The sequence below is a fragment of the Amborella trichopoda genome, chromosome 11 (assembly GCF_054954075.1).
Source record: "Amborella trichopoda isolate Santa Cruz 75 chromosome 11, AtrichopodaSantaCruz75HAP2 v2.0, whole genome shotgun sequence".
In the NCBI taxonomy this organism is placed as follows: Eukaryota; Viridiplantae; Streptophyta; class Magnoliopsida; order Amborellales; family Amborellaceae; genus Amborella; species Amborella trichopoda.
Genome location: NC_142346.1, coordinates 23,203,960 through 23,276,048, shown reverse-complemented (window position 1 = coordinate 23,276,048; position 72,089 = coordinate 23,203,960). Strand labels below are relative to the sequence as shown.

Here is a 72,089-nt window from a genome sequence, read left to right as displayed (position 1 = left end):
TTTTGATTTATTTATTTTCCAAGTTTGGAGTTTTGTTTTTTCACTTATGGCCTTCCGGGGTTTTCAAGAAAAAAAAAGAACAATATTTTTTACTTAAGTTCAATTAGGGGGTTTGGAAGAGAAGTGAGCATAGGCATCCCACATGAAATGAGCATACGCATCCCCAGTGTTTCAAAAAGCGCTAGGCGGCACCTAGGCGGTCGGGGGGATCCAGGTCGCCCAGTGCCTAGGCAGGCGCCCAAAACCTGGGCAGCCCAGTAGATTTTTTTTTTTTTTTTTTTTTCTCTCTCTAAAATAGGTTCTAATGGGTTTTAGGTTTCAAATGAACCCCACAATTTTGCACCTTTAGTATTAAAAAATTGACCACCGAGGGGCATTTCCGCCCCTAGGCAGGGCGCAGGCCCTGGGCGGCCGCCTAGGCGAGTTTCCCGGCCCCTAAGCAAGCATCCAAGGATATCCGTTTTTTTTTGGGCGCCTAGGCATGGGCGATGCGCCCAGGCCCCCAGAACCGCCTAGGCGCTAGGCGATCCGCTTTTTAAAACACTACGCATCCCAGATTAGTATGACACAAGGTACATGTATTGTGTCAACTAATGGCATCAATTCAAGAAACCCCATCTTTTTTGTCTTTAACGAAACATTTAACAGTACATGAGCATCTGCAACAATGAGATGGGGGCACTTTTTTAAGAGGTAATAGTCCTAGATTGCCATTACTTATTCACTTGAAGTGAACAGTATTTAAAGGTGAATGTCGTTAAACTTTTTTCACCATCCACTTTCACAAAGTTTTCCACTTCAGGCCACTTTTTCTGGATCACATGAAAATCAGATTCTATGTTTCATTTGGTGACTTCTAAATGCTTGGAAGAGTAATAAGCAACCCTTATTCAGCTTCCCAACCCCCAAGCAGCAATGACATAGTAGTTCCAAGGCTAAATTAAAAGGTAGACCTGCGTCATTCATTTTCTATCTAATAAAATTTCAGCATCCCTCGTATTACAGACCTGGGAACATGTGTTCCCTCAAGTTCTAGTATATGCATTCTGGTAACCACATGCAAAACTGCATGTTAAGAAACATCATATGGGTATACAAGATTTTGTATTAACCAATAATCAACATCAATAATAACTAAAACATGTTTACTTTATCAACCTCCCAGGCAGGATAGAATCATGTGCAACACAAATGCCATCTCCCAATTGAAGATGTGCAGCATGCAAGTGCAAGCATAATATGGCAAGCTTAGGGACAAAACAATGAAATTATCACGAGATAGGAAGCACCAAATTAAGATCTCAATAATTACTAGTGACCAACAGCTATCTGTGAACATGTTCAAGAACCGGACAATTTATATATTTATTTTTCTAGAGAATGAAGAGATCAACATTCTAACGACCCATACAACAAATCTATATAGAGAAAAATTACACTAGTACATGCAATTTAGTGAACATGAATACTGGAAATCAAACCTTAGGTAAATACTTTTCCTTTTGACTAGCATTCCCATTCCTCACCTACAATCATTTAGAAATTAAGATCAATACATAGCTAAAAGTACAAACACATGTGTTTGCAGCTAAATACGTACATATACCAAACGTCAAAGAATCAATCATTGAGTACCAGAGAGGAAATACCAATTGATTAATGCAAAGGTTCGAGTGTGCACCATAAGAGAGGCCAACAGATCCAGAAGCACGACTAATTTCTTCCATAGCTATGCAATGGTACAAGTAGCCAAGACCAAGCCCTCCATATTCCTCTGTATTTAAAAATGTTAAATCAAAAAACATGGTACAATATGCTGCACACTCAACACAATTAACTACCAAACATAAACTGCATGGGAAACATTGATTTCCAAAAGTTACACTCATCAAAGCATTAAAAACAAAAAATCTGCAAGATAATACTCCACATTTGAGAAGACAACTACGCTGAGAATTTCACCAAGCAATTCTAGTTATGTTAGCCAATCTCAACCACAATTTACAATATCTTTAACTACCTTTTACTAAGAGTCATGCAAGTTATTTGATCTGGCTGAGTCTTACTAAGCCGGCTTGGCTATGACTCGGTTGAAACCAGCAACTATTATCTCAATACTAATGTCTTCATGTAAATTCCACATTTAAAGTTGTCAACGCTCTCACAAATGTGAGATCAGAATAAATTGAATAAACAAAAAATATTGCATAAGGTGAAATGAAATGTTTATAGACAAGAGTTACATTTCCTGGAAGTGGATTAGTTAAATGTAAAGTATTTACATATATAGGGATGGCAGAGGGCTAGGCCAGCCCTGGCCAGGTCCTCAAAGTGCCAGGTCAGCCAAGGCCAGGATGAGGCCGGCCAGGCCTGGCCCTATCTAGGCTGGGTCGGCCAGGCTAATAAACTTACAGGAAATAAAGAAGACAAATTAGCGAAACACAAGCCGAGTGGCCCAGGCTCAGCCCAGCCCTCGGCCATGGTGGCCCGCCCCTAGCACGGATGTCAGCCACATTTTTGTGGCCTAGGGCCTAGTTATTCAGGGCCAGGCTAGGCCACCCAGCCCATTACTGGTCTTATCCATTTCAATCAACTAGAATTATGTGTAAAAAGGACAAAGTACATTTCCATCTGCAACATGAACATCTCAATCGTAGGTAAGAAAGCTAGAAATGATAGAAATGGCACGAAAGAATTTCAAACTAAATGCATGTTGAAAGGATCATGTTTCTAAATTCCACATGCAACTAAGATGTGAGGATAAAGATGGAGCATAAAAGGTCTCTTAACTTTTTCCCCATGATGTTCAATTAAAGGATGTGAAATATTCAAAAGTACTTTCTTACCTGTGTACTTTTTCTAGGTAAATACTACCTGTGCATTATTTACCGGTTTTCCACGTGTACTTCATTGCAATTATTTCCTACGTTGACTTCATCTTATTCTATGTCCCAGGATACATCGTATTTTGTATGCTCCTATGTATCGAATCGAGGGATATGAAACCCTAATGCTGTTTTCTCCAACTTGTAAAGGGATAATCTCCTCTCATCCACCTTTCTCCATTTTATAATGATTATTTCAAACTTACATGGCAAGCGAAGGGAGTTTCCACCAAAAATAACATCCAGATTTGTGGTTTGTGGTTTGTGGTGTGTATCATCATCCACCAGACCTGATAAATATGCCGAACAGAAATGACGATCAAGAATTTAGATATCTCTCGGAGATATATCATCTTCCATGCAGTCTGGAACTGTCCAGAATTTGGAATATCAGTATATATGGCGTGGTGATCATTTTTTACTGATATATGGCGTGGTGATCCTTTTTCTATTGTTTTCTTGGCTCACATGCGCACATGTAACACATGTGCGGCTTAGCCTGGTGGTAGTACAGCTAGCAACGAATACCAAATCAAGTTATATATCTGAACCATATATGGGCGAAAGAGTTTCCTGATTTGGGTCCTACCCTCCTCAAAATTCACATACCTCTTGTTCACATATGGAACTTCTATTGCCATGACCAGGTTAGGTAAATCTAGAGCTACATCAAGTTCACTTTTGAGGCGAATCTTGCAACTTATACAGATCTAACAGATTTTCTTCCAGCTGGATACATTTTTCAGGTTTTTTTAGCAATTTGAGAAAGATCTCTGAACCAATTTAATTATGCCATAGATCTGTGTCCAACATAAGTTATCTTATGTCAAATAAAGGTTGAATGATCCACACAATTGAAATCACCCGATCCAATATAAAATGACTTGTGCTAAGGCAGCTTCCAATCTCAAGTTGCAAATGACATTTCTAAACCTCAATAGTATGAGTCATCTAGCCTGGACATCCATCAACTTTGGGCCTCAAGGGTATGTTAGCAGAAAAGTGCTGGAGAAATGCTGCAGCTAGATGTGTTGTCCCAAATACATCATTTGCGATATGTTACCTATCAAAAAAAAAAAAAAAAGCTGGCATATAAACAATTCAACACTAGTGGGTTGCCATCTTGGTTCCATGGAGCACCATATTAGCAATGGATTCATTTTCGGCCAAGAGCAGAATACTCTAGAATATCATGAATGAACCATTTTTCTTACATTGGCTGAAGGCTTGAGATTTTCCAGGATCAACTCACTGGACCCTGACAGGAGAGGGGGACACCCTCAATTATCTAGTGCCCTAACTCATGTGGTGGGCACCTGTAGGAAGATTCCAAACACATTCTCAGTTCTACATGGCTACTTACACAAGAAATAAAGGAAACAAAAATCTCGAAGCTAGGAGCTACCATCAACTGCCTTTCAGTCTAGAATTTAACTCGGGAAAGGATAGTACAAAAACAAGTACGGAAAGTTTAGGTCAAACAACCAAACATCTCACTAGAGAGAAACCTCAAAGAATCTCACATGTCAACGCATGCATGCATGCATACCAGCATGCATACATACATATGAAATGTTTTTGTCGCACATATCTAATGCACATTCGTGCTGTATTAAATGTCTGACAAAACAAAACAGATTTAATTATCATCACATGATGCCCTTAAAACATCAAAGGAGTACATTCTAATTTGAGAACTGATCCAACCCCAACATGAAAGTATTGAAATTAAAGCAATGTTAAGTGAAACACAAGAATCTAACCAACAAAGCAGTCATGAGATTTCACAAGTGATAAGCCATCACCCAGTTTGTTTTAAGGCGGAGAATTATCCTTCTGATGTCATGTCTCCACTAACCAGTGTTCCTCCAGTTTGTGGCATAGTATTCTGTTTCTTTTATTTTCTAGAATAGGCTTCTCATTCTAAAATATGGGTTCCCCTCTCATTCTAAAATATGGGTTCGCCTCACCAAACTCTACTTGATTGAAAGGCCCTTATGGACCACACCATTCACCTAGGGCCTACACTATGGCTAAAATTTCCTTCTTTTTATTGTGGATGGGGGGTAAATAGGCTAAAATTTGCTTCTTTTTGCTAAACCATCATTTCCAATTTTGCCACGTTCCTATTTTCATTTTCCCTAAAGACAAGGGGCTTTGCACATCTTAAGAGGAGCAGCACTAGGACTCTATTGCTTGCAGCTTTAACCCAAATAGTAGGACTACATAAGCTTTTAGGAGAGGGTATTGTGCCATACACAAAGCTCTTTGGAGCTCTCTTGTGCCATACACAAAGCTCTTTGGAGCTCTCTCTAAGACCTCTCTCTGATGACATCCGAGTAGGCAGAGAACTAGGTTTGTGCCTCACACTATGGAAGGTTTGCAGCTGTCATTAGGTGATACTAGTGAAACTTTTCTCTTGTTTTTTCCTTTATTTTTTTCTTTAGTTTCTCACTTAAGTGCATTCAGTTGTCTACTGCAAGGGTGTGGGTTTGCAGTAGGACACTCTTTTTCTCTCAAAGCAATCCGCCATTGTGATGAGTCTACTATTGCCCGAATCAGCGAATTTTCTTTTTTTCGGTTATCAATTTTTAGTTGTTATGTATATAAGATATAAATGTAATTAGCTTCACAAAATTGAGCCAAATACTCAAATCACAATAAGAAATACAAATAGAGAGTTACAAAAAGACTAACATTCCACTCTTATTGGGCGGGCGGGGGAGGGGTTCGAAAACTAGGTTGGACCTCAACTCCCCTTCATAGGCTGGAGCATTGTTTGAAATTTTGGCCACCTCACCCCATAGGCAGTCAAGAATGGCCACCAAAGCAAAGAGGCCCTAGGCAGTCAAGAATGGCCACCAAAGCAAAGAGGCCTAGGCGGACGCCCCAGCGGGAAATTTACCTCACCAGCCACTTAGACACGTAAGGGTCTGCTTACGCTAGGCACTAGGCGAATGCCATCTTCTTCATATCTTCCTCTTTTTCTTTTTCATAGTTTTATTTATTTTATTTATTTGCTATCTTCACTTGGACTTTAGGACATCCCTGTCAAATAAAGGAAGCTTTGAACCTTTACTGCTTACTCTTATTTGTGGGAAATCGTGAGAGAGAGAGTGCTTGCGTACTGACGAAAACTGAGATGACGTTAGTGCAAATGACTAAATGTATGGTTTACTTTTAATCATTCTTCATTCATCGGTGCTTCAACATAGCCAAAATATAAAAAATAAAAAGAAGAAAAAGCAATGTCAACTTGGTAGATCTTTCGTGAGGGGAATTGGTTAATGTACAACTCAGCCAAAAAAATATATAAATAATGTAAAGGTGGCGATATTGGAGAGAGGGATGGAATGTTCCTAAAGAAGGAAGGAGAAGACTTGTGAGTAAAGATTTCAGTCTCCTGCATAATACAAGTGTATGGTCTATCTTTAAACACCAATAGAGTAATGCGAAGGTATCAATCTTTTATGTAAGTGAACACCGTTTACAAAGTTATTTATAGGGTTTTGTTTTGCAAAAAGACTAACACACTCCCCCATCTTAAGTGAAATGGCATCCATGATAAAAGTCCCTCACACACCATCTTAAATAAAACGCCATCCATAATGACGCCCCCATTCTTTTTTTCTTCTTCTGGCCACTACCCCCGACACCAAAAAAAAAAACCAACAATGGGGCGCCTCTCAATAACAAGGTGGCTGGCCAGCTGACTAGGACCCCTGGCTGTCTGAGAGGATGAAAGGTAGCTACATAAATTTCAAGGCAATAAATTCAAAAACTTTTTTCTTTTCTTTTATTAATTGCTGAAAATTCTACTTACAAGTTCCACAAATACAATAAATCCAGCCTACTACGATCTGGGGATCGCTCTGAAATGTAGATATGTTAAGAAATGGAATGTTTAGACAAACATTAGACTCCAAATAGAAAACCAGAGGACATCACATTCGGGGCCAAATTCACCCATGCACTTTATATCAGAAACACAAGCTTTATATTTATACTGGGCACTGAGCAATTTCAGAGGTTTAATCCTTTGTTACAATTTACATCAACTTAAGAAAAGAAAATAAGCCGAAAACCTTTGATTCTGGCCTTGAAACCTATACATTCATTTCTAAAGAAGAAAATAAAGAAATGTTAAAAGGAAAAGATAACATCGAGAGCATATCAGCCCAAATACCTATAGATATACGCGGGGATGTGTTATCCTTTAAGTCTAGTCTTTCTAAGAGAACGGGTCTCAAATGAGTCATAGGAAACAATTACCTTTCTCTTCATGTCTTGAATATCACTCACTTTTCTACTCTTGGTTCTCACAGAAGCAGAACCTCTGAAGAACACTTCTATCTCTAATGGATTGTGTTTATCAGAAATGTGCGACCACACTTTAATCAAGAAGTATCCTTTTTATATTGCCAAATTATGGTTTTTCAAGGGATAACCATGTATTTCCCATCTTCGAACCTTCACCCTCCATCTTCATCCTGAGTTTATCCACTCATTTGAATCACAAATCTTGCAGTGTGTAGTCCTTATCTTCGTAATGTTGTTTACCTCTTGTGTTTAGTTTTTCATGTTGTTGATCTCATTGCTGGGTTGTTCTCACAGATACAATCGTTAGCGCTTGTCTTTTGAATTTCAAACTTTTGAATTTCACGATCTCGAGGAAGCAGAATCAGGGATTTATTGGCATCGTCAGTGGACTGCAACCACTTTCGTTGTTCAACTCAATCCACGTTACACCTTTTAAGGGTGATAAAGCAAGGAACGAAGAGTTCAACGGTGCTGATTTCATGAGAGAATTCCTTGATCCGAAGAAACAATTCACTTTTTTGCAGTAACTGATTTTCCATATGATATGAAAAGCTTTTAAGGCTTTAACTGCTGGACAATGATGTTGATGATGGGTTCAGCCATCGTTTAGGCTATTCGAGACTTTTGTTGAATGAGATGGGTTAAGTCATCTCTAGGCAGCTTGAGACTACCATTGAAACTGAGATGGGTTAAGCCATCTCTGGGCAGCTTGAGACTGTCGTTGAGGCTGAGATGGGTTAAGTCATCTCTGGGCAGCTTGAGACTACCATTGAAACTGAGATGGGTTATGCAATCTCTTGGTAGCTTGGACTGCCATTGAGGCTGAGATGGGTTAAGCCATCTCTGGGCAGCTTGAGTCTATCGTTGAGGCTGAGATGGGTTAAGCCATCATTGGGTAGCTTGAGACTACCATTGAGACTGAGATAGGTTATACCATCTTTGGGCAGCTTGAGACTGTCGTTGAGGCTGAGATGGGTTAAACCATCTCTAGGCAACTTGAGACTACCGTTGAGGCTGACATGGGTTAAGCCATCTCTAGGCAGCTTGAAACTGTCATTGAGACTGAGATGGGTTAAGCGAGACTAAGATGGGTTAAGCGAGACTGAGATGGGTTAAGTGAGATTGAGATGGGTTAAGCCATCTCTGGATAGCTTTGAGACTGCCGTTGAGATTGAGATGGGTTAAGCCATCTTTGGGCAGCTTTGAGACTGAGATGGGTTAAGCCATCTCTAGGCATCTTGATATTGCCTTTGAAGGTGAGATGGGTTAAGCCATCTCTAGGGAGCTTGAGGCTGCCATTGAGGCTGAGATGGATTTAAGTCATCTCTGGGCAGTTTGAGACTGCCGTTGAGAATGAAATGGGTTAAGCCAAGGGTCGAACCTCGTTTTGAGCGATAAGGCATCGATCGTAGGCTTCGAAACCTTGAGTCGTATCTTTCAATCTTTCAGTCATATGACCGTTTGCCCTTTTCTTTTCTTCAGGCATCATGCGCTCCATACCTTTTCCGAAGGAAGATGAAAGCTGGAGAAAGAAATGTACCGACATCTCAGTGACACGGAACCCTTCTGTGTGCCACTCTGACGGCAAATTCCAACACATCTTTCATGGCCTGCCGATATCAATTTTCTAGTGGTCCAGGTTGAGTGCGGGGAATTCACACCTAACTCCTTCCATGGCCTCCCCCGACAAATCTCCTGCTCCATTTTGCTCATGCAAATATTGTTGTGCCCAAGACTTTTCCAATCTTGGGGCATGAAATCCGTGATAATAATGCTGCCTGGACAGACGCAGGCTTTAGATACGAAGGAAAAATCGAATTTTGGATTACTATTCTTGGACCCAAGACGTATGTGAGCGTTTTTTATCACTCTTGAAAGCGCATGGCTTCTTGATGCCTATGCAAACTCAGCCTTCCCATATGACCCCTGCTCAAATGTCATGCAAGCCTTCCTCGAAACTTGGTGTGCCAAGACAAACACCAATTACTTCGGTTATGGCGAGAGTGGCATGTCCCTTTTGGAGTTGCACTTTATCGGTGGCCTCTCTCTCCTGGGAGAATGCAATGAGGAATTCACCCCTAAGAATGAATTATTTTTGGAGGTGGTTCTTACTCTGGGCTCCGAAAGGCCAGTTGTTTAAAAAGCATATTCAAAGAATACGCAAAACTGGTCGTTGTAAGTGGGAGCAAAGATATCCCCTTACAAATATGGATCAACCATTTCTTTGATATGGAGAAAGCGAAAGGGGAGCTCCTGAAACTCCTCCCCCTCTTACTGTGAGGATGCCTTATCGCCCCAATGTTTGGGACCGATCAATCTATTTGGCATCCTACATTGCTTTATTTTTATACCATTTTGAGCTTCCGGACTCTAGAGGCCATGTGATCAAGCCGGAATGCCTTTATGCTACTTGTAATAGTGATATTTTGGGGTCCTACACATATGGGTGGGGTAAGGGTCCTATAGGATCATTACTCATTGAATAAAGCCACCTTAGAATGTAGTTCGACATTAGATATATCAGACTTAATCAGTCAAGTCCCACACCTATATAATAACTTTTATAGAGATTCGTGTCAACTTTAATGATGATCCTTTGGAGTCCTACACATATGGGTGGGGGAGGGTCCTATAGGATCATTACTCATTGAATAAAGCCACCGTAGAATGTAGTCTGATATTAGACATATTAGACGTAATTAAATGATGGTCTGATATTAATAACATCATACAATCAATTGGGTAATTTATCGTGCAAAGCCATTCAAATTGGGACATTTGAACTGCCCGCCTTTGTCCCCAAGTACTCCAACAAAGCTTAGAACTTAGAGGAGCTCTCTTTTCAAAAGCCCCAAATATTTGTTGTCATCAATTGAATAAGTATGCTTCAATGTATTATTTTTGCATTTTTCAAAACTTTGAATACGTGTGTTGCGAGTAATGTGTTTTGTAAAATAAAATGAAAGAAAGGCCAATATGATATTGACGAGATTTTTATTTTTATTTTTTCACGCCCCTTTTCTTTTCTTTTTCTTTTTTTTTTTGGCAAAGATCACATATTAGTACTTTTATTATAACATATCTTACTTCAAAGAAAATAAAACATTACAAATCTAAGATCTTAAAAACTTTGTTGCCACTAAACCAATTTTCTTAAATCAATTAAAACAACCTCAATCTTGTGCTTGAGAATATAAAAACTATACAATTAAATAAAAAATAAAAAAAATAAAAAATTGTCGTAAATTACCTCTGTAACAATCCTAACTTATAAATAAATAAAAAATAAATAATAAATAAAAATCTCTGACCTTTGATGGTCCATACAAATAATTTGGTCCTTAGGGACCATCATTTTTTTTCTCTTTTTACCTTCACCTTTTGTTGCGTGTGCCACGTCCTCCAAACACCTTCTAAATGCCTCATGTATGAGGTGAGTTAATAATATATTATAATAATATTTTTTTGTGTTTAAAAAGAGGAGAACGAGTTGGATTCTCTCTCTGCAAAAACACTCTCTTGCACCCCTCCCTCTCAGTAACGTTGAGCTCTCTTTGTGAATTAAAGAACGCAGTAAACTCCTTCTTTCTAGTTGAATTTTACCGAAAGTTCCCTCTCAAATATTATAGGTAAATGATCTCATTATCCTGAAAAAATAGTCTGTTCACCATTTTTATACTGTAATTTATGCACATATGGTATCATTTTTTTTTTTGTTAAAATTATTATTTTTGTCTATTAGAAATTTAGACATTATAAAGTATTAAAAATAAAATTTCTGCCTATTATTATGACTTTTAGACACTGTAAAATTTATGTGTAAGTGATGTCATTTCTGGTAAAATTATCATGTGACAAATTGATATTCTTTAATTAATTACAATACTGCCAATACTGTGAGATTTACGCATTTCTGCATTTAATTGTATTTTTTTTATTTATGAATTTTAGATACTATAAGTTTTACCTATTCCTATAAAATAATTAATTATGAAATTACATTTTATAAAATTGTGATATTTATGTGTTTAACCTTGGATTTCTATAAAAGCTCTTAAATTGATAATCGACTGCCTATTAGATTCCATTTCAAATATACTTGTTCGATCTGCTACCTTTCTGCAATTTTTATCCAAATTGTTTGATTGGTTACTTACAAATATTTCAATGAAAGTAATTGTTTAAATTGCTTCAAGTGAATTCCTGTTAATGATTTCAATGATACTTTGAATATATGATGTTGATGCTTTATGATGTTAAAGAGTTTCTGAGATAATTTAAGTATGTGTGGACCAATCCGGGACGCCGATAGGGACTATTTGGACTTATCCGGTATGCCGGTGAGGTACGTTTGGACTTGCAGGGATTATTTGGACCCATCCGGTTATGCCGCTAGAGATTATTAGGACTCATCGGGACGCCGGTGAGGTATGTTTGGATCTGCAGGGATTGTTTGGACCTATCTGTTTATGCCGGTAGGGACTCTTTGGACTCATCCGGGACACCGGTGAGATATGTTTAGACCTGCAGGGATTGTTTGGACCCATCCAAGGCGCTGGTAGGTTATATAGGTGACCTACTTATGACGAGAGTAGGGTATTTTGTGAAATCCTTTGAGTTATGCATTGTTGTTAAAATATTTATATGCATTTCAATCATTTGGATTATGTTTACTTGTGTATTTCTGAAAGTGAAATTGTTATCCATAAATGCTTTTTGGCTCGCATTATTTCTAATAGATATCCCTTTTTTAAAATGCTTACATCATCCGACTATAATTATTTTTGAGGACTATGATGATCACTTACTGAGTAGCCAAACTCATCAAACTATGGTAAAAAAATTTTAGGGTAATTGCAGCCTCCCTAGTTGAAGGCACAACAAGACCAACTTTGGAAGAAGTCATAGTTATGATGAAATTTTCTCTTTGTGACTTTTGTTCAAATTCACTATTGTAAATTTTATCCTATCAACAAATGTATATCTAAACCTTCATGTTAATACTAGTTATGAGCAGACTTTGTACATACCCTTAGAAATGGAAAAATCTGTTTTATTACAATAAATGGTGAAGTAGAAAATTTTCATCTCAGGGATTCCAGTGTTATAAATGTTGGGGTGTGACAACCTCAACCGGGCTTATTACACCCCACACTAAGTCACTACCATCTGATGGTGCAGGATTAACGATCTAGCTTCAATCTCGAATTGAAAATGTAAATTTCAGCCAAATTATTTCATACAACCCTTTTGTAGCTCATCAAGCCTAGATCCTACCCCCAAAATAATTGTGACATATTTCCCAACCCATATCATATAAGATGAGAGAGAAAGTGAGAGGAGACCCTAGGGTTGGGGCGTGCCCCCCTCTATGGGTGGGAGAGAGAAGGTGTAGAGAGGGGGAGAGGAGAGAGAGAGTGGGGCGAGCATCTTAGAGAGAGAAGAGAGGAGAGAAGAGAGAGGTTGTGTAGAGAATAGGGAGGATACACCCATATTTATAGTGAACAATTGGGTTTAGGGTTTTTGAGGGTTTCTCAAAGTTTGCCTCTTAAGTAAGATTGAACATGGACCATCAATCAAAAGTGACTTGTGGAGTGAGAGATATGAGTCATCCATTTCATAGATGAGTCATCAACATTATGGAAGGTGCATGAATCCTTATCCCCATTTACTAAACTATTTTCTCATTAATAGAAATTAGATAAAATAAATGTAATTAAAATATTGTGCATACTATAAAATAACACAAGTCTACTCAATCTTTTTACAAAAACTTTCAAAGATATATCAAATAAATATTTAGTCAATATCTTCCAACCATATGGCTACATGTCATATCACCACAAAAATAGGAAGGATAATAAGGGTGGGGTGTGCCACCCAAGGGAGGCACTCATAGGCCCTATCTTCTAGAAATATGTTGGGCTCACAATGGGCCCCCATGGTATTTTTATAATTTTAAAATATTATTTGAATATTTAAACTATTGTAAAATCAATATATTTAATTTTACAAATCAAAAAATAAAATATCCAGTCAATTATAAAAATTCAAATAGTAATTATAAAATAATTTCTATCATAAAACAAATACAATTAAATTAATTTGATGGGAAAATTGTCGATATAGTTTAGGAATTGAATCAATAATCATGAGGCACTCCACTGTCAACTATGGACTACAGACCACACTTGCTTTATCAGATCGACCCAATATTTCTCATAACCCACAGTCCAAGCAGGGGCTCATTAGCTGGTCACCAAAGTTTAGCTAATGAGCTAAGGGGTCACAATCACAGTCTATAGATTACAGGTCCTCCCCTAAAGACAAGTCAAGATCATCAAGAGCTGATGTGACCAATGCCCAATGACGTACAGGGGTATCTCGCGCACATGCATAGCTTCACCCTAAAAAGTGGATTTCTGGCTTCCCCAAACAATCTATCGATATGCATGCCGTGTGATCGCACATGAATGAGGCTTTAACATCCATCTTTGTAGGCCTAACCCATTAGAATCATTCTCAGTTTGTTCTTTATGCCCAAGTAACATGGGTTATTTACAACCGACTGGCATAGATCGTTAAGCACAGTTCGGTATCAGCAAATAACGTTTGCTTAGTATGATCCACGAGGGACCACACTCACACTGAGTTCATGTTCCACTATATCATTTCATTTTACAAGCACTCATTAGGCCTTTAAAAGCTACATAAACCCAACATTTCCCACTTGACCTTTGAAGGCCTTACATTATCTATTCATCACTTTCTCTCATCCTCATCTTTCTCTCAATTACAATCTCTCTCTCAAGCATTTTTCACTTATCATCTCTCAATATATTAATCATGGCTTTCGTTATCAATCATTTCACAAAAAGGACTTATAGAGGCAACGCCTTTTTTTTTTTTCTTTGCTGCTTCGATCTCGTCAAAAAAGTAGTCGTAGCCCATCTTTCATATCGCATCGCGAATCACGGACTTGTTGTAGCTTAAGACCATCACGTACCCTCATCGTATGGGGTCGTATGTTCATGGGCTCAAAGGAGCTTAAATAAGTTGCTCCCTTCTGTAGCCATATAACCAGGTTTTATGGGTGAACCACATTATAGTCCGTTGTTCTATCTAGCATGTCAAATACTAGTAGGTGCTCCCACTGGAATATTTAGTTTATATGGATATCGATCTTTCTCAATCTCACATCATTCCTCAAGTGATAGAAACATAGTTTTATATGCTTGGAGTTCTTATAAAATTGTGGCTCCTTTGACACGCAAATCGCTGCTGTGTTGTCACACAAAATCTTTACTGCCTCACAACACACGGGGTCAAAGTCAAGTCGATTAAGAAATTTCTTAATTCATACGGCCTCTTTTGCCCCCAGACAACACGCCACGTACTCTGCCTCCATAATGGATAATTCCACCACATCCTATTTCTTTGATTTTCAAGAATCTATACCCCTTCCAAGTATGAATACATATCTAGATGTAAACTTTGAATCATCTGGATTTGTGAGTTAGTTTGTACTTGTATATCTGAATATCCAAGGAGCTAAAAGAAACGTGGGATATGTAGCAGCTCCCACTCAATTATTGCACATATAATATATAGAATCTCAACATTCTTATGCTTATATCATGAGGTAGCATAGCAAGTCTCACGCAATAAGTAATTCAATGCCCATTGGTTTCATAATATGCAAAACTTTTATAAATCACAAAGGTTCAACCACACTAGTCATCTTGGTAATAAATCTATATAAACCAAGTTATCATAACATGTATCAAGTATGCCTAACAAGATAGCCTTCTTACAACATTCATGATGGTTCAAGGTCATAGGTAATTGAGAATTCTAAATAACTACAAACATAAGCAAAGGCATATGGTATTTAAAAAACCTGTGCATGACAGACTTTCCCCCAATTTTATAAATACCTTGAAGGCATAATGGTTTTCTCCCTTTCAAAAATTGACTTGGTATACATATCACAAGTAATGGTTAGATAATAGCATAACAGTTTAAAATGATTTTATATAAAAACTTAGTGGACCTTGCAAGACAATGAGGTTTTTTTTTTTTTTTCCCTCAAATCATCGATGTTATTTTTAAATCATTTTACCACATTCCCTTTTAATTTCCTACCAAGTCAAATTCATGGCCACAAAAATAGATCATAAATATCATCTTATAATTTTATCCAAAATAAAGCATAACTAAAGAAATGTTATTAAAGCCTTGACAAAATATTTTATTTTTGACAAATATGGAGATTGTATCAAGAAGTTATCATCACATGTAATATATCATAATATAGATATTATTGAGAGGATTGTCACTAAGACCGAGTTCCATCAAAACACTCCCTTCATGCTTACATATTTGAATGAGACACACCCATCTCTCATGTTTTGTACTTAGGCTTAAAGCCCTCTATCAAATCACATCTCCATGTGTATCATTATCTTAAGTAGTTCATACTCAAGTACAAGGAGGAATAAAAACACAGGGTCTTCAAAACCGACTCTTTCAAATTTCTTAGCACCTATTACAGAATGTCCATACACTCCATACATATTCAAATAGCCAAAAAAAAAACAAAGAAGTATATGAAACTTAAAATAAAAGGTTCACTGAATCATCTTTTCCTATATGATCTTACCAGGTAATATAAGATAAATTTCATACCTCAAAATCATATAGTGTGGTACCTGGGCTTTATTGATTTTTTGCTTTTACTTGTTAGCGAGCTTTTGTGATCTTGGAAGAGCACGCAATTGATAGAGAATATAGTGTTCATCGATTTCACATGTCACAAAGTGTCCATCTCTTTGGTACTTGGAATATCCTTTTCTCATACCGTGAAGAAATAATCTTCTTCATCCTATCATTTCAAATATCACAAATTTGATTATCTCACTGATCTTTAACATTTATTTGTTACCACCAAGTATCTCTATGTATCATTTCATCTCAAAGAAACCAAGATGCCTTTAGAGTATTATGTTTCTTCTTCTTTCTGCTTTTTCATATCGAATACTCTTCATATAGAGTATCATATCTTGTCAACTATGTATTACATCTCTCTGAAGTTGTACTATAATAAACCATACTCATAACACACTATAAAATCATTTAAAATGAGCTTTACAAATGTCTCCATAAGTAGGAATCCAAATATGCGCATTAACATGCCACATCTTTTAATATACTGCAGCATAGAGCATAAGCATCCCGCACTAAAAATATGATATCTCTCAACTTACAAAAAATTTCTCTTCGAATCCTTTCAAGTATTAAAATAGACTAAAAAATATAAAATAGTGCTCAGATCCATCTCTAAATCATATCATTTAGTGAGTCTTTGATTTTGTGACATGTACGTCACAATGCAATTTTTTCGGCAAAAAATCAGGTTGAGCACCTCTCAATAAAAAAAATTTGTTTATCTCAATCTTCAATCCTTTTTGTTAAAAACTAGACTCAAAACTAAATCATAACATCATGGATTGAATCCCAAATAATATCTTTCTTCTAAGAAATAAATAAGTGACATTCAGATCACAAAATAAATCATACTGCAGAATTAATTTTCTCTCTACCCTTGTAGAGTTTTCCTTTCAAATTAATTTTGTTTAAAAGTAGACACATAATGGTAGCACATATATGTCCACAAGCCTCATATCACTATGTTAAGTACACTTGATAATTATAGTTATTTAAGTCTCAATGAAGAGCACACCATAATTGCAAAAAATTTAGGATGATCTCTCTTCAATCCAAATTTTATTCATCTATTCGTATAGATATTTCTATCTAAAATAAATTTTATTAGAAACTAGACTTAGAATGGAAGTTTAAAAACTTAGTGTGAGCCATAAAACAAAATGTTAAGAATAGAAATAAAATATTGATTTCCAAGTTATGGAAATATTTTTCGTTGCAAAAAACAGTACTTGGGCACCCTTTAATAAATCGATCATATCTTTCTAATCACAATGAATTTCTTGATGAATTTCTTTTTACTTGAAAGTAGACTCAATTTTATGTGTCACAAAAAAATTTTAGCAAGAAATAAGATTATATTATTTCTGGAAATAATTACGGAACTCAATTGACAATTCCTGGATTTGGCAAGGTCAGAACTGACATCTTTCATTCATGAGTCCATAAACTCTCAATTCCCTTAGGATCTCCCACCGAAATATTTTTGGTAGATCTTACTCTCAAAGACACAAAATCATTGACGTATGTAATAGAAGAATATATTATTATCTTCTTTATATAACTGCTCCAAAATAGCATTGAATATCCATTCTGCAGAGTGTCTTTCTCGTTATGTTGAATGTTTTAATAATTCTTAACCTGGGTGTATTACTTGACCACAAAGATTATTAGCTGTCTCATATCTCATTCCCAAGTTTGGTATCGACTCAATAAAGAGAAAAGACATCTAGTGACATTAATTATCAACCTTGCTCTAATACCAATGAAAGAAATGCCAATACGATCTTGCCAGGATTTTATTTTTTATTTTTAACAGACCCCTTTTCTTTTCCTTTCATTTTTCTTTTAGCAAAGATCACATACAACTAGCCTTATTACAATAACTTTTGTTTCAAAGAAAATAAAAAATTACAAATCCAATATCTTAAAAACTTTGTTGTCACTAAACCAATTTTATTTAATCAAATAAAATAACCTCAAATCTTGTGCTTAAGAATATAAAAACTGTATAATTAAAATCCAAGAAACAAAATATAAGAGTGCCGGAGATTACCTCAACCGAGCTTATTACACCCCACACCGAATCACCACTATCCGATGGTGCAGGATTAAGTCTAGCTTCGCTTTCGAACCAGGAAATCAAATTTCGACCAAACTATTTCTTATAACCCTTTTGTAGCTCATCAAGCCTAGATCCTAACCTCAAGAAAATTGTCGCATATTTCTCAACCCTTAGCATATAAGATGAGAGAGAAAATGGGAGGAGACCTTTACGGTTGGGACGTGCCCCCCTCTATGGGTAGGAGAGAGGTGTAGAGAGGGGGAGAGGAGAGAGAGTTTGGGGCGAGCCCCCTAGAGAGAGAAGAGAGGAGCGAGAGATATGGGAGAGAAGAGAGAAGTTCTGTAGAGAATAAGGAGGATACACCGCTATTTATAGTGAAAATTTGAGTTTAGGGTTTCTCATAATTGCATCTTAAGTAAGATTGAACATGGACTGTCGATCAAGGGTGACTTGTGGGGTGAGAGGTCTGAGTCATCCATTCTATAGATGGGCCATCAGCATTATGAAATGTACATGTACCCTTATCCCCCTTTCCTAAACCATTTTTCTATCAATAGAAATTAGATAAAATAATTTTAATCAAAATATTGAGCATACTATAAAATAGCAAAAGTCTACTCAATTTTTCCAAAAAATCTTTCAAAGATATATCAAGTCAATAACTTCCAACCATATGGCTACATGCCATATCACCACAAAAATAGGAAAGATAATGAGGGAGGGGCGTGCCACCCAAGGGAGGCACTCATGGGCCCCATCTTCTAAAAATATGGTGGGTCCATGTGAACAATGGGCTCTCATGGTATTTTTATATTTTGTAAATCAATAAAATAATTTTATAATATTATTTGAATATTTAAACCATTGTAAAATCAATATCTTTAATTTTATAAATCCAGAAATAAATATCTAGTGATTCATAAAAATTCAAATAATAATTATAGAATAATTATATCATAAAACATACACAGTTAAAATAATTTGATGGGAATATGATCCATATGGTTTAAGAATTGAATCAACAATCATGGGGCACTCCACCGTCAATTGTGGACTACGGACCTTACTTGCTTTATCAGATCGACTCAGTATTTCCCATGACCCACAGTCCAAGCAGGGGTTTATTAGCAGGTCACCAAAGTTTGGTTGATGAGCTGAGGGGTCGCAATCCCAGTTTATGGATTACAGGTCCTCCCCTAGAGACGAGTCAAGTTCACCAAGACTTGATGCGACCACAACTCAATGACGCATAAAGGTATCTCTCACACATGCATACGCTTTACCCTAAAAGGTAGATTTCTGACTTTTTCGAACGGTCTATCGATATGCATGCTGTGTGATGACACATAGATGAGGCTTTAGCCCTTGTTTTTGTAGGCTACTATCATACACAAGGGTCACACAGTCCATCGGCTCACTCATCCGAGCATATTCTCCAACCTCATCAAGGCTCATTCAAACACTTCTCAATTTGTTCTTTATGCTCAGGTAACATGAGTTATTTCTAACCGACTGGCATAGATCATTAAGCACAGTTCGATATCAGCAAATAACGTTTGCTTAGTATGATCCACGAGGGACCACACTCACACTGAGTTCATGTTCCACTATATCATTTCATTTTACAAGCACTCATTAGGCCTTTAAAAGCCACATAAACCCAACATCTCCCACTTAACATTTGAAGGCCTTACATTATCTATTCATTACTTTCTCTCATCTGCATCTCTCTCTCAATTACAATCTCTATCTCAAGCATTTTTCACTTATCATCTCTCAATGTATTAATCATGGCTTTCGTCATCAATAATTTCACAAAAAGGACTTATATAGGCAACGCCTTTTTTTTTTTTTTTTTTGCTGCTCCGATCTCGTTATAAAAGTGGTCGTAGCCCATCTTTCATATCGCATCGCGAATCACGGACTTGTTGTCGCATAAAACTATCACGTACTCTCATCGTATGGGGTCCTATGTTCATGGGCTCAAAGGAGTTTAAATAAGTTGCTCCCTTCTGTAGGCATATAACCAGGTTTTATGGGTGAACCACATTATAGTCTGTTGTTCCATCTGGCCTGTCAAATACTAGTAGGTGCTCCCACTGGAATATTTAGTTTATATGGATATCGATCTTTCTCAATCTCACATCATTCCTCAGGTGATAGAAACATAATTTTACATGCTTGATGTTCTTATGAAATTGTGGCTCCTTTGACACGCATATCGTAGTCGTGTTGTCACAAAAAATCCTTATTGCCTCACAACGCATGGAGTCAAAGTTAAGTCGATTAAGAAATTTCTTAATACATACGACATCTTTGGCCCTCAGACAAAACGCGACGTACTTTGCCTCCATAATGGATAATTCCACCACATCTTGTTTCTTTGATTTCCAAGAATCTGTACCCCTTCCAAGTATGAATACATATCTAGTTGTAAACTTTGCATCATCTTAATCCATGTGATAGCTTACACCTGTATATCTGAATATTCAAGTAGCTAAAAGAAACGTGGGATTTGTAGCAGCTCTCTTTCAATTATTGCACATATAATATATAGAATCTCAACATTCTTATGCTTATATCATGAGGCAGCATAGCAAGTCTCACGCAATAAGTAATTCAATGCCCATTGGTTTCACAATATGCACAACCTTTATAAACCACAAAGATTCAACCACACTAGTCATTTTGGTAATAAATCCATACAAACCAAGTTATCATAACATGTGTCAATGAAGCCTAGCAAGTTAGCCTTCCTACAATATTCCCTATGGTTCAAGGTCTTAGGTAATTGATGATTCTAAATAACTACAAACATGAGTAAAGGCATATGGGTATTTTAAAAACCTGTGCATGACAGACTTTCTCCTAATTTTATAAATACCTTGAAGGCATAATGGTTTTCTCCCTTTTAAAAATTGACTTGGTGTACATATCCCAAGCAATGTTTAGATAATAGTATGACAGTTTAACATGATTTTCTATAAAGACTTAAATGACCTTGCAAGACAATTTGTTTTTTTTTTTTTCTCAAATCATCCATGTTATTTTTAAAATACATATTTCCGCATTCACCTTTAATTTCCTACCAAGTCAAATTCATGATCACAAAAATAAATCATAAAGACCATCTTATAATTTTATCCAAAATAAAGCGTGACTAAAGAAAGGTTATTAAATCCTTAACAAAATACTTTCATTTTGGCAAATATGGATATTTTATCATGATATTATCATCACATGCAATACATCATATTATAGACATTATTGGGAAGATGGTCACTAAAATCAAGTTCCATTAGAACACTCCCTCCGTGCTTACATATTTGAATGAGCCACACCCAACTCTTGCGTTTCATACTTAGGCTTAAAGCCCTCGATCAAACCACATATCCATGTATATCACTTTCTTAAGTAATTCATATTCAAGCACAAGGAAGTATAAAAATACAAGGTCTTCAAAACCGGCTCTCTCGAATTTGTTAGCACCTAACACCTAATGTCCATACACTCCATACATATTCAAATAGCTAAAAACAAAGAAAAAAGAAAAAAGTATATGAAACTTAAAATAAAAGGTTTACTTAATCCTCTTTTCCTATATGATTTTATCATATAATATGAGATAGATTTCATATCTCAAAATCATGAAGTGTAGTACTTTGGCATTCTTGATTATTTGCTTTTACTTGTTGACGAGCTTTTGTGATCTTGGAAGAGCACACAACTGATATAAAATATAGTGTTTATATATTCCACATGTCACGAAGTATCTATTTCTTCGGCACTTGGATTCTCCCTTTGTCACATTGTGAAGAAATAATCTTCTTCATCCCATAATTTCAAATATCACAAATTTAATTATTCCACTGATCTTTAACATTTCTTTGCTACCACCAAGTCTCTCTATGTATCCTTTCATCTTGAAGAAACCAATATGCTTTTAGCGTATTGTGTTTCTTTTTCTTTCTACTATTCTCATATCGAATACTCTTCATATAGAGTATCATATCTTGTCGATTATGTATTACATCTCTTTGAAGTTGTACTATAATAAACCATACTTATGACACACTATAAAACCTTTTAAAATAAGTCTTAAAAAGGTCTTCATAATTAGGAATCCAAATATGTACCTTAACATGCCATATATTTTAATATATTGCAGCATAGAACATACGCATCCCACAATAAACATATGTTATCTCTCAACTTAAAAAAAAATTATCTTTGAATCCTTTTGAGCATTGAATAAAATAAAAAATATAAAATAATGCTCAGTTCCATCCCTAAATCATACAATTTAGTGTGTCTTTGTTTTTGTGACATTTACGTCACATTGCAATTTTTTCAGCAGAAAATCAGGTTGAGCACCTCCCAATAAAAAAAAAAAATTTATCTCAATTCTTAAAGAATTCCTTTCTGAAATATTTTTCTAAAAAAGCTAGACTCAAAAACAAATCATAACATCATGGTGTGAATCCCAAATAATATTTTTTTCAGAGAAGTAAATAAGTGACATTCAGATCACAAAATAAATCATACTGCAGAGTTTCAGGATGTTATTGTCTAGTAAAATTGTATTTTCTCTCTACCCTTGTGGAGTTTTCATTTCAAACTTATTTTGTTTAAAAGTAGACACATAATAGTAGTACATATATATCCACAAGCCTCATATCACTTTGTTAAGTATGCTTAATAATTATAGCTATTTAAGTCTCAATAAAGAGCACACCATAATTGCAGAAAATTTAGGATGACCTCTCTTCAATCTAAAATTTTTATTCAGCTTTTCTAATAGATATTTTCCTCTCAAATAAATTTCATTAGAAACTAGTCTCAGAATGGAAGCCTAAAAACTTAGAGTAAGCCATAAAACATTATGCTAAGAATAGAAATAAAATATTGATTTCCTAGTCATAGAAATAATTTTCGTTTCAGAAAACAACACTTGCACGCTCTTCAATAAATCGATCATATCTTTTAAACCACATGGAATTTCTTGATGAGGTTTTTTTTGTTTGAAAGTAGGCTCAATTATATGTGTCATAAAAAAATTTCAATAAGAAATAAGATTATATCATTGGTACGAAAATCATGGAACTCAGTTGACAGTTCTTGGATTTTGCATGGTCAGAAATGTCAAATTTCATTCATGAGTTCTTAACTCTCAATTCTCTTAGGATCTCCCACTATAATTTTGTAGGTAGATCCTAATCTCAAAGATACACAAAATCACTGCAATCTGTAATAGAAGAATACATCATTATCTTCTTCATATAACTGCTCCAAAATAGCATAGAATACCCATTCTGTATAGTACCTTTCTCAGTGTGTTGAATGTTTTAATAATTCTTAACTAAGATGTATTACTTAACCACAAAGATTACTAGCTTTCTCATATCTCATTTTTAAGCTTGGTCTCGACTCAAAAAAGAGAAAAGACATCTAGTGGCATCAAATATCAACCTTTATTTGATATCACCAATATGATCTTGTCGGAATTTTTTTTTTTTTTTTTACACACCCATTTTCTTTTCTTTTTCTTTTTCATACAAGTAACCTTATTACAATAACACTTTCTTCAAAGAAAATAAAACCTTACAAATCCAAGATATTAAAAACTTGGTTACCACTAAACCAATTTTGTTTAATAAAAAAAAAAAACTTCAAATCTTGTTCTTGAAAATATAAAAATTGTACAATTAAATATACAAGAAACAAAATAGAAGAGTATCGGAGATTACCTCAACCGAGCATATTACACCCCACACTGAGTCACCACCATCTGATGGTACAGGATTAACGGTCTAGCTTCAATCTCGATCCGAAAAAGCAATTTTTGGTTAAACTATTTTATACAATCCTTTTGTAGCTCATCAAGCTTAGATCCTACCCTCAAAATATTTTTGGCATATTTCCTAACCATTAGGATATAAGATGAGAGAAAGTGGGAGGAAACTCTAGGGTTGGGGAGTGCCCCCCTCTATGGGTAGGAGAGAGAAGGTGTAGAGAGGGGGAGAAGAGAGAGAGTGGGGTGAGCCCCTTAAAAAGAGAAGAGAGGAGAGAGAGAAAGATGTGGGAGAGAAGAGAGAGGTTGTGAAGAAAATAGGGAGGATACACCCATATTTAGAGTAAAAAATTGTGTTTAGGGTTTCTCATAGTTTACATCTTAAATAAGATTGAACATGGACCGCCGATTGAAGGTGACTTGTGGGGTAAGAGTTCTGAGTCATCCATTCCATAGATGGGTCATCAATATTATGGAAGGTGCATGTACCCTTATCCCCATTTTCAAAACCATTTTCCCAACAATATAAATTAGATGAAATAAATTTAATTAAAATATTATGCATACTATAAAATAGCACAAATCTACTCAATCTTTCTACAAAATATTTCAAAGATATATCAAGTAAATATTTAGTCAATATCTTCCAACCATATGGCTACATGTCATATCATCACAAAAATAAGAAAGATAATAAGGGTGGGGAGTGCCACCCAAGGGAGACACTCATGGGCCCCACCTTTTGGAAATATTGTGGGCCTATATGCACAATGGAACCCCATGATATTTTTATATTTAAAATTAATAAAATTATTTTAGAATATTATTTGAATATTTAAACCATTGTAAAATTATTATCTTTAATTTTATAAATCCAAAAATAAAATATCTAGTGATTCATAAAAAATAATAATTCTAAAATAATTTCTATCAGAAAACAAACACAGTTAAATTAATTTGATGGAAAAATATCCATATGGTTTAGGAATTGAATCAACAATCATGGGGCTCTCTACCGTCAACTGTGGACTACAGACCACTCTTACTTTATCAGACTGACTCAGTATATCTCATGACCCACAGTCCAAGCAATGGCTCATTAACGGGTCATCAAAGTTTGACCGATGAGCTAAGGGGTTGCAATCCCAGTCTGTGGATTATAAGTCCTCCCCTAGAGATGAGTCAATGTCACCAAGACCTGATGCGACCACAGCTCAATGACGCATAGGGGTATCTCTTGCACATGCATACACTTCACCATAAAAGGTGGATTTCTGGCTTTCCCGAATGATCTATCGATTTGCATGCCGTGTGATGGCACATGGATGAGGATTTGGCTCCCGACCACCATCACACACAAGAGTCACACAGTCCCTCGGCTCACTCATCCGGGCATTATCTCCGACCTCATCAAGGGCTAACCCATTTGAACCCTTATCGGTTTGTTATTTATGCCCAGGTAACATGGGTTTTTCTCAACCGATTGGCCTAGATCGTCAAGTACAGTTTGGTATCAGATAACATCATTTGCTTAGTATGGTACACGAGGGATCACACTCTCACAGAGTCATGTTCTACTATATCATTTTATTTACATGCACTCATAAGTCTTTTAAAGGCCATTTAAACCCAATATAAAATCTCGAAAATTAAATTCTCTTAAGTCCATTCTTAATTTGAAATTCTTTTCTAATCTCATAATGGTTTGATTAGGATCATGTATTAGTGAGAGCGATATTATTTGTATAGGTTGAATACCGACTTTTTCTTTCGATTTTTTTTGTTTTGTTTTGGTCTTTTGTCAATTAGATTAGTTGTCAATGTAGTTTTAGTCTCTAGTACTTCTTGTATAAACCCGATATTGGTAATTTGGAGTGGGAGATCTTCTATATATGTATAAATTCCTTATATGTGAGAATATGTGAGAAACTAGGCCAAAAAGTGAACTTAAAGAAAACTTAAATCATTGGAGTGGTTGCTAATGGGAGATCAAATGTATTGTGGGATCCTCTAATCCAAAGAATGTAATATAAGTTGGATTCATGGAAATTCAAGCTTTTATCTTTAGGGGGTAGATTGACTTTAGTAAAGGTAGCCCTTGTTAATCTGCTTATATATTATATATCATTTTTCCAAATACCTAATAAGGTGATTAAGAAATTGAAGTAGATTATGAACAAGTTCTTATAGGGGAAGAGTGAAGGAAAGAAATGATTTAATTTGGTGAAATGGGAAATAGTGTGTACCCCTTCTTGTGATGGAGGTATGGGGGTTAAAAGATTGAAATTTATAAATAGTGCATTATTGACTAAATGGTGGTGGAGATGTGCATAAGAAAAAGACCAACTGTGGAGGTGCGTTCTTTTGGGAAAATATGGTGAAGATCTAGAAAATGGTATTGTAGCAAAAAGGGCAAATAAAAAAGGTAAATCAATCATGTGGAAAGGGATTGTATCCTACAGAAATTTCTTCTTAAGTAATTCAAGAATGTTGGTTGGAAGGGCAAAAAGTGTGATTTTGACAATAAAAATGGCTTGGAGATAAGCCTTTGAAAATTTAGTTTCCTAACCTTTTTGCTAAAGTAACTTCGAAGAATAAGATGATATGTCAAATGGTGGAAGCCCTAGGTTTCAACACTAGTTAGGATATTAGATGTAACTATCGAAGAGTAAGTAATCAAGTTATAGATGAGTATATACGATGCATTGAATTGCTGCAATAGTATTATTGTAGCCCTCACAATGAAGATAGAGTGGTATGGGAACCTAGTAATAGTGGTAAATTCTCTGTTAAATTTGGTTAGTCTTTTTTTTTTAATGACAAAATTAGATGGAAGGATTCTGATTGTGGGAAAATATGGAAATGGCCCACTCCTCCAAAAATGAGATGTTTTATTTGGTTAGTGCATTTGAAAAAGATATTAACAATGGAAATGCTAAGAAAGTGAGGAAAAATTATGCCAAATGTGTGTATTTTGTGCAAAGAAGATGAGGAATCGATAGATCATTTGTTCTTAAGTTGCAGGTATGCAAGATCGATTTGGGGGTGGGTACTTAATTGGCTGGATGTACAAATGAATATCCCATTGCAAGTGGATCACATTATTAATCAATGGAAGATTGCTGGTATAGGAAAGAAAGGGAAGATTATTTGGAAAGTAGGTAAAGGAATAGTGGTATGGGAAATATGGAAAGAGAGAAATCGAATGGTATTCGAGAATTAACCAAAACCCAGTTAGAAATTCGAGATAAGATCAGGGTATCAATAGCCAAATGGTTGGCTGTTAGAGTTGAATCGTGGGGAGTGAGTAGAACATATGTCATATATAATTTACAGGAACTTCTCAATGAAAAATCGATTAAGAGGATTAGAGTAGGAATTTGGATAGAAACTGAAATGAGTTGGCTTAAATTAAATTTTAACGGTAGTTTAGCTGGGAATCCAGGGCCTACTGGAATTGGTGGTTTAGTTAAAGATTGTGGAGGGAATGTTCTACTGAAATATTATGGACTAGTGGGGAGGAAAACTATAAATAAAGCTGAATTGAGGGCTCTGCTTAAAGGTTTGAAGTTGGTAAAAGAAATTAACAAACCTATAATAGCTGAAGGGGATTCTCTTAATGTCATAAACTAGATGAAGAAAGAAAATGATTATCCATGGATATTGCAAGAATTGAATAGAGAAGCAGATATTCTAAACCCTTGACCAACTTTAACCCATCTTTTTATCCCAAACAAAAGTTTAAAAGACTTGATACATAGAAATCTCATGTGTTATATCTTCTAACCCCTAGACCAACTTTACCTCCTCTTTTTATTTCAAATAAAAGTTTAAAAGACATCATTTTTTTCAATTCCTATCTAAACCCCATTCTCTCTCTTCCTATGTTTCTCCCCAATATTTTATTGTTTTTTCAATATTGAAAAAATATCTTTTTTTAATCTTGGAAAAAAGAGAGAAAGGTTTGGAGATAAACACGGGAAGAGAGAAAAAAGGAGGTTTATAATGGAATAGAAAAAATATCTTTTGAACTTTTTTTTAGGTTAAAAAGTTGAGTCAAAGTTGGTCTAAGGGAGTTAGAAGCTATAATACATGGCATCTCTATGATGCAAGATATGTTTTGAAACCTTAGATATGTTGAGAAATGAAACTTAAAAAGATGGTATATAGATATATTTTTCCTAAACTATATATATATATATATATATATATATATATATATATATATATATATATATATATATATATATATATATATATGGAAAATGATCCTGAGAGCCAGTGGGCTCACAAGTAAAAATGAACTCAATGGCCCAGATTGAATCTGGCCCGATCTGACGATCACGGATGCTTGATAATGTTTGAATTTTATTTTTTTCTACAAATATAAATCACTTGAAATTTTAGAAATGTATTCATAAAAAATAGTTAAATTTTCAAAAACTATCAAAAAATATTTTAAATGAAAAAATTCACCAAAATACCCCTATAAAGATTCGAGCGTATTTTGATCAATTTTGTTTTTTCGGATTATTTTTTTAATATTTTTATTATGTGCGACTTGATGAAAAGAACACACGCCTAAAATTTTAAGTGATTTGAATTTGTAGAAAAAAAGTAAAATTCAAACACTATCAGGCATCCGTGATCGGCCCAGATTTAATATGGGCCGTTGGGCTCATTTTTACTTGTGAGCCCACTGGCTCACTAGAGCATTTTCATATATATATATATATATAGAGAGAGAGAGAGAGAGAGAAAGAGAGAGAGAGATAATACGAAAGAAAGTTTGAAGCTTTTCTTGCCGTCTATTTTCTAAATATGATTTATCCTTCTTCCTTTTTATTTTGGTTCTTGGACTCTGAACATTTGAGAGATTGTTGGAGTTTGTCATCTATTTTATTTGTTTGTTATTTTATGTCTTTGTCATCTCTCACTCTTTATTTTTCCATTTTTAGACTATTGAAAAAACTTATGGTGCAATTTTTTGTAAGAAACGTTGGACATATGCTTTTGAGTTGCTAAGAAGAAGACTTTACAACCCTAATGAAATGCCACTATGGAATAAATAGTGTTTGCTAGCACTATTTCCATTATATTTTTACTTTCATGCCCTTAAAGTGTTAGATACCCTAACACCCAAAAATATTATAAATATATACCATAAGTCGCTTCACTTAAAATAAACCATAAAAGATCCCTAATCTACCCCTAACTTTAGCTAAAATACTAGATAACAAAAAATTGCAAAAACAACAATAAACCAAAAATAAATTCCTTCAAAAAGTCGGCCTTCTCCTTCTAAATCTCTATTCAACTCTTAAAAAAATGGACCAAAATGATAATCCAACAGATTAATATTTAATCCAAGGTATTCTAAAGCTAGTCTCCAAAAATCAGGTCAATCTGAGACTAGATGACCAAGATATGGTTTGACGAAACTCAACCATCCATTTCACAACATTGATCTAAGTCCAATTTACAAAGCTTTCTCAAGATATACAAAGATTAAGGACCCAATAACTTTATGGGAAGAATGATAGTCTATGGACCAAATTTGAACTCAATTTGACTTCGAATGAAGGAGAAATGACTTATCAAACTTCTTGAACCGCATGTAGGGTCGATCTAAAATCATTTCAACTTTACAAGAGGATCCCTATAAACGAGTGGCTAATGGGCTTCAAACTTTCATGAGAAGAAGTTCATGATGACAAATGCTATTGATACAAATTTCAGCCAAATTGGATACCCAAAAGTGCATTTTTCAGTACCACTTTTAATGGCACGTTGGGGGACCATGAAGAAAAGAGGAGCAGACCATACTATGCCTGTGGTTCACATCTTTATTGGAATTATAGCAAGCAACTGCTTTTTTGTGCAGAAAGTTGAGGGCATATCTCTCAATTCCTACAGCAAATGAACCCAAATTTCAGTATGTTGTTCCGATTAAAGGGGCAAATGTTAGTAAGAAGTTGCCTAAATTTATGAGGTTACATTTTCCATAAAGGAAAAGAAATAAAAGAGCTATATCTTTTCAATCTGACATCATCTTGAGACAAAATTTTTCGTAAACATCAGACTCGGCATCTCCGAAAGATTCTACTAGTTGATGACTAAATAACGGTTGAATTCGAGCACATAGTTTTTACTCTAAATGGAAAATCAAAACTCAAAATTAAAAAAACTTAGCCGATCGGGGATGGTTTTCATTCATATTTGTTTCAATTGGAATGTGGTTGGTTGCTTCACAATTTTAGAGAAGAAAAATAGGTCGAAATGGTGAAATAATTGTTTCATTTGATTGGTTTTGGTGGTAGATGATGAAAGCAACCTCTTCAAGGGCAAATCATTGAAAATTTCAAAGTTTAGATGTCTTTTTTGATAACTTTCAGTTCTTGCTTGAAATTATTTTTAATAATCTACCCACCTTTGAGCCATGCTTTTGATTTTCCACCCACCATGTTTTAGTAACCTACCCACATTTTTCCACGTCTATAAAAGCTCTTTTAGTCTTATTTTGTAAGGGTTAGAAAATCAAAATCCTAACCTAGAGAGAGAAATCCTAGAGATAGAGAATTTGAACTTCCCAAACTACCTTTGCCTCCATACCATAGTTCCCAAACTACCCCCAACTTTATCAAAATCTCCAAAATAACTTTAAAATTAGCAAAAATCCCAAAATTTTTCCAAAAATCTTAAAGTATCGAAAATACCTTTAAAAGTTCCAAGCTTGAAGTGACGAGGGGTTGGGTCCTAGCCGTTGCATTGGTTGGGCTTCGGGCCCATCTGACATCGTCCGTGGATCCACCCCAATGGGGTTTCTGACACTAAGTCAGCCCCTTTTATGCATGTCTTCCAAGTGATCTCGTGCAGGGGTGATGCTGCCGAAATGATGTCGACTAAACCTTGACAGAGGGTGGCCCAAGATGCTACACGGGCATGAGAGGGAGGGTCCAAGTCCAAATTACCCTCCCTTAAATCATAAATACCCAAAATACCCTTAAAAATAGAAAATCCCCAAAAAGTCTCAAAAAAATCCCAAAAAATCCCACAAACCCCAAAAAACTAAATTGCCCAAAATACCATTAGGAATTCTCAATTTCAAGAACCAAAAACTTCTCAAAAGCAAAAAAAAAAAAAAACTCAGACTGCCTACTTTCGAAGCAGAAAGTTCATGGGCTTGTCGTCAGGAGTTTGGAGGGTACATGGGTCTCTCGTGAGCGGTTAGCTTCTTCAATCATTTGAGGTTCTGCCTCATTCTAAACTGTTAGCACGACCAAATTTCAGTGAGAGGGCGTCCCCGATACGAAATACGGGTGGTCTAAGAGGGTTCGGGTTCTACTAGATTCGGAAGTGAACTTCCTCCCTTTGTATTTGCTTCTCATAGCAATACAGTTGTCGGTTTCTATTGTGTGCCTTTGGTATGCATCCGTTTTATTTTTAGACGTAATTGAATCACAAGAGCACACACACACCAGCAATTCGAACCATATATCTTTTTGGCGACTCCATTGGTGAAGAAGTCGATACATGCTACTGGTGCAAACTTGATAAGCCTATAACTAAATGGTCAGAGTATAGTGGCCCCACCAGATCTGTCGAAACATTTGTTGCCATCCACACAATTGTAAGGGAATTTGCATCGTAGGGCTTTGTTGGAAATATAGCCTATCAGGCCCTCTTATCTCGAGAATTTATTTTTCAATAATGGTACAAAAGCCATATTATATAGTATATATGAAATCCCATATGGTTGATATGAGGAAATGCCCTATACTAGGATCCATGTTGGAGCTTTCATAGGATGTTGCACTGGAGGGAAAACCCAATGTCACTGGAGGGAAAACTAGTGAGGTGTTTGGATTTTTTGTAAGAATTTTTTTTATATTATAGATGTACAAAATTATTTAATTTTTAAATATCTTTTTATCAAGTTGTAAGAATGCTTGGATGACATCCTATTATGAGAGTCATCAGTACACTAATGACATGTTTAGCTCATTGCATAAGATTAATAGTTTGGTGACAACTTGTTAATCATAATTTGCTACACTTAAGGAAATTAAGGCAAGAGTTACACTTGGATCTAAACTCTTAGAGACCATAAATGTGAGAGTCACAAAATATGGTTTTCTATAAAAAGAGGTTAACCCCTCAAGTAAGAGAGAGAATGATGGAAAATTGGTGAAGGAGATTCACCAAGTAGACTTTCAAGGTTGCTTGTCATCGGATAGCTTGGTCTATAGGTTTTGGTATGGAACCTTAAGTCCCTCGTGTGATTTAAAGACATATCCGAATAAGTTGTTTGTCGATTTTATTTTATTTATTATTATTATTATTATTATTATTATTATTATTGGGACTAACGTTGGTATCAGAGCCAAGTTAGCTAAATTAGCTTTTAAAAATTGACTTGCCCGAGTTTTTTTAACTATATAATGAAGATCGATATACATAATTTTTTATGCCAAATAAATAAATAAATAAATAAATAAAATTAGACCTATGTTTTTTATCACTTATGTAGTAATTTACTTATACTACCCATAACAAGTTATTATAACTCAAATTCAAAAACTTTACAAGGGCATTTTCAACAATTTATTTTCCACCCTTCCCTTTATACTTAAAAGGATAAGTCTCCCATCCTTCAACTTCCATAAAACCACAACTCCTTTCCTCTCTCTCTCTCTGTCAAATCTAGAGGCAGCATCTCCTGGTCCATTTTCTCTCTCTTGATACATCAAAAGGGATAGATTTTCTCCTGTTTTGTTTATAAATAACGATCCATAAATCTTTTGCCGATTTTGAGGATTCAATGATGAAGAAAGAGGAGCAAAGGAGGTAATTTTTTTTTCTAGGTTTGATTATATCTTTAATCTTCAAACAAATATTTTTTAAAAGGCTCTGTTTCTCTCTCTAGCAATAACTCTATTGAGCCAAAATATGAGTTTTTTTTTACCCTTTTTTTTTTTGCACTTGCTATTTCAATAGAGAAATATCCGTTTTCTTTCAGTTTTTTTTTACTCCCTAAGGGTTCGCCCAATTTTTTTTGAATGAGGGAAAAGAAGAAACATAAATATGGGATTTTTTTGTTTTTTTTTTCATCTATCGTAGTATTCAGACAATTAAGCAAAGATCATGGCCCCCCAAAATCCTGTAATTGGCATCCATGACCAACGATGCTTTTTTTTTTTTTTTAATTTTCTTCATTTTTTGTTGGCTGCTCAGATTCACTACAAAAGAATGGGCTAAACCCTTCACCAAAAACAAGTCTTTCAATTATTCCCCCCTTTCAGAGATAATGTGTATTCTCCTATCTTGCTCATATATATGCTTTCATTGTTGTTTATTATCCTGAGATAATAGAGAGTAATCTTCTCTAGTGTTTCATAATCTGTGAATCTTTTTCTATTTCACTGCGGTTTAATCTATATCAATTTTTTCCCAAATTTAGAGAGAGAAAATAATCTACTTGAATACTATATTGTTGTTTTTTAGCAATTTGGGTCTCATTTTTTGATTAGAAAGTTTGGAAGAATTATTGATTGAGCTGGATTCACATCGAGGCTTCTTCAATTCACAGATTGTTGCATATTTTTTTGAGCTCTATTCTTGATAGTCCATACTATCGCCCGGTGAGATCGCATCTATAAACTAGATTTATTTTTTTCTTGGTCTGTATTTGTTATCATGCATATATCCTAAACTGAAATTGAAGATAGAAAGACTCAATGGGCCGAATTATAATTCGTGGAAAAGAATATTAGCTTTGATTTTAGAGCATGAAAATTTATATCACATTATTTCAATTGTAGTTTCTATTGAAGCCACTGATGTTAACAATAGAGCAGGAAAATCATCTTATGCTAATTGGGAAAAAGAAAATAAGATGTGTAGAAACATAATTTTGAAAAATATGGATGATGAATTATTATTGAGTTTTAATAAATTTAAAAAAGCAAAAGATATTTCTGATGAATTGGAGATACAATTTGGGGTGACTTCTACGAGTAATTTAAGAGTTTTGACTCAAGAGTACTATTCTTTTAAGATGAAAGAAAATGACTCTATGGTTGAACATGTTGGGAAAATGATTTTGTTGGGCAAACAACTTATAAGTGCTGGTTATGCTTTGAATGATCAACAACAAGTTTTAACTATATTGAATAGTTGGCCTAATTCTTGGGTATCTGCTATGACTACTTTATCTTTAAACCGTAAGGATCTTACACTTCAAAATCTTGTTGTTGAATTGAAATATGAAGGAGATCGTAGATCTTCAAGGAGGGTTGATGCAATTCGCGTTGCTCATTCTCAAAACCCTTGAAATGAAAAATCATAAAACAAAAGAAAACCTTATCAACCTTGGAACAATAATAAAAGATAGAATGTTGAAAAAAAAAACAAGAAGCCTATGCACAATGGACCGAAGAGGGCATGTTTCATTTGTGGGAAGATGAGACATTTTAAATCCCAATGCCCAAACAAGGGGGTACTCAAGACACCCAACCAATGTCGTGACTACTTGTATGTAATAGTTGATTGTTTAATAGTTAATGTATCTATTGATTGTTGGTGGGTGGACTCTGGGGCCACTAAACACATATCCAAGTTTGGATAGGGCTTTGTGGAACTTAAAGAGCTTAAAGTTGGAGAACATGTCATCTTTATGGGCAATGATTCTAAGTTTGATGTATTGGGTATTGGTACTTACAAATTAGCTATCCCAAATGGGAACTTCTTGCTCTTTTTTGATACTCTTTATGCTCATTCCCTTCATTGTAACTTGTTGTTAGTCAGGAGGCTTGATGCCAAGGGATATGAAGTTCGTTTCAAGGATGGAAAAATTTCAATTGAGATTAATAGGAAAATCATTATATGGGGGAAAGCTCATGGGGATATGTACTTGCTTGATAAAATTCATGAAATTTCATCTTTTTCTACTTACTTGAATGTGTGTGATGATGAAACTTTTTTTTTTGTGGCATATGTGTGTTTGAGCATATTTTTCAGCACCTTGGTCTCTGGTAGGAAGCAGGTCAATAAAGCCAACAAAACAGTAGAAATTCCCGACAGTCTCAAAGTGCCCCCATAATGGGTCAAGATCGTCATCAGCACTCCAAAATACTACTTGTCAAGTTTCATCGCATTTTGACATGTTTAAAGCAGTGAACACAAAGGAACAATTTTCGGAAAAATGACCTCCAGTACCCTGAAACGGACCCTACAATTGGAACTACATTTTCGGTATCTCAAATCACTGTGGAACCGCCACCATTATATTCAGTACGGTCGAAAACCCTTATGAGCTAAGTTTCGACTTAATCGGATACTCTAGGACAAAGATATGAGCCAAACATTGAAACATAAGAGGTCACACACTATTCCCGTGTGGCCTCATTAAACCAAAACACCATTAAAGGTGACTGTTTTACAGTGATGGGCAATTACTTTTAGGGCCCGTAACTCACTCGTTCCAATTCGGATCGCTCCCAAATTTGGCGAGCGTATTCGTTTCATTAAGACGAACAATTCGATATGTGGCGCGCCCAGAGACAATGTCCGAGCAGGGAGAAAAGCTGGAGAAAAGCTAGAGAAAAGTTGTCGATCCGTAAAGAAATTGCATAAAATTCAGCAGCGACACACCTCGCTTGATGGACCAAATCACGATGCTCATGCAACGGATCAACACGAAACTAATTCCATTGTGTGCATAAGGTCTAGGGCTATCATTGACGGTTAGATTTCATGCACGAAGCCGACGAAGTAACTGAAATTCCGGTCGTCGGATTCCAGATTCTGACAAAACTTAAAAGTTGCGAAATCTTCGTTCGGGTTCCAAATCACATTCTGTTTGTTGCCACACGATCGTGACGGCATGGTCAGTGCACTACTATGAAGAAATCACAGAAAAACATCAAGGAACAAGTTCATCATTGATCCAAAGTTTCCAAGACTCAAACAAATTTCAAGTCTCGTGATCATGGCTTAAAAACATGATTCATGGTTCGAAATTGGTAACAAAACGATCGTCATGCCGAGCCCTAAAAGAAAACAATAACCTTTAAATTAAACGGGCATCAGAACACCCTTGGGTTAGCCATAGAAGATCACGCAAGATCTCGGGGGGCAGCAGGGACTGTTATGAAATTCCACACATTGTTAAGTAGGGGCAAAACAATCATTTTGTACCCATTTTTAGATTTTTTTTAATTCAATTAAATCTTAATTTTTATTAATTAAGTTTCATTTTGATCAATCCACCCATGTTTGGGCACAATTTTATATAAACAAGCATTGCCTCATTATAAAGAGGACTCTCAACGCTCGATTCATTATTTGAGGATTCAATAAAATTTTGATCCATTGCTTGAGCCTGTGAGTACGTCTTGGAGAGAGAGAAAGGAGAGAGAATAAAAGGGCCAGTACCCTTCGGATAGGCAACCTTCTCTGTCCTCCTCTCTCTCTTCTCTCTCTTCTCTCGCTTTCTCTCTCTCTCTCGTTCTTCTTCTCTTTCTCTCTCTTCATCTCTATCTCTCTCTCTCTCTCATCTTCTATTCTCGTCTCTATCTTCTTCTATCAATTGCTGAGACTTAGCGCCGGTTGGTCCTCTCTATCTTCTTGTGTTAACTGGTAAGGCCCATCGTTGGTTAGTCTTATCTATCTTCTTCTGTCAACTGACAAGACCTAGCACCGGTTGGTCTTTTCTATCTTCTTCTGTCAACTGGTGAGGTCTAGCGCAGGTTGGCCTCATCTCTCTTCTTCTATTAGTCAGCAAGACCTATCGCCGGTTGGTCTTCTCCCTCTTATTCTATTAGTCGGCGAGGCCTAGCACTGGTTGGTCTTCTCTCCCTTCTTCTACCAGTTGGTAAGACCTAGCGTCGGTTGATCTTCTCTCTCTTCTTTTACCAGTCGACAAGACCTAACACCAGTTGGTCTTCTCTCTCTTCTTCTACCTATCGACGAGACCTAGCGCCGGTTGGTCTTCTCTCTCTTCTTCTGTCAGTTGGCAAGACCTAGTACCGGTTGGTTTTCTCTTTCCCCTGCTATCAGTCGGCGAGACTCAGCACCGGCTGATTTTCCCTTTCTTCTTCTGTCAGTTGACGAGACTTAGTGCCAATTGGTTCTTCCTCTCTTCTCATCTGACACAGTCAGCGAAGCCTAGCGCCGACTGCTTCCTCTCTCTCCCATCTCCTGAAATAGTCAGCAATGTCTAGCACCGACTACATCTCCTCTTCCTTCTTCTCTCTCCTCTCTTCCTGCTTCTCTCTCCCTCTGCCCATTCCCTTCTTCTCTTTAACCATTCCTCTGCTACTCTTTCATTCGACCAAGAGGGATTGAGGTTAGCATCTTATGGCAGTCCTGTCATCTAGCCGTAATGTTGTTGCACCAGGTTCGCTTGGCTCGCTTTATTACCACGACAAACCGACCATCGTGCTTAGCTAGTCGATATCGACAATAGCGTCTAGTAGCAATCCCTTGAGCCAGTCTCAGTTACCAAACCCATTTCGCTACCACGTTACGCTAATTATCCACCAGCCTTGTCACTTCTCTGAAATTCTCACTTGGTCGAGTATCCAGTTTTCTTCTTAGCTCAAAAGAAACTGTAATCTATCAAAATTTAGCCCAAAATCTTTGGATTTCGATGAAATCAAGAGCACTGTATTCTTAATATATCTGTAATCTGCAAAAGGCCCCCATTTTGATTGAGAAAAAATAAAAAACGACGTCAAGAATTGAAGACTTGCGGATTTTTCTCAAAATTATGATGAACACTCAAATAACGACGAAGAAAAATTCAATTACGGTATGTTTTTATTCTCAAATCAAATATTTGATAGAATAAAATCAATAATTTATTTCTATTATTATTTGAAAAAGCCTAAAAAACTATGAATTTTTTAACTATAATTCAGGTAGGAGCTTACCCTATTTACTTCTAACTCAAATGAAGTTGTTATATGTCAATATCTAGTCCGAAATCTCTAGATTTCAATGAAATCAGGAGTGTAGTAGTTTGAATATCTATATCATCCACAAAAACCCCACATTTTGATCAAGAAAAAGTAAAAAAAGGCCAAAATCTGTAGATTTACGGATGTTTCTCAAAGTTATGAGAAACACCCAAATAACGGTTAAGAAAAATTCAATTTTGATGTGTTTTTGCTCTCAAATGGAATATTTATGGAAAAAATCAATAATTCATTTAATTATTGTTTAAAAATCTTGAAAAACTAGGATTTTTTTTTTTTAAAATAACTATAATTTGGGTTGGGGCTTACCTTATTTTCTTCCAACTTAAATGAAGCCGCAATCTATCAAAATCAAGTCCAAAATATCTATATTTCTATGAAATCAGGAATGCAGTCTCTGTCATCTACAAAAAGCCTAGAGAAAAAAGAAAAAAACAATACCAAGATTTGTACATTTGAGGATTTTTCTCAAAATTATGACGATCATTCAAATAACAGCCAAGAAAAATATAATTTTGATGTGTTTTTGTTCTCAAATAGTTTGTTTTATAGAATAAAATCAATACTTTCGTTTAATTATTGTCAGAAAAAGTTGATGAAGTATGCAAAATCGAATCGAATATTGAATTAAACAAAGCCAGTGACTTCAGTTAACTAAAACGGCGCTTGTAATAAATAACGACGCACAGTGATATAACACGTGTTATTACGCCTATTACAACGAAAAAAAACGTTTTTTTTTTAAAACAGGTCCGGTTAAGTAAAAAACCGTCCTGTTAGCAAGAAAATTGAGTGGTTTGGGTTTATACCGTCTGATTTTGGCCCAAATTTTTTTTTGTGGTGTTATATATATACATTAGAACCCCAAAACCTGCTCTAACCGGATTGGGAAATGTAGTGTTCCAATCTAACTGGTTCGTTCCAGTTCAAAACGACTGGTTTTTCTAACAATGGTTGGGACACGTTGTGTGTAATTGGCATTTGCACTACTTCCAAAAAAAGGTGGGGTGGACCGCCTATGTTTAATCAACTTCCAAAAAAAAAAAGGTGATTGTTTAGACCTGTTATGTCTGATTAGGTTTTGTTCTGATAGAATTGGCCGATTCCTGACTGGCGGCTTAGCTAGTTCAAGGAGTCGTCTAGATCTAGGTACATTGAGATATCCAAAATGATGTGAATGATTCCCAATTCGGATAAATGATTGAAATTCAAATCGCTAAATTTTAATGGAAAATTGTTTTATACAGGCTGAACCGCCTGACTACATATGCGGCTTGGATGCAAATAGGTGTTTCATCTAAAAACAATGGAAACTAACGCTCCAAATGTTTTTTTTACTAGAATGTATTTTTAGTTTTTAAAATTTATTTATTTATTATATTCATGTTCACCATGTTAGAGATTACATGTCCTTAAAAATTAAATCCAAAAATAGATTTATTAATAGGCCCGCATTTCTACATATGCAGGCGTGGCCGCATAAAAACCAGGTCCAACTCTAATTTGATTGTTTAAAGGCTCGGCTTTGTATAAACTTTGAGATTGTATACAATGAGACCGTTAATCTTTTGGGATGAAGAGGTCATAACTACTTACAACGATATAATATGAGTTTTATAGCTTAAGTGTGTATCAAAATTCGAAAAAATAACTTTTAAACTTGGAGCTTGGTTAATGAAATAAATATACCCACCTAACCGGCTTGTATAAAGTTAAATATTGTTGCATATTAATTTTTTTTCATATTATTACTCTAGTATTTTATATAAAAAAGCCCGCGGCCTTTCCCACGGCGAAAAGCCGTCTTTTCACCCCTCCAAAAACGCTGACCCCTCCCTCCTTTCTTCGCATAAAAAAACTCTGTTCTGTCGAATCGCTCTCGCTCTCTCTATTAGGTCTGTGGTCACTGGAGCTGTTATATGTTTGTGATAACATCCCTCTTCCGACTCTCCCGCTGCTGCTGCTGCTCGGAGGCGATCCCGCTGCTGCTACTGCTCGGAGGAGAAGAGGAGAAGAGAAGGACAAAGGACATAGGAAAGAGACAGAGGAGTACGCACAAGGAAAGAGGGAGATATTCGTGGGACTTTTCTGCACTGGTTTGTACACGAATGCGCGAGTTACACTCCACATGAAAAGAAAACGTAGGCCTTTCCAGCCACACTAAACATTCCATTAAGCTCCCTCCCGTCGATTCTGATACATGGCCACCGTATTCAAGATCAGTCCTGCTCAAATTTCTACTTTTCATCAAATCGCTTCTAAACCTAACATTTTTCATCACCACGATTCCGCAAACAGACTACCCATCTCCATTCCGCGCTGCTCTACACCGAGAACCTCTCCATTCACTGAGAAGCACTCAATGCAGAGATACGAGAGAGACCAATGGTTGTACCCAGTTGCTCAAAAATGTAGTCGCCCTTTGCCTGGTGATTTGGGTTCCGGGAGCGATGACGACATTGCTCTTCAATTGCCAGAGCTGAAGAAGCTCCTTCAAGCTCTGAAGGCGAGGAGAGCAGGTGAAGGCGGAGGAAGGAGAGAAGGGCCTGGAAGTGTTTATCTGGTTGGAACTGGACCTGGGGACCCTGAACTTTTGACCGTGAAAGCTTTGAGATTGATTAAGTCTGCAAATTTAGTGTTGTATGATCGATTGGTTTCAAATGATATCATGGATTTGGTTCAACCTGATGCTAAAATGCTCTATGTTGGGAAAACTGCTGGTTACCACAGTAGAACTCAGGTATAATTTCGCTTCCTCCATTCATGGTGAAAATGTTTTGTGTGAAATTCTTTAATTTTCTTTATATCTCTTTTCCAATTTCCTTCACTGGTTACCACGGACTTCTATCAGTTCGCATTGTTCTGTCTCCTATGCTTGGGTTTTCAGTTTGCAGGGGGCATGACTGTTTGATTTGGGTTCTGGTTTCGTTCTTTTGGATGGGGAAATTTATGTCTGGCTAGTGGGTTCCACTTTCAAAAACTCTGACATGTTTACTGCGAGCTTGGATTTAGCATAAAAGATTCACCCTTTGATTTATTATGGTTTTAAAGCAGAGTCATACCTTATTGGGTTTCTGCAATTCGGGTAATTCATCCAAACAATGGTGAATTTTGATAGATAAATTTCTATGATCTAAAACTGGCTTTTTCTCTCAATTTTTTGCTCCTGAAAATTTGAGAGTTTGTTTGGCTCTGTATATTGTACCGGGGCCAGTCTATGTCATGGCCTTCAGTTTATGTCGATTTTTCTTTCTCTGGATTTCCTTGTGTTTCTTATTTGGGTGTGTGTGGTGTAATGAAAGCTTGCTTTAATTGGGTTGGTGGTCTTGTTTTTAGGATGAGATCCATGAGCTGCTGCTGAGCTTTGCAGAAGTGGGTGCCACAGTAGTGAGGCTGAAAGGCGGCGACCCATTGGTATGGATTTTCCTTTGGACCCTACCTCTAATCCTTATTGTGGTTTGTTTGGTTGATTGACATTTTTGCTTGAGATGGAATATGAGTTCTTTAAAGGGCGTTGGATTTGCAATCATGACTGGGCCTTGCAAATTCTGTTTGGCAATATCTGAATTTGCAAATTCTTTAAAGGTTGTCGGATTTGCAACCATGACTGGGCCTTGCAAATTCTGTTTGGCAATACTGGAAAACAATACAGGACACAAGCATACTAATTTTATGAAAGGGATATTTTTTATATTTGTCAATTCGGGATGTTGAGTTGGTGCTGGTAATGCATAAGTGAGTTTTGCCAAACTGTTTTCTTTCTTATGTCCCTACAGCTTATTTAATTGCTATCTATTATTACCTTTTGCAGATCTTTGGGAGGGGTGGAGAGGAGATGGATTTCCTTCAACAACAAGGAATTCATGTAAAGGTTATACCAGGTATAAGTCACACAAATGTTCCATAAGTTTGATTTTGCTGTAGTCTCTTCATTGAGCCATTTTTAGGTTTTAATGCTTATTGAATTGCTCATGAAGAAACTATGTCGGAGTAAAAGTGATATTTTATAAATTATGTAGGTATCACAGCTGCTTCAGGAATTGCTGCAGAGTTGGGGATCCCTTTGACACATCGTGGTGTTGCAAATAGGTCAGCTCAAAACTTACATGCCTTGAAAGCACTGCATTGGAATTTTCATTAATTTACTGGGTGAGAAGTAATATATTGTAATGTAAAATCCAATGTTTTAGGGTTGTTACTAGTAACCTTGGGCTTTCTTCATGGATCATCTATGCCAATTGATTATCCTGCTCTATTTAGTGAGAAGTGTTTTTTCAATCATTAAAAGCATGTTATAAGTTTTAATTTTTAATCCAGTTGTGTATTTATGTCGCATGTGAGAAAGCATAACTGGGTAGTACAGGATTGAGGTAATGGAATATTTTGAACCAAAAATTAACATGTGTAGGAGATAACTTCCTAAATCAATGTCACCTATTGGTTTGCTAACAAATCGGAGGCTGGGTGGACAATTGTTTTGCCAGTCCGGATTGCTTTCTCCATCTGTAGCCTGATTTCTCTGGGCATTCTATGGGAATCCTGTTAGGTATTGAAGATGCTTGTAGTGTTCATTGGTCGGTTTAATTCCAGTTTACTGCTTAAAGGTCATGCATAATCTGCCTCTTCAACTGTTTGTTTCTCTAGTGTTGCAGTGATAACTGCCGTTCTTATCATACTTTTGTTTTTGAGTAGATCACTGAGTTGTCATACATTGTTTCCTTGGATGGAATTGTCTTACTCCTCGCTATCATGCATTGTGTTCCTTGGATGGAATGGTATTACTCCTCGCTTACAAGTTGCATTTATTCTTTCTTGGGTGGACTTACAAATTTAGAATCAATCATTTTATGCCTTATTGTCATTTTATGTAATTAAGACTACTACATTTTCTAAAGTGAACGTTATAATTAGTCTGAAGTATGATGTGCATGTAGTTTTTGTTATTTTTGATGCCTTAGATGGGGCTTACGCCTTCAATGAGAGTTGGTTGCCTCTAGTGTCTATGACTGCATAATATAGTTGTGGAATAAACAAGATAGAGGAAAACACTCACATCATCAACATAGAGAGATTATTTTTTGGTGGTTTTGTCCACACAAAGAGATAAGCATTACACGTGCGCAACTGCATCCAATGGTCATGCTGCAGCCATGAGAAATATCTTGTGGAGGCATTTAATTAAATATTCAATTATTTGATAAAAAATGAATAGAAGTTCATTTGATACTATAAACTACAAGGGCAGCCTACTGGAACAAAAAAAAAAGAGATACACAGGCTTCTGTTCCACAGATTATACAGATATGTTCTTTAGACAGCCCTAAGGGAAATCTCAAAATCTGGAGCACCGTTTCTCTGAAAGTATGCTTGCTAGAGGCGCATGGGCCAGACTGAAAAATGATTTTGAATTTTTTGTTCTTGCTCTTTTGTGGATCAAAGGATCACTCAGAGTTGCAGATGAAAGGGGTGAAGATGAAGACTCATCGCACTGTACTAGTTACTTAAGATCTATGACCTTTTGATTTTCTCTGGGGAAATCTAGAATTTGGGAAAATGTGGAAGACACAATGTAGTTATGATCCAACCTAAATAGAATTAGATGTTTTGCTGTGGAAACGACACCCTAGGTGGTTCCTTATGATACATGTAAGATGATAAGCAACTGTAACATGTTTGGAAAGGCTAAGATATGGTTTCTTGGGCTTTAAGAACCATGCATTTCTCTCTTTAATGGAAAGCAGGAAATGTTTCACCATCTATTTTGTGTACTGTTGACCACTGGCAGTTGGATTGATAAGTGCAATTGCATTTTTATCTGCAATGACAGTAAGGCGAACATTGAGATATTTTATTTGGCTTTTGGAAATTAAGCTAGACATCTCTGGAAAGATTTTTGATCTTCAGTCATGCTTGTGAGTTTGCGGATCAGTCAAGCCATTTTGGTCTCTACTTTTCCTTTTGTAGGCACACAAGCATGACCCTGATATGGCTGGATGTTCGTTTGGCTGGCTTCTGTGCAGTTAGTAGTGGCTTTTGCCTTTCATGGCATAGAGATTTAGGTGAAGCGGGATTCGTAACTGATATTCTTGTCTCTTGTAAATTTTTTAGCGTCCAATAGATATGTCCTCAATGTCTTATTGGGCTCTCTTCTACACACTAGTATTGCCATGCTAGTGTTTTATTTGGAGTTGCTTAGTACTTTTATACCCATCCAAGGTTCACATATTAGTAATGAAGTTATCAGATCGATTTTATAGTTCCAAACTTTCCCTACATTTATGTAACTACTGGTTTTTTCATACCTCTACCTATTTATTGTGGACACATGGTTTATCAGATTCAAAATTAAAATTCTTATGGTAGATTGACTAAGAATCTTTATATGTAATAAGCTCAAACATAAAGATCATGTAACGATAATTTATCTGTACTCCCCAAACACAACAAAATGATCACTAACGGCTTCCTGTTTTCGTAAATTTTAGTGATATGTACCGTCTTATTTTAAAGCAATTGTTAAGCTACTGCCTTGTCCCAGTGACTGCAATTGAGGATGTCAGTAGTGTTCGAGTTTTCAGATGTTGATGTTTCTTTTTTTGCAAGCAGCGTTAGGTTTCTCACTGGGCATTCCAGGAAAGGAGGGTCTGACCCTCTTTTCATTGAGGAGAATGCTGCTGCTCTTGATACAACATTGATAGTGTACATGGGATTGTCCACCCTCCCTTCACTTGCTCTCAAGTTGATTTGTCGAGATGGTCTCCCACCTGATACTCCATCAGTTGCAGTCGAGAGAGGAACTACACCTCAGCAACGGATGGTAAGTAATTCAACTAATGGATGCTCTCAGATGTAACTTGAGTTTCCACCTAATATTTTTGCTTCTCTCCTCTTCACCAAGTTAATAATACGTGTGACTTCAACTCCCTTTCCAATTGCTTGTTTTCTATCTCTTCTCTTGTAGTTGCTTGCAAGTACGCCTCTTTGTCAATAATAATTGGTAAACTTCAGAGAGTTTGGCACTTGTTTTCACTTGTTCTGTCATCCTTTCTAAGTTGCTTGGTCAATAATTGGTTGAATCTAGGCAGCAAGTGGCTCAAAATCACTTGATCTGGAGGACCGCGTTCGTTGGTTGGCCGCTCAGGGTCTATGGCCCCAAGAATTGCCCTACTTTAAACCATTTTTATTTCTTGTTTAGTTGACCTAGATAGTCCAGTTTTGCCTGTCAGAATCAGTTCACTGGAGGGGCCAATCGAAAGCATTCCATGTTTTATACATTGGGTTGAATTATGCAAGAGAGTCTCATCTTTGCTCAAATGCTCTTCAGGTATTTGCTGAACTGAAGTATCTGGTGGATAAAGTTAAAGCAGCAGAATTGGTTTCACCAACTCTAATTATTATTGGGAAGGTTGTGGCACTTTCTCCGTTGTGGCTACAATGCATTAGAGATGAAGCCCTTTTGGTAGAAGAAAAATTAACTTAATAAGCAGTTTATACTCTTCGAAGGTGTCAGAGAAGCAGCAACATGGCATCAATTGCAATGACCCACTGAATGGTTGATCGCCAAAATCTTTATGCATCTTGGAAATCTCTAGATGATGGTTTTTGTGTCTCGTTGGGAGGCAAGAGGGGGCAATTCTTTCAAACAGAGGGCTTCCTATGTTGGTGAAACACTGAAGGAGCCCTTTTCTGTAGCATTGCATTTATTTGAGGAAGAAGAGGGACATGGGTGTAAAAATGGGTGATATTTTTGTAATACTGCAAAGATAAGAGATTGTATTGTTGGACGTGTGATCGTGTTAGATGCTTTAGGGACGGGGAGCATGGATGTTGTTATGTTTATGTTCTTAACATTCTAAATAATGCATGCATTCTTTAGGGATTGTACGATAATATCATTTATCTATGTTGCAAAGAGGTTACAATTACTCATAGCTATGAAATGTCAAATTGGATGGCTTGGGATGAACCACAAACTTTGAGTTGGATGGCTTGGAGTGGGTTATGAAGCTCGAGAATTATTTTTTGAACGGTGTTTGGTCAAATATACTATTACAACCATCCAATTTGGAATTCGAGGGATAAGAGCGATTGTGACCTTCTTGTATCAAAAGTAAACGGTCTCTTTGTATGATTTTTTTATTCTTTACCGCACTAACTAGTATTTAGAAACATAGATCGGTGGGACCGGCGAACTAATGGTCTTGGTCTTGAATTGATCAGTCCGATTGTAGAGTCAACTCTATCGCTAATTGGTATTTAGAAGCACGGATCGGTGGGACCAATGAATCAGTGGTCCTGGTCTTGAGTCAAATTGGTCCAATTACAAAGTAAGCTAGATTGACTTAGCTAATATTTTTTAAAAACAAAAAACACATAAGAAAGGAAATAGAGGAAAATTGCAAAATCTAAAAAATAGATAAAATCAAATATTTGATTTAATATAATAGGAGGTATAGAACAAAAAGAAATTCAAAAAATTAAAATAAATAATATTTTGGGAAGAAAGTGGCTAGAAAATAAACCAAAAATCGAACTAAAAGAGATATTTTATTTTGTTTCAAATAATTTGTTAGGGCTTTTGTAATTGTAGATCAATAAGAAAGGAATATTTTGGGATAAATTTAGACGAATATGGTACAACATTGAGAGAAAATCGAGATTTTCAATTTTGGTTCGCTAAATATCTGAAATATTTGAGTCTCAATTTCTTCTATTTCGCTATTTGATTCAATAATTTGTTGTGACGGTTTATTGGAAGATTGTAAATCAAAATATTTGAAAGAATTTCAAATTATTTTGCTGAGAAATGGTAACAATTTGTTGTAGGGGTCTATTAGAAGATTGCAAATCAAGTTATTTGAAAGAATTTCAAATTATTTTGGTGAGAAATGAGAGAAAATGTAAGAATGGCATATCATATTTTATGGATTAAAAAGTTACAAGATTTTGATGAATACTTAAACTTGTTTTGGATATAATTGGAGTTAATAACGAACAATGAGTGTTAAAATTGATAGAATTGGGGGGTTTAAAATAGATGATCAATTATTGATCCAAGAAATGCCAAAAATGGCTAAGAAAATGGGGGTATGGGGAACTCACCCAAGTTTGGGCCATGAATTATACTTATTCAGAGCCTACTACAGCAATTCCGATTTAGATAGTCGATTTTTTGATTCTTCGCATTAAGTGTCAAAAAAGCTAGGCAGGAGTGCAAACTTGCATGGTTACCCAATTCTTGCCTAAAGAGCATTAAAAAACATAAAGAAACTGGTTCACAGGATTTTAAAAGATAAAAAAATATTATCTATATTAAAAAAATAGAAAATTTATGAATAGGAATTTTATGGATTCTCTTTATAATTTTTAGGGCGTGTTTGATGACAGGAAATGTCTTTCTAGAAGTTGAGAACTACTTAATGCTGTTTATCGTGTTTGATAAAAAACGAGAACTTCAAATTACTGTTCATCTTCTGACGTCCCTTTGTACAAGAAGTTCCGACCCAAAGGACGAACTTAAAATTGGAAGTTCGTAACTTCCCCCTTTTCGATAACCCTAACCTCTTTTCTCTTTTTCACCGCTGAACACCCACCCCGCTGAGCACCCCTCTCTTCGTCGTGAGCACCCCTCTCTTTGCAACTTCCCATCTTTGCCATTGAGCACCCCTCTCTTCTCAGCACGACCACCTCTCTTCTGTTCTTCGAGTTCAGCCGTTGACCAGCCCTTTGTTCGCAGCATGCCAACTCCTCTCTTTGCACTCAGCCCGCTAGTGTTTACTCAGCTATCCTTGAGCTCTGATCCTTGCCATTGATCTTGAGGTACGCTATTGACTTTATTCTCTCTGTGTTAATGATCTCTGTGTTTGTTCTTGAGCTCTTGAAGCAAAGAGCTCTTATTCTCTGTGTTTGTTTTTGAGCTCTTGAAGCAAAGAGCTCTGGTGAATTTATTTCTCCTCTTTCTCTCTCTTCGCTTGCCCTCTGCTGCCAAATCTCTCTGTATTTCAGGAAAGGATGAACGAGAAGGCCCCCTGAGATTTGATAAAAGGAAGGTGCATTAGCGGTTAATACGTTGTAATTGGATAAGTTTTTTGGAATATGACGGAACGAAGGACGAAGGAAAGGAAGAAGAATGCACCAAAATGCAGCTGCTGCACCAAACGCAGGTGCTTGTTTCTTGTTGTAAGTGAATGCAACGGGTCTTATCCAAGGAGCTTAATGCCAAACACAAGAAGGTATTCCCTATTTTACCTTTCCCTTCAATTATTGTAAAATTTCTCTCCCTTGTATTATTTTCTTCTTTATTTTCACATTTCTCATTCCCAATTTTACTAATGTGAATTGAATTATTTGATCATTTTGGGTTCCTATTTTTTCCCCTCATTTTGAATTTGATTGAAATATGGGTGGAAGGCATGCATGTCTTAAAATCTGATCAAGTGACAGATACTGTTATTATCTAGTTTTTATGTATTAGGTTTTTTTTTTTTTAGTCTTCATGTATTAAGCATTAGCAAAAAGATTGGAAATTGTGGTATCTTTCTGTTAGAACATTTTGGTTTTACTATTATTGTTAGTATTCCATTTGCTTTCCCACTCTCTCTCAGTGAAATTGCCTGAGCTGAAATTATTTGAAAATGGAATTGATTTTAGTTGGTGATTTTCTTAAGTCTATTGATCTCATCTTATGATGATTTGAAGGAATTTGTGCGGGTTTATGAAAATATTGCACATATCATATAGCATTCAAGATTTCTCATTTAAGATTGGTGAACATATTAATCAAATTTACATTTGAGCTTTTGTGATTTGGGAGTTATTGATCCAGTCAAGATTTGTTTGATGTGTAAGTTCCAAAAGATGAGAAGGGTCTTAAATAGGAGTTTGAAACAGGGATCTTTTCAGGTCAAGTTGTTAACTTTGTCATCTTAGAAGCCCGCATCTGTTACCAATTTGTTTTATGTTGGCCAGTTTCATTTTCCTGGGTTACTACTCGATTCTTTATGGGAAGTTGTCAATCTTCTGTGTTTTTGTTATTTTCATATTTCATGGTGTTCGGAGGTTTTTGGAGAGAGCTTTTTGTACTTTTGAGCAGATAAAGCTTATTAATTCACAAATATATGAAATGGAAGTATCATGCTATGTGGTTGGTTTGTTAAGTAGTCTGCTAATATCTAATTTTGACTACATCTGCCTGATGAATATCCAAGTAAAGGTACTCCCATAATATATCATAATCATGATTCTTTGGAGGTTTTTGTCTATTAGAGAGAGCCGATGAATTTTTCAGCGGTAGAAGAATGGTTGTGACTGAGGCCTCATTTGGGCATACATTTTTCCAGCAGCGCCAATGTTTTTTTCTTGCACCCATTTAAGATTCGTTGGCGTCGTAGTGTGGTCCGTTATAATCTATGGGGAAAGATTATTACTTGTAAACCCCCCCTTTTCCCAAAACACAGCCTAGATTCTCGTGAAACTACAATACACAAAAACATGCTTGTCCTCCATTCCTCCAGAAGTTGGACTTCTTTGGTGTGACTATGATCGCTTAAGACTACAGTTATTTAGGATTGCCTATATAGTTAGGCAGGTTTATTTGCTAAATGTGTCTATATTTTTGGAGAAAATGTCAACTTTTTGTTAAATATTTATGTTTGAGCTATAATGCCTTGTACTTTTTATTATTTATTTATACTTAATATTAAGTGCCATCTAGTTTAAAGAAATCAACCTAATGAGGCTTTATTATAACTGCTAAAGATTACCATAACAATATGAGCCAGTGGAACCCTATAGAGGAGGCCCAATTCATTGATTTCTTGTCGAAAGAGGTCAAGAAAGGGGGACTTCAAGAAAGGTGTATGGAATCGGATGACAAAATATATGGTAAGCAATTATGGGTACTGTTATGACTTGGAACTGTTGAAGAGTAAGGTCAAGCAGTTTGTAGAAATGTACAGGGAAGTAAGTAAGAAACATTTTGAGACAACCTGGTTTTGGCTGGGATAAGGCTAATGGAATGGTGACTGCCGAACCAGCCATATGGGATCAGTATACAGCTGTGAGTTGAAATGCATTTGTTTTCTATTTCTTTGTGGTTTTGCAATTTTAGGTGCAATGTTCACACAAATTCAATACATATGTGTGTTCTTCTTACTGGAGTTTACTTATATGACAAAGTACAAAGGTAAATCTTTGCCTATATACTTCAACAAATTGGAGAAGATATTTGGCACAAATGCTTCAGATTGAGGGCATGTGAAAGGGGGAAGAAATAGGTATTGATGTCTTTTTCAAGGGATCTCGGCATCTCTAGACTGTCTTCCTAAGCATCTTGTCCTTTTTTTCATTAATGTTGGGAACATTGTGGGACAAACAACAATGTTGTTTTATTGTTGAATGAGATATATTTTTGAGGTTGGGATATGGATGCATCAGTTGTGAATGTATGTCTAAGTGGTGTTCAAGCTATTACAAGTTATTATTGAATGAGCTGGTTTCTTATTGCTTGTATATGGATGCATTAATTGTGCATGTGTGTTTGTATGTTGTGCTGAAGCTATTATAGCACAATCCAATAGAATACAGGAAACCAAATCCACAATTGCCATGGCCGCCGATAGATAATGAGTGTGCATGTATGTGTGTGCACGTGTGTGTGAGGAATAGCGAGAGAGCATGAGAGATATTGTAATCGGTTTAAGAAGGAAGTCATCTACAACCTACTTATGAAATTTAAACACCTATTCCACTGCATATTTGTAAAAAGACTCAATAGATTGTACACCCACAATAGTTAAGAAAATATATTGATTTCTATTTTGAGACAGTTAATTAGGAAACTAGTGATTTAGTACATATTATTGAATTGAGGTTCTGCTTGACTTTGTCGATAGATTGCTTCAATTTTGAGGTGCAATGAAGTTTATTATGCAACATCTTGCTTCAACTGATGTACAAATTTATCTCTCTAGGACACTTCTCTCACTCATCAATAACACTCTCTCTTTCTCTCCCCCTCTCTCTCAATCCAACATACTTTACTTTCAATTGATATTGTATCCCAAAAAATAATATTCTATAAATTAATAAAATTTAAAAAAAAATTCTACAAATTAATAAAAAATAAATAATGTCTAGGTCTCAATTTTAACATTTTACATCTAGTCTATTTAAAGCCAATCCGTTATAGATACTCAGAACTTCTTTAACTTCCCAAGAGGTTATCAAACATAGAAACCAAGAACTTCTTAACTTCCCGAGAGGCTATCAAACACACAAATTAGGAACTTCTTAACTTCCCAGAGAAGTTATCAAACACAGAAACCATGAACTTCTTAAGTAACTTCTAATTTACAGTTCTTCAGGAACGTCCAATTTACAGTTCATGAACTTGCTTCCAGTTATCAAACAAGCCTTTAAGGAACTTCTCTAGGATTTTACGTTATTTTTTATTATGAATGGAGAGAAACTAGAGGCAGTTGTATATAGACCTCTACTTTGGTCTTAATTCAATCCAGAGTAGGAGTTATAGATCTGGCTTTAGGCTTCATGATAGGGTTTGACTGGTCAAAGAATTTAGTATTCCACAAGGTTTTAGGGCTCTAGAAAATTCCTGAAATATGCCTTCTAGAAATTGAACCGAAGTTGGTCTAATATAGTAATGGATTTATCTAGGCTGACAAGAGTCTCTCAAAAAATCTGGTGAACAAAGAGTCAAGTGATGCACATCTCACTGCTAGCTTAGATCAGGCCTAAATTTTTCTGGGTGGTATAAAAACCTGTTGAGTTTAGAAGTGCAAGTTTGGTACCAATCAAATGGGTTTTGAGATATTTGATATAGGTTTTCTTGGCGCTTTAGGACTCTATTTGTTGTTTTGGATAAGTCTAAATCAATCAGAATGTGGACAAATTTGGGTTGATTCGACTTGTTTAAGAAGATTTTGTAGTTTTTAGGAGTTATGGGCTATTGGTTCGGATGTACTGGCTATTATGTCCCTATAGTTCAGGGTTATGGGTTTATAGGAATTTTAGGATTTAGGAATTAAGATTTGTTCTTGGAGGTAGACAGCTACGACAGTTTGCAATATTTCCTTCCCTAGTACGTAATGGTTAGAGGGCATTTGTTTCACCAGAGTATCCTCGAAACGCCACATCATCCTACTCTGTGGGGACGTTCTCATCACAAGGAGACAAAATACCCCAGAAATCATAACTTTCGAGAAAGCTCTCATCTCAAGAAACAATATAGTCAAATTTATTATCGATCCACCATGGCTTTTGTGAAAAATCAAGGCGAGAAGTTCGCTGAAAATTACGCAACCTTGCAAGAAATTTGCCCCTCTTCATAATAAAAGAAATTGCTTTTCAATAAAAACAGTTGTTTCATGCGGCTGGATCGCATTTCTACAATATGCTGTCCACAGGTATAAAGCATCCATCTTAAAGATGGATGCAAATAGGTGGTCCATCTAAAAACAATTTTAATTAACGGTCCAAATGTTTTTTTATTGGGAAAAGTTTTTACAGAGCCGAGGCTCTAAATAATCAAATAAGAGCCTACCTCAAAAATTTCACTAGAAAAGATTGTTTTGATGCCCAAATATCCTCAAATTGATCATCTTGACATCAAGATGCATGGACATGAGAAAAAAATGTATTTCAAGTTTTGGAAATAGTGTATTTTGTAACGTATTTTTGGACCATCAATTTTCAAGTTTTCAAAGATCTGTTGATCTACACTATTTTGAAGCTTTAAACTTTGTAAATAAAGATGAAAATAAGGCTGTCACAAAGATTTCCAATATGGAAACCATATTTCTCGACACAATTTGAAGGGAGGCTCTAATTTGATTGTTTAGAGCCTAGGCTTTATACAAACCTCACCCTTTTTTAATATAACTATTATTTCTAGTTTTCAAAATTTATTTATTTTTCATATTCATGATCTCCATATTAAAAATTATATATACTCTAAAAATTAGGATCAAATTATAATTAAAAATATATTTATTGCCAAGCCCACATTTCTACAATATGCGGGCCTGCTGCATGCCAACCACGTCCTTTCAATAATATTTTGAATGGGAAAGTCTTCAATAAACCCCATCATGCCAACCACGTCCTTTCAATAATATTTTGAATGGGAAAGTCTTCAATAAACCCCATCAAACAGTGCCAAAATGGCATGAAATTTTGAGGTTAAGGTTCTTCCACTGTCCACCTTCTGCATGAGTTTTGAGGTAGGCATCTTTGTAATTTTGATACTTTTCCCCGCTCCACAGCCCATTGACCATGGTCCCAAAATTATTTTCTCGGTATGTCTTCCATCCGACATTGTTTTGGGCCAGTACTTTGAGGATATCTTTGGGTATATTGGACGATTGCACAACTTTTATTGTGTAGAACTCTCTACCTGTTGGATTATGGCCAATAAGGCCTCATGACTATCGTAGTATTCATGGTCACTCTCGTACTTTTTATTTTAACTGTATTTAATTTAATTAAAGTATATCATATACTTGTTATAATGGTCTCATTGCATTCAAATCCTTTGACTATCTTTTATAGTAGATTTCATTCTTTTTTTGAACCACCCATCAATGATATTCTAACGGTCACATTAAACCAAACACTTTTTCTTTGGGGTAAGAGGGAGAGTGATAAAAAATGGAAAGGCTTAGCTATTTATATGGGCATAGAGAATCTGGACCATTGGATGCAAAATTTGCTATATGTGGTGAGGGGATAAGCTCCAATGCTTATAAAAGGGGCTCTCTCACCTATTACAGAACACGGAGAAAAATCTCAGAGCCATTGCCTATCTCTCTAGTTATCCTTAAGCTTACAACAAAATCTTTTTTTTCTTTTTTTTAGGGTAAATTGCTAAAAACCCCCAAATATAGATTTTCTAGGCACTTTACTCCCAACTTAACTTTTCCTAACATATTTTTCCCCAAAACCAACTTTTCTAGCTAATAGCCCCCTAATACAAAAAGTTCACTTTTTTTGACGAAATTACCCTTCCCTCACAAAACAATAGTTTTCACTGGAAAAGGGCAATCCGACATTTAGAAGAGGCGGTCTGGTGTTGAGAAGAGGCGGTCCAACGATTTGAAATAGCGATCCGGCTTTTTGAAATAGCGGTCCGGCATTTCTTCTGACGGTTCGGGAATTATGCTATTGGAGAAATAGGCAGTCCGGCATTTTGAAGGGGCAGTCCAACATTTTGAAGGGACGACACGACATTTTGAAGGGCAGTCCGGCATTTTAAAGTGGCGGTTCGGCGTTTTTAAATGAGCAGTCTGGCATTGTACAAGTGCAGTTTGACGCTTCCTTTTATTGGGATCTGAAAATGATTTGTTATGTACTGGAAAGGTATTTTCGTCAAAAAAAAAAGATTTTGTATTGGGGGGTATTAGCTAGAAAAGTTGGTTTTGGGGAAAAATATGTTAGGAAAAGTTAGGTTGGGGGTAGAGTACCTAGATAGTCCATATTTGGGGGTTTTTAGCAATTTTTCTTTTTTTTTATCTTTCTCTCTCTATCATTTTCCAATCAAATTGTTTGTATAATAATTGTTTGACACTGATATCATAGTGTGGTTCTTTTCTTTGTGGGGCTCTATCAAATTTACAAGATTCTCTTGTTTCTCTCTAGAGTTCATAAGGGGGCATGCTATTGCCACCTGCAAGTTTATGCATGCAACACTATTTTGTCTTTATGTGTGCTCTCTCTTCCTTTAAAGAGCAATGTTTTTGTCCAATATTTACACTTTTTTTTAACTTCTGTTGCCTCCCTCTCTCTCTTTTGAGAACCTTATTGGGTGGGATATTTTTTTTGCATCTTGAGTCAAACGCTAATCCACGTGTGAAAGCTCTATCGACCAAAAGTTTTATTTTTCGCTGAGCATTTCCATAATAAAGCAACAGGCTGAATCCTTCACATGGCCAAGCACACCATACAGGGCTTCGATTATTTTTATAGCAAAAAGACTTGGACTTGTCGCCCTCAATAAAGGAGATATGTGACTCACCATTGACCAAAAGAGTATCGCCATCATCATCCGAGAAATTGATAAAATCATTTATTGAGAAAGTAGTTAGTTGATCTAAACCTTGAATTTGTTGATATTCCTATATTTCTTTGATAGTTGATCTAAAACTTCAATTTGTTGATATTCCTGTATTTCTTTGATAACATGGCTGCTAGATTGGTGATGAGTGACCTATCCAAACAGAAAAACTCAATAGGTCAAATTTCAATATGAGGAAAAGAAAAATGAACTATATATTGATTTAAGACAAGATTGACTACATTTTGACTTCTACTAAACTTTAATTGGGTTTAAACGCCTCTGCTCATAGTAGAAGAAAACTTGTGAAATGGGAGGGGGATGACAAATTAGCGAAAATTACATTGCTTATATTTATGGAGGATAATTTGATAAGAATTTTTGAAGACTTTGAAACATCCAAATTAATGACGGAAGCTTTGATTGAAAAAAGATGGGTCTACATCTGAAACCCATATTCAACTTTTTGCTTGAGAAATACAATTTATGTAGGATGAGGGAAAATAAATCCGTGGTAGAGCATGTTTACAAAATGCTTGTTCTTGCTAAATACCTTGCTGCGACAAGAAACCTCATCCCGATCGTATGCAAGTGTCAACTGTATTGAATAGATTCTCACAGCCATGAGAACCTATAATCAATGCTCTTAATCACTCATCTCAAGGAATTACCATGTTGAATTTACCCATGCACCCGAGTATAAAGGAATGCTGAAGAAATAAAAAGGGAAAGGTAGAATTGTACTTTGCTCAAAATTCCTCTAAACATGACCGCCTTAAACCCTACAACAATCACAACAAAAATAATCGATTTAAAGGGAAGGGTAAGGTTTTCAAACCACAAGGGGGAATACAACAACCCGCCAAAATGTCACAACTGCGGAAAGATAGAGCATATTAAAACTAAATGTCCAAGTAAAAATATTTTCAATGGCTACCGCTTGAACAATGGGCGAAGGAGCAACCACAAGAATAACAAGAAATTCGACTTAGTTTGTTTGATCTCTGAATCTATTGTGGCTGATCATAATATGAGAGCAATGGTTTAAAAAACGGATCGGTGACCCTGATCGGACTTCCAAAAAACCGATCCGGATCGGCGAATCGGTGATCCGGATCGGGAATCGGGTGAATCGGTCAGAATAAAGCTTAAAAAAAATCCGAAAAAATTATTAAAATTCATTATAAATATTGTTTTTTAGGAATTCAATAAGAAATGAGGGTACTCCATTAAGAATTTTCATGTTTTTGAATGAATATGCGAATATTGATATGTTCTTTCCCTGCATGAACCGCCATTCAGCATTTAATTTACATCACACAAAAGGATAAACATATAATTATCATGGAATAAGTATATCAACATACATGGACTACAATAAAGCATAAAATTAGTAACATATGATCTAAAAATAAAATGATAGACAACGTTATTGTTCTTCTTGGTCACGCTGGTGCCATTGATTGAATTCGTTTAACAATTCATTGATTCGATCTAAAAACGAATCATCGATATTAGCAGGCGTCTGACTATTCCCAAATCCCTGAGTGTTAGTGTTTTGTTGTGTTTCCAATCTAAAATCCCCGAAGATTGTCCATCTTTCATGCTCACCTGCACTGTAGTGATCATCCCTACACTGTTGCTGTTGGGACTCGATATGTGAATAATATGGCTGGGATAGGGTGGCCTCAGAATCATCATCTCTCTCATTTTCTCTTTGAATAATATGGATTAAAAAAAAAAATAACAAATTTTCAAAAAAATCGATCATGGATTAAAAAAAAAAATCACAAATTTTCAAAAAATTCTATCATGGATTACAAAAAAAAATTCGATCATGGATTAAAAAAAAAATCACAAATTTTCAAAAAATTCTATCATGGATTACAAAAAAAAAATTCGATCATGGATTAAAAAAAAAAAATCACAAATTTTCAAAAAATTCAATAATGGATTACAAAAAATTCGATCATGGATTACAAAAAAAAACAAACAAAAAAAAAACAAAAAATTCAATCGTGGATTACAAAAAAAGAAAAAAACAATTCGATCATGGATTACAAAAAATTCAATCATGGATTACAAAAAACTCTATCATGGGTTACAAAAAAAGCAAAAAACAAAAAATTCGATCATGGATTACAAAAAAAAAAAAATAAACATTTCGATCATGGATTACAAAAAAAAAACAAACATTTCGATCATGTATTACAAAACATTCGATCATGGATTACAAAAAATTCTATCATGGGTTACAAAAAAAAAAAAAAACAAACAAACATTTCGATCATGGATTACAAAAAATTCGATCATGGATTACAAAAAAAAAAAAAAAATTTGATCATGGATTACAAAAAAATCTATCATGGATTACCAAAAAAAAGAAATTTCGTACGGGACTCGCCGATTCACTGTTCGGACTCGCCGATCCCGTATAGTGAATCGGCGAGTCACTGTACAGAATCGTCCGGTTCTCTCTAGAACCGGACGATTCCCGTTTTTTTCGCCGATTCGATCCGTCCATGGCGATTCCCGAGTCGAACCGGGCGAGTCCGGTTCTACTCGGCGTTTTTTTAAACACTGTATGAGGATGGTGGGTGGACTTTGCATCAACTAGACATGTTTCAAGAACTAAGGATGGTTTTGTCAATTCGAAGGAAGCTCAAATTGACGACCAGTAGATGTACATGGGAATGACACCTTCTGAGATGTGCTAGGTGTTGGCACATACAAGCTGGAGTTGCCAGAGAATGTAAATTTCCTACTCTCTAATACTTTATATGCGCCTAATATGAGGTGCAAACTTATTTATGTTCCTAGGTTAGATGAAAAGGGCAATGACGTTTACTTCAGATCTGGGAAGGTATCTATTGGAAATCATGGTCGAGTTTATGTTTAGGGGGAGAAATTTGAAAATTTGTATCATCTAAATGTTGTTAATGGAATAAATGATGTTATTTCTTCTTATATCAATGTGGTAATGAATGTGGCTTAAAATGATGCATATATACGCCACTAGAGATTAGGACATGTTAATAAAAATACAATGCAAACAATGTTTCAAAAAGCGCTAGGTGGGTGGGTTCAGGCCGCCTAGCTCCTAGGCGGGCGCCCGAAACCTGGGTGGCCCAGTTATATCCAAATAAGGATTATGACATTCTGGAGTTATGTCAGTACCAGTTACATGTATTGCAGTACATAATTCAAATTATACTACATATTATTCAGCATTTAACACACACTCCATAAGCATAACCATAATCCATAAGTTGTTTCATACTCCATATCCAATTAAAACTTAAAATTTTCCAACCAACCAAATTATCAAATCAAGTTATCAAATAGTATCACACCAGTATTGCAATACACCACCTGACCACCATGAGGAAGACAACAAAATTGAATTATGATACTATCAAACTATGAAAGTAATACTTGAAGACTCCAAAGAATCTTCAATAGTTTAATAATCAATACACATTGCTTCAATCAAGGTTCAAATTTCAAAGTTTAATAATTAGTCTACAATCAACATTCATCAATCATCATGCATTCATCATCAGAAAATATTGGGTTAGCTGCATTGGCATCATATTTATCGGAGTCGACGGAGCCGTCACTCTCCTCGACATATTGGTCGTCCCTGTCCTCCTCCGTCTCTTCTGAATCAACCTCATTTTCCTCCTCTTCCTCCATCCTTGTTCTCTGTGCAGAAGATCTAGTGGCCCTAGGAGGGTCAGCTGATGTCTCTGAAGCATCCATGACCATGTCCCATGTCATTCTTTTATGCCCCTCGACCTCATCATCATCAACTAACCACTCCATAGCATGGTCCATATTTTTTGATCTGATGAGGTCTATCTTATCTCTCTTAGCAAACCTGTCTTTTAGGAATCGATTGTACTTGACATAGACTAGGTAATTGAGCCTCTTTGATTCAAGTCTGTTCCTTTTTTTTGTATGAATCTAACAAAATCAAATGAAACTAATTTAAATCTAGTATCTATGGTTCATGTATTATTTATAAAATTATACAAATTACCCTTACGCCTTTACCCCTTCAAGAGTACTCCAATTGTGCACACAACCGAATGAAGAAGTGGTTAAGTTTAAGATCCGAATGACCAACTTTTGTAAATTTGGAGAACTACACCCATGTTGGCTCCACCAATGGGCTGCATAGATATAAAAAAAAATCATAAATAAATAATAGAATTACTTGATTACTTGAACTTGATAAAGATGAGCTTAAGAATATTATTAATACTTGGTTCAGTTTTGGTCCTTTGCCTCGTCGCCATTGGAGTCCCAAAAGACTTTATGAGCACTTGTAATTTATCAGCTCATCAGTGCATATAATATCCTGAATTTCAGCATCAGGGACTAGGACCTCTACACACATTAAATCCATTCATAATTGTGTCATTTGTACGTATATCCTTGTCAAAATAAAACAAAGCTGGGTTAAAAAGTAACCAGCTTCATGCAATGGCCAATGTAGCTGTCTATCCCACTTCTCATCAATAATATCCGAAACAGGCTTGTAGTGCGGGTTTCTTCATCATTGAAATTTTGGGCTATCTATCTTTTGCATTTCTCCATAGCATCATATATGTAGCCCATAGAAGGCTTGTCACTATCAACTATATGAAGGACTTTGACAAGAGGAAAGAAGACCTTAAGAGTGCCCTCATCTCTTGCAAAAAAGCCTTAGAAATGATATCTCTCATCTTCTTCTCAACCTGATCCTTAGACCATTTGCATGCTCTCCACTTATTCGAGATAAACATTTTCCTCAACTGCACTCTCCTCGAATGTATGCTATCTAGACATAAGTATCAGGTTGCAAATCGCATGACCCTAGGCGTCACAATCTCTTTATTCTTTGTAAAGGTACACATCATGTTGAGGATGAGATGTTGGCTATAAATGAAATTTGTAACTAACTTGACTTTCTTCACTGCACTTGATATCTCGGTTAAACCGCCAAGAGCCTCAAGCATGAGGTCTATACAATGTGTTGCACATGGTGTCCAAAAGATTCTAGGAGAAGCTATGGGTAACAAATTAGATGTAGCAACATTAGGAGCAGCATTGTCTGTGACAACCTGTACAACAAGATGCTCCCTAACCTCCTGGATTCCCTTTTTTATCATTTGAAATATGTAGTGGGCATCATAGATATAATCTGAGGCATCAATAGACCTCAAAAACACAGTCCCTGCAGGACAATTCACAAGAAAATTCATCTGACTTCTTCTCTTCCTATCACTTCAAGCATCAGTCATAATAGAAGCCCCATATTGAACCCATGCATCATTCTTAAGTTCTATTGTTTCCTTTGTGGCACTCACTGCCTTTTTTAAAAAAGGCTCTGAAAGCTCATATGGGGTTGAGGGTTTCATCCCAGGGCCAAATTGGCCAACTGCCTCTATCGCAACATAGAAGCTGCTTAAGCGAGCGGTATTGAAAGGAATGCCCGCCTTATCGAACCATGTAGCAAGATAATATGCAGCTCTATCTCTCTCTTTCTTCTTGATTCTGTTTTCAATGGTGGTTTACTTTTTTGTTCTCTCCTGCAACCTCAGAGTCAAGCCGGGGTAAAAAACTATCCATAGAGCCTCTAACCCGAGGCTTCTTGGTCCCAGAACCAGAAGCAACTACAACTCCCTTCCCCTTTCCCTTAATAATGGATTGCTCAATCTCTTGACATCCCTCTCCAATCCTTTCCTCATCACTATCATCATCTTCAAAATTGACCCGAACCTCAGACCTAATATCTGCTATAGCTGTAATTCTCTCATCTCTTTTCATTTTCACGGTGTTCAAAAGATTCTTTATTTCCTCTTTAACAGCATCATGAGTCTTTTTACATGGGGCAACATACCGGTTTATGCCCCCTTTTGTATCCTTTTCACAAAACTTGCATCTTATGCAATTTTTATCATTAGAATCTGGGTTATAGTTGTATTTCCAACCGGGATCACTACTCCTATTAGATCCCAAAGAATGCATCTAAAAAATAATGCAAATTACTAAAGCAATAAGAAAAAATCACTTACTTTGAGTTGGATTGTTCAATCTTCAAACTTCCACCTCAAAGATGCTTCTAAATACTCAAAATCTTCTAAAACACCCCCTAATAACTTTGCAAAACATCAAAAAGTAAATATAATACCAATGAGTGATGTTTTGATCAATTGTGGTTAATTTTGAGTAACTATTCGATCTTAAAAAATTCACCACTATTTAGTTTTTTGGTGGTTTTCTCTCTCTAAATTTGGCTCAAACCCTAAAAAAAAAAAAAAAAGGGACATGAATGCCCTCACGATTTTTTTTTTGGCCCTTGGGCGGACGCCTAGGGATCGACCGCCCAGTTTGGCCACCTAGGCCTTATGGATCGCCTAGGCGAGCGGCTCGCCTAGGCACTGGGCTGTCTGATTTTTGAATCTATGAATGCAAATATTAGTAAAAAGAGGAATAATACCTAATCTTAAAGAAATTGAGTTCCTAACTTGCCTTGTCTATCAGGAAATTTGTCTAGAAAACCATTCCCTCAAGGATAAATATCACAAAAATTGCTTAATATAATCCACTCAGGTATATGTGGACTGTTGAATGTTAAGACATATAGAAGTTGGAGAATTTTATAACCTTCATAGATGATTAGTAGAAAATCCGATGCCTTAAAACATTTTAAAAGTATAAAACAGAAGTGGAAAATCAATTAGGAAGACATATAAAATTCCAATGACCGATAGGGGAGGAGAAGACACATCAAAATTATTTAACCAATTTTGTAGAGATTATGGTATAATACATTAAACAACCTTATCATACACCACACAATAAAATGAAGTAGTATAGTGGCGCAATAAGACTTTAATGGAAATGGTTGTCTATAATGGGCCAAGCCAACCTAGCTAAAGTTTTTTGGGGAGAAGCCATTAGTATTGGTATGTTAATTTTAAATAGAGTGCCAACGAAGTCGATAGAATTGACCCCTTATGAACTTTGGACATGAAGAAAACTAGACTTACGTATATTAAAAATTTGGGGATCGCCTGTACATGTGCTCATCCCATATCACCAAAGAGACAAACTTCACAATAAAATAATTAAATGTTCATTTATAGGATATTGTGATAATTCTAAGGGATATAGGTTCTATGATCATGACAAACTTAATTTCGAGTAGGGATGCCCATTTGCTAGAAACTTCAGATAACGAGAAAAATAAAAATAAAGAAGTTGACTTATTTGAAGAAGGGTATAATGAAGATCAAGTAAATTCCATAGATCTTATACCAACAACTTGTGATTTTGACCTTATTGAGACCTCTAATCTAGATAGAAATCAAAGGTCCCCTAATCTAGATAGAAATCAAAGGTCTAGAGCTCTTCCTTTCCATTTAGATGAATATTATATATTCTTAAATGATGATGAGATATATGAACTATGTACTTATAGTGGTGCTATCGATTCACTTAAATTGTCTGAATGGGTCGATGGATAATGAAATTAACTCTATTGAAAGAAATCAAGTATGGGAACTTGTAGACCTTCCTGAAGATATGAAGGCTGATAAAAATGGATTCTTAAGAAGAAATTTAAAGCTAATGGAACCATTGATAAATATAAGGCTAGATTAGTAGCCAAATGATTTAGTCAAAAAGAAAGAATAGATTATATGGAGACATACTCTCCTGTAGCAAATTTTACATCTATAAGAATAACATTAGCATTAGTAAGCATTATAACTTGGAATTATTTCAATTAGATATTAAGACAAGATTCTTAAATGGAGAATTAAAAGAAGATATTTATATGAATTAGCCAGAGGGATATGTAGTTGCAGGTCAAGAAGAATAAATATATAAATTGAAGAAATCATTATAGGATCTAAAACAATCATCTAGGTAATGGTACTTAACTTTTTACATGATAATCGCCCAAACTGGCTATATAGCTATTGGATCACTGTGTATATGTTTGGAACAATGGGAGTAAATTTGTGATTTTATCTCTATATGTGGATGATACTCTATTAGCTGGAAATGATATGAAAATGATAAATAAAAATCTTGGCTTAATTCACATTTTGAAATGAAGGATATGGAAGAATCATCATATATTTTTGGAATGAAAATTACAAGAGATAGAAATTCTAGGCTTCTCTGTTTATCTCAAGAAAAATCTTTAGAGAATGTCATTAAGAGATTTAAGATGGAAAACTGCAAACTAATGAAAACTCCTATTTGCAAAGGCTTGAAGCTATCAAAGAAAGAATGTCCAACTAATGATGCAAATAAGGCTGAAATGGAACATATTCCATATAACAAGCCATTGGGTCTATTATTTATGTTATGCGTTGTACAAGACCTGACATTAGTTTTGCAATAGGATATGTTAGTAGATTGCAAAGTAACCCAGGTATGACTTATTGGCAGACAATTAAAAAGATACTCAGATATATCCAAGGAACCAAACATTATAAATTATGTTATCGGGCTGATAACTTGCAAATTCAAGGATTCTCTGGTGCAGACTTTACAGGAGATCCTGATGATTGAAATCCACTTTTGGAAATCTTTTCCTCTTTGGAGGAGGTTTTGTTTCTTGGCTTAGTAAGAAACATGAATGTGCTGCCCAGTGCACAATAGAAGCAGAATGCATCTCTTGTAGTATAACTTCTACTTTTGTTGTCTGGATAAGCCGTTTCATTAGGGATTTGAAGCTGGAAATAATCGACGAGCCAGTTCAAATATTTTGTGATAACCAGACTACAATTTTGTTAATTAAAAATGAAGCAATGAGCTATAAGGGCTGACACATAGAAGTTGATTATCACTACAGAGCAAAAAAGAACGAAATTGCAGTAAATTATTTGCCTTCCAATGATATGATAATGTACCCTTTAATAAAAAGATTGACTGCTACAATGTTCTCCAAGCATGTGTCCATGATGGGACTTAAAGAAATATAGTTTTTCTTCCCAAGAGGCACCTCTTGAATGCTATAAAGAATTAAATCCTGTAGATGAAAAAAACCTTGTAACAAAACATGTCACATTGGGTAAAACTTTAAACGGGCAAAACCTTGTGGCTTGGCAATGTTGGCACATTCAGCTTTTTGGCCAAGTGAGAGTGTTGGAATATGGCCACTAAGGCCTCAGGACCACCATAGTGTTCATGGTTGCTCTCTTACCTTCTATTTAAACTAAATTTAATTAGACTATGTACTTGCTATAATGGTCTCACTACATGCAAATCCTTTGACTATCTTTTATGATAGATTTCATTCTCTTTCTTTCCTTTGCTTAACCACCCATCAATGATTTTTTAAAGGTCACATTAAACAAAACATTTTTTCTTTAGGGTAAGAGAGAGAAAGAATGATAAAAAAGGAAGGCTTAGCTATTAATATGCGCAAAGAGATATTTTGACCATTAGATGCAAAACCTACCATATGTGGCAAGGGGATAAGCTCCAATACTTGTAAAAAAGGCTCACTCACCTATTTCAAAATATAGAAAAAAATCTCAAAGCCATTGTCCATCTCTCTAATTATCCACAAGCTTTATAGAAAAATTCTTTTTTCTTTGTCATCTCCTTTATTGGGAACTGGCAAATACTGTTTCTCTCTCTACCCTTCATACCAAAGCATTTATTTTGTCTTTATATACTTTGGAATTGTAAGGTTTTTAAACCACGTAAGTCGTCTGGTCTCTTTGGTTATTGTTTTCACATAAGAGTTTGCGGATTTCGTATAGTCAGGGTTCGAATCCTAATAGAACATCCATTTTTATACAAAAAAGTGTTGAAAAATAAATATAAAAATAATTCGATTGAAAAATGATAGAGAGAGAAATATAGATAAAATAAGAATTTTGCTGTAAAGCTTATGGATAACTAGAGAGGAGAGATGAGCAATGACTATGAGATTTTTCTCTCTATTGTTTAATGGGTGAGTAAGCCCATTTTATAAGCATTGGAGCTTATCCTTTTGCCACATATGGAAGGATTTGCATTCAATAGTTTACATGTCTCGCTACCCATATCGATAGCTAAGCCTTCATTTTTTTATCATTCTCTCCCTTGCCCCAAAGAACAAATGTTTGGTTTAATGTGATTGTTAGAATATCATTAATGGGCGGTTAAGAAAAAGAAAAAGAATGAAATCTACCACAAAAGATAGTCAAATGATTTGAATGCAATGAGACAATTATAGCAAGTATATGATATAATTCAATTAAATTAAATGCAGTTACAATAAAAGGTAAGAGAGGAACCATGAAAACTATGGTGGTCATGAGGCTTTAGGGGTCTAACTAATGAACACCAACTTTGCTAAAAGGCCGAATGCACCAACGTTGTTAAACCATAAGGTTTTACCAGTTTAAGGTTTTACCCAATATGACATTTCGTTACAAGGTTTTTTCCACCTATAGGATTTAATTCTTTGTAGCATTCAAAAGGCGCCTCTTGGAAAGAAAAAATATTTTTCTTTATATCCCATCATGGTCAAATGCTTGGAGAACATTCAATCAATCCCTTGTTAAAGGATTTGCTATCATATCATTGGAAGGCAAATAACTTACTGCAATTTCTTTCTCACTTTGTCTAGGATATAGTGATAATCAACTTCTATGTGTTTTCCTTTAAAGCCAATTGCTTCATTTTTAATTAAAATAATTGTAGCTTGATTATCACAAAATATATGAACTGCCTTGTCGGTTATTTTCAGTTTCAAATCCCTAATGAAGCGGCTTCTAGATGGCAAAAGTAGAAGCTATACTACAAGAGATGTATTCCACTTCCATTGTACACCAGGCAACACATTCCTATTTCGTACTAAACCAAGAAACAAAACCTCCTCCAAAGAGGAAAAGATTTATAGAAGTGGATTTTTTATCATCAAGATCTCCTTATGACGTCTACATCAGAGAATCTTTGAATTTGTAGGTTATCAATCTGATAACATAATTTATAATGTTTGGTTCCATGGATATATCTGTGTGTTTTTTTAATTGCTTGTAGGTGAGTCATACCTGGGTTACTTTAAAATCTCCTAATATATCCTATTGCAAAACTAAGGTCAAGTCTTGTACAAAGCATAATGTACATAATAAACCTAATGGCTTGTTTATATGGAATATATTCTATTTCAGCCTTATCTGTGTCATTAATTGGACATTCTTTCTTTGTTACTTTCATGCTCCTTTGCAAATATGAGTTTTCACTGGTTTGCCATTTTCCATTTAAATCGCTCAAGGATATTCCTTAGATAGTTTTCTTGAGATAAGTAAAGAAGCCTGGAATTTTTATCATTTGAAAATTTTATTCATAAAATATATGACGCTTCTCCCATATCCCTCATTTCAAAATGTGAACTAAGCCAAGATTTAGTTTTATTTATCATTTCCATATCATTTTTAGCTTATAGAATATCATCCACATATAGAGATAAAATCACAAATTTACTCCCACCATTCCAAACATAAACACAATGATCCAATCTACAAATTTACTCCCACCATTCCAAACATAAACACAATGTTCCAATCTACAAATTTACTCCCACCATTCCAAACATAAACACAATGTTCCAATCTATTAGCTATATAGCCAATTTGGGCAATTGTCTTGTAAAATGTTAAGTATCATTGCCTAGATAATTGTTTTAGACCATATAATGATTTCTTCAAATTATATACTTTTTCTTCTTGACCTGCAACTACATATCCCTCTGATTGCTTCATATAAATATTTTCTTTTAATTTTCCATTTAAGAAGGCTGGTTTAACATTTAGTTGAAATAATTCCAAGTCATAATATGCTACTAATGCTAATATTATTCTTTTAGATGCAAATTTTGCTACGATAGAGTATGTCTCCACATAATCTATTCATTCTTTTTGAGTAAATCCTTTGGCTACTAATCTAGCCTTATATTTATCAATGGTTCCATCAGCTTTAAATTTCTTCTTAAGAATCCATTTAGATCATGTAACCTTCATGTCTTTAGGAAGGTCTACAAGTTCCCATACTTGATTTCTTTCAATAGAGTTAATTTCATCATCTATAGCATTGACCCATTCAGATGATTAAGGTGAATTGATGGCTTCACTATAAGTACATTGTTTATATATCTCATCATCATTTAAGAATACATAATATTCATCAAATGGAAATGAAGAGCTTTAGACCTTTGATTTCTATCTAGATTAGGGGACTCAATAAGGTCAAAATCACTAGTTGTTGATATGAGATCCATGGAATTGACTTGATTTTTATTATACCCTTCTTCAAATAAGTCAACTTCTTTATTTTTTAATTTTTTTGTTATCTAAATTTTCTAGAAAATGGGCATCCCTTATCTCAATTAAGTTTCTATTGTCATTATCATAGAACCTGTATCCTTTAGAATTATCACAATATCCTATAAATAAACATTTAATTATTTTATTGTGACGTTTGTCTCTTTAGTAATGTGGGATGAGCACATATGCAGGTGATCCCCAAATTTTTAATATACGTAGCTTTGATTTTCTTCTTGTCCAAAGTTCATAAGGGTCAATTCTATAGACTTCGTTGGCACTCTATTTAAAATGAACGTAACTGTACTAATTGCTTCCCCAAAATTTTTTAGCTAGTTTGGCATAGCCCATTATAAACCTAACCATTTCCATTAAAGTCTTGTTACGCCTATCTGCTACTCTATTTTGTTGTGGGGTGTATGGTAAGGTCGTTTGATGTATTATAATATGATTTCAACAAAATTGGTTAAATAATTATGAGGTATATTCTCCTCCTCTATTGGTCATTGGAATTTTATGTCTCCCTAATTGATTTTCCACTTCTGTTTTTTACGTTTTAAATGTTTCAAGGCATTAGATTTTTTACTAATAAAGTATACATATCCATACCTAGAGTTATCATCTATGAAGGTTATAAAATCTTCCAACCTCAATGCGTGTTAACGTTCAATGGTCCACATATATTTGAGATTTAACTATATCTCTCTTTCCCCTCTCTGCATCGTCTCTTTCTCCGAGTTCTGATTTTTTCTTTCTATATTTTCCTAGGGTAATATAGGAACCAATGGCCATTTTCTCCCTTTTCATCCAGCACTAGTTCTTCGTCTTCTTGTAACTGTTGACTCCGAAAACCTAGAATCTCTCTCTCTCTCTCTCTGAAACTGATCTTTGCAGGCTTCTTCAAAGTTAACTGTAACAGAAAGAGAAAAAAATTCGAGCTTCTTTTTGGATGTGATTTGGTCTCCAATCGTTCCTTTTCCCTAACACTTGAACTATTAAGGGCTTCCGATCACTTCTATAGGTTATGATTTTCTCTTTCCTTAGGTAATAGAAGAACCAGTGGCCATTTTCTCTCTCTAGCAACTTTGGGTTTTTCTCTTTCTGTTTTTGACTGATATGGGCTGTCTAATTAAGGAATTCCTGTCACTTTCTTCTCCAGCTGCTCTTACTAAGAAACTATTATTTGTGCTTGTATCTAAAGGGAAAGAGCTTGTGACCTGCTCTACATATACACCGCACCTCTTGCAAACAAACCCACCAAAAAATCAAATTTATCCCCATTCAACCCAAAAAAAATCAGCTCCATTTGTCTTGAACATGGGCTCTGATTCAGGCATGAAAATAACAGTACTTGATTTCTTTGGTAATTTGATACCAGGCACTGAGAGATGGAGATGGAAAACCCTAACACGAGAGGTGCGAGATGCTCCGGAAGGCCCCAGGTATTTCGAGGTTGTGTACGATATTGCGGTCCCTGAGTCTTTGCAGAAGGAAATATCCTCTGCTAGTAAGGAACTCTTCAATCTTCCCCAAGAAACAAAGGCGAAGAACCGATCTGAGTACTCTTTTCGGGGATATACGGCACATATACCTCAGATTCCTTTTTTTGAGGCCACGATGCTAGATAATTTTTAGAGAGAGAGAGAGGAGAAAGAGATGATGTAGAGGGGAATTTTTCTGCAACTTTGAGTTTTAGAGTGAGAGAGAGATGGAGTTTTGTGGAAGAAAAAAAGTTTGGATAGGGTGTCATTTTAGTGTTTCTTGTGGTAAAAATTTAAGGTCAAAGGGGTCAAGGGGGTTGTAAGATATAAAAGATAGAGACCTTTGCTTAAGTAATTTTTCAATTCTTGGGTCTCATGAGATATAGAAGTTAAAAATAGGGGATAAAGAGATATTCTCCCTTTTATTAGTATGTCATAATCTCAAGTGGCATATATTCATCATTTTCAGCCACATTCATTCCCATATTGATATAAGAAGTAACATTATTCATTCTATTAACATTATTTAGATGATACAAATTTTCAACTTCTTCTCCCCAAACTTAAACTCTCCATATTTTCCAATAGACACCTTCCTAGACCTGAAATAGATATCATTGCCCTTTTCATCTAACCTAGGGACAAAAATAAGGTTGCACTTCATATTCGACGCATGTAAAGTATTAGTGAGGAGGAAATTTACAATCTCAGGCAACTCTAACTAATATGTGAAAGGTGTCATTTCCAATGTATATCTGCTGGTCGCTGGTTTTTTTTTTTGAACGCTAACGTATGACTTATTATTAATTTATATGTAAAATACAAGATGTTCAAGCAATGACACAATATTACAGAAAGAAGTAACCAACAGAGAGGGAGTATGTACTCCTCCTTTAGCAAGAATATCGACATCTTCATTCGCCTCTCTATAACAATGTTGGACCGTCGCCATAGAGGCTGACAAAATATCCAAAATTTCATGAAAAATAGTCTCCATGGGATTTTGGCCGTTCTCTTACTCCAAGCAATGACATTTGCGGAGTCTCCTTCGATAATTCTGTCCCTTCCAAAGTGCATAGAAATTTCAAACCTTCTAATGAACCTCGTGCTTCCGCCTCATTTACTGTTGTGATACCACAAGAACTCGAGTAAGAAAAAATAATGTGACCCAAATTATTTCTGATGAGTCCCCCATAGCCGGCTGGCCCTGGATTGCCATGTAAACTTCCATCAAATTAAGTTTGAAGGAATTCACTAGTGGTGGTATCCAAACAACCTCACTACGAGTATTGATGGTAACACCATAGTTGCCACTCCGGAAGGATTGCTAATGATAAGACTTTTAAGAATGAAGCCACTATCCTTATGTGCAAGGAACCAATCAACTGCAACTGCCAAAATATTCGATTTTAATGTAGACAGATTTGCACTTATACTATCAAAGACTCTTCTATTTCTTTCCTTCCACACATTCCAAAGAAGGCTAACCCAAATAGATCTCCAAAGGATAGTTCCCATCTTTGAAATATCGGGTGTAATCCATTGGTCAAGAAGAGCTCGGACATTTTGGGGCAAAGGTAATGACAGATTGAGGCACCGACGAGCCAAATCCCAAAGATAAGCAACAAAATGGCATGAGAGGAAAAGATGCTGCGAAGTTTCATCATTGGCTTTGCACAGGATACATACATTGGTAATAATAAACCCCTTCTTTCTCAAGTTGTCAACATTTGCTAATTTATCTTGACACAGGATCCATAAGAATAACTGTACTTTAAGAGGCCAATGCAATTTTTTAATCTTGAATAAACCAGTATCTAATTCTCTCCAATGATCAGAAAATAATAGGTTGTAGGTTGACTTAACTGAAAAGTCTCCTGAAGGGGTAAGATCCCCAATAAAGCTATCATCCATATTTGGAGTCAAATATGTGTCATTCAATAATTCCAACAATGCCTAATACTCCTCAATGAATCTGTCTGTACCTGTTTTGTACCTGCAAGGAATGGACCAAACAATAGTATAAACACCCCTACTAGCCTCCTTGACATATGTTAGCGGGTTTAAAGCTTTTGAGAAGACCTCGGGGAAAAGGTATCTCATCGGTTCATCTCCAATCCATTTGTCAAACCAAAAAATAGTGGATTCTCCATTCCCCACTATTTTTCTGTATAACCGTAGATATACATATCTCTCATAGTCAATACCTCTCCAAACATCGGCCAAACTTGTCTTGTTTGTTGGACTTTTAATGAGACCAAAATTCAAATCCATTCCATATTTTTCTCTCAGAGCAAGCATCCAGAAAGACTTAGGTTGTTTATGGATCCTCCACCACCATTTTACTAAAAGTGTAGAGTTCATATGTTTTAGTCTCCTAACACCCACTCCCATTCATTGGTCTACAAACTTTTTCCCAACTCACCAGATGAATCTCTTCCTTCTTATGTCATCTCCCTGCAAGAAATTTCTCATATTCTCTCCAGTTGTTTTTCAACTTCTTTTGGCATTTTAAATAAAGACATAAAATATACTGGGAGGTTAAACAAAGTGGATTTAATCAACGTATATCTTCCCCCCATAGAAAGAGTTTTAGCTTTCCAAGTGTCAAGTTTCTTCTCAAATCTCTCCACCACCAGATCTCAAATTGATCTTGAAGACCTCAAATCCATCAGGGAATTCCCAAATAAGTACAAGATAAGGACTCAACACTACAACCTAATAAATGTGTCATTCTTGATACTACCATTTGCGGATAGCCAATCCCAATGAGCTTGATTCTACTCAAATTAACTTTAAGTCCGGTTGAAAGTTCCACTCTTTTCAAAAAAATCCGTAGGCAAGTGATTTCAGTAACTGTTGGATCACAAAATATAATGGTATCATCAACATATTGTAAATGTGATACTATAAGACCATTAATACCAATATTGACACTTGATATGATCCTTTGCACTGTGAATCCATTAAGCATGACACTAAAGCTCTCAGCTACCAAAGTAATATAGGTGAAAGAGGGTCCCCTTGTCTCAATCCTCTTGATGCTTTTGAAATAGGGTCTACTGGTTTTGACTTCCGTCAAATCGACAAAACCATCATTAGTTTTTGAAACATATCTGGTCGATGTAGAGTCCACCCATCATCCTTTCATAGCATGATCAACCACTATATACTCGGAGACCACACAAACTAAGTCGAATTTCTTGATATTCTTGTGGTTGCTCCTTTATCCATTGTTCATGTGGTAGCCATTGGATATATTTTTTATTTGGACATTTAAGTTTAATATACCCTATGTCTCCGCAAATGCAATATTTTGGCGAGTTGTTGTAGGCCTTTGTGGTTTGAAAACTTTACCATTCGCTTTAAATCGATTCTTTTTATTGTGATTGTTGTCAGGTCTAGGGTAGTCATGTTTAGAGTAATTTTGGGAAAAGTACAATTCCGCCTTTCCCT

General features: G+C 35.7%; 1 protein-coding gene and 2 long non-coding RNA genes across 5 annotated transcripts; all 3 read left to right on the top strand.

The window, feature by feature from the left end:
* Positions 1-32,449: 32,449 nt before the first annotated feature.
* Positions 32,450-34,173, top strand: LOC148779802 (uncharacterized). Its single transcript, XR_016044666.1, has 2 exons — positions 32,450-32,632; positions 33,316-34,173. It is a non-coding gene; the product is annotated as an uncharacterized LOC148779802 (long non-coding RNA).
* A 5,472-nt stretch (positions 34,174-39,645) lies between these two features.
* On the top strand, positions 39,646-45,654 carry LOC18446544 (S-adenosyl-L-methionine-dependent uroporphyrinogen III methyltransferase, chloroplastic). Its single transcript, XM_006856660.4, has 6 exons — positions 39,646-40,504; positions 41,101-41,178; positions 41,576-41,645; positions 41,784-41,853; positions 44,371-44,581; positions 45,089-45,654. The coding sequence occupies exons 1-6, from the start codon at positions 39,965-39,967 to the stop codon at positions 45,242-45,244; spliced, it is 1,125 nt and encodes a 374-aa protein (XP_006856722.1). The 5' UTR covers positions 39,646-39,964; the 3' UTR covers positions 45,245-45,654.
* A 1,511-nt stretch (positions 45,655-47,165) lies between these two features.
* Positions 47,166-54,410, top strand: LOC148779801 (uncharacterized). 3 transcript variants are annotated; one of them, XR_016044663.1, is made up of 3 exons: positions 47,198-47,583; positions 47,770-47,996; positions 49,522-50,185. It is a non-coding gene; the product is annotated as an uncharacterized LOC148779801 (long non-coding RNA). The 3 variants fall into 3 exon arrangements; XR_016044664.1 differs by lacking the exon at positions 49,522-50,185 and adding an exon at positions 53,819-54,410 and having other exon boundaries at positions 47,272-47,583; XR_016044662.1 differs by having other exon boundaries at positions 47,166-47,583; positions 47,770-50,185.
* The last annotated feature ends 17,679 nt before the right edge of the window (positions 54,411-72,089 follow it).

Coding starts and splice junctions, on each gene's coding strand:
- LOC18446544 (XM_006856660.4), top strand. CDS start 39,965: ATGGCCACCGTATTCAAGATCAGTCCTGCTCAAATTTCTACTTTTCAT. Junction 41,646..41,783: donor TCATGTAAAGGTTATACCAG/GTATAAGTCACA, acceptor TAAATTATGTAG/GTATCACAGCTGCTTCAGGA. Junction 44,582..45,088: donor CTACACCTCAGCAACGGATG/GTAAGTAATTCA, acceptor AATGCTCTTCAG/GTATTTGCTGAACTGAAGTA.